The sequence below is a fragment of the Urtica dioica genome, chromosome 6, assembly GCF_054948205.1.
Source record: "Urtica dioica subsp. dioica isolate 48M chromosome 6, U.dioica_male_clone48M_v1_H2, whole genome shotgun sequence".
NCBI classification, from domain to species: Eukaryota; Viridiplantae; Streptophyta; class Magnoliopsida; order Rosales; family Urticaceae; genus Urtica; species Urtica dioica.
In genome coordinates, this window is record NC_142761.1 from 38850263 (window position 1) to 38908959 (window position 58697).

The 58697-nt window shown below is 37.7% G+C and overlaps 6 protein-coding genes across 8 annotated transcripts; 2 read left to right on the plus strand and 4 right to left on the minus strand.

Annotated features, from left to right (window-relative positions):
- Positions 1-4156: 4156 nt before the first annotated feature.
- On the minus strand, positions 4157-5679 carry LOC149394002 (limonoid 7-O-acetyltransferse-like). The gene has a single exon (XM_089617378.1). It carries the CDS (start codon positions 5640-5642, stop codon positions 4284-4286), a length of 1359 nt encoding a protein of 452 aa, XP_089473504.1. The 5' UTR covers positions 5643-5679; the 3' UTR covers positions 4157-4283.
- Positions 5680-13794: 8115 nt separating this feature from the next.
- On the minus strand, positions 13795-15449 carry LOC149394003 (cocaine synthase-like). Its single transcript, XM_089616464.1, has one exon. The coding sequence runs from the start codon at positions 15274-15276 to the stop codon at positions 13942-13944; it is 1335 nt and encodes a 444-aa protein (XP_089472590.1). The 5' UTR covers positions 15277-15449; the 3' UTR covers positions 13795-13941.
- A 1968-nt stretch (positions 15450-17417) lies between these two features.
- On the minus strand, positions 17418-18091 carry LOC149394004 (akuammiline synthase 2-like). The gene is made up of 2 exons (XM_089618236.1): positions 17806-18091; positions 17418-17689 (listed from the first exon to the last, which is right to left on the minus strand). Exons 1-2 carry the CDS (start codon positions 18089-18091, stop codon positions 17418-17420), a joined length of 558 nt encoding a protein of 185 aa, XP_089474362.1.
- A 1145-nt stretch (positions 18092-19236) lies between these two features.
- On the plus strand, positions 19237-20329 carry LOC149394005 (mini-chromosome maintenance complex-binding protein-like). The gene is made up of 4 exons (XM_089618237.1): positions 19237-19696; positions 19779-19886; positions 20063-20170; positions 20213-20329. Exons 1-4 carry the CDS (start codon positions 19499-19501, stop codon positions 20327-20329), a joined length of 531 nt encoding a protein of 176 aa, XP_089474363.1. The 5' UTR covers positions 19237-19498.
- Positions 20330-22599: 2270 nt separating this feature from the next.
- Positions 22600-26643, minus strand: LOC149394006 (UV radiation resistance-associated protein). Of its 2 annotated transcripts, none has more exons than XM_089618377.1 (6): positions 26114-26643; positions 25114-25320; positions 24654-24834; positions 23509-23558; positions 23189-23416; positions 22600-22986 (listed from the first exon to the last, which is right to left on the minus strand). In XM_089618377.1, exons 1-6 carry the CDS (start codon positions 26294-26296, stop codon positions 22870-22872), a joined length of 966 nt encoding a protein of 321 aa, XP_089474503.1. In that variant the 5' UTR covers positions 26297-26643; the 3' UTR covers positions 22600-22869. The 2 variants fall into 2 exon arrangements, with proteins under 2 accessions (XP_089474503.1, XP_089474502.1); XM_089618376.1 differs by having other exon boundaries at positions 23509-23657.
- A 16877-nt stretch (positions 26644-43520) lies between these two features.
- Positions 43521-45917, plus strand: LOC149394007 (NADPH HC-toxin reductase 1-like). Of its 2 annotated transcripts, none has more exons than XM_089617383.1 (5): positions 43521-43659; positions 43764-43930; positions 44128-44340; positions 45157-45530; positions 45624-45917. In XM_089617383.1, the coding sequence occupies exons 1-5, from the start codon at positions 43539-43541 to the stop codon at positions 45760-45762; spliced, it is 1014 nt and encodes a 337-aa protein (XP_089473509.1). In that variant the 5' UTR covers positions 43521-43538; the 3' UTR covers positions 45763-45917. The 2 variants fall into 2 exon arrangements, with proteins under 2 accessions (XP_089473509.1, XP_089473510.1); XM_089617384.1 differs by having other exon boundaries at positions 45157-45534; positions 45624-45700.
- The last annotated feature ends 12780 nt before the right edge of the window (positions 45918-58697 follow it).

Genomic DNA, 58697 nt, shown 5'->3' on the forward strand with positions numbered 1-58697 from the left:
TTTTGACGTTGATTTTTTTTTTTACCATTAAATAGATAATTTATCCTCCAATTTATACTTGTCTAATTCAATTGCTTTTACAATACTCAAAAGTTAAAAAAAAAAAAAAAAAAAAAAAAAAAAAAAAAAAAAAGATCAGGAGAGATTTTTATATTAACAAAAAAACTCAACTTCTTATTGTTATATTTTCATGTTTACAAGTAAAAGATATCAAGCTATTTCAATATTTCCGGGTTTTATCTTTCTCTCTAATTATTTTATTACTATTTGTTTTCTATTAGTTTTTATATTATAAGTTTTGCTTTTGTGTCTGATGCGTTTTTTTTATATCAACATTTTAGTAATTAAAGTTAGATATGTCGAATAGGAAATACCCATCGGGATATGAAAAAATTAAAAAAAATAGCGAAAATTAGAAAGCTTTGTTAAATCACAAAAAGGAGCAATTGAAAAATTTGTTTTAAGCAATAAAAAAGATCAAGCAAATTCAAGCAAAGAATCGAATGAATGAAGAAGTATTAGGCGATAGCACTAACCCAATTGTAGAGAATACCATGAAATTGAGAATACACTAGATGATAATGAAAATCAAGAAACTAATGATGACTTGAGTCGTATTTATGATCCGGGAAGATGGAAAATTTAGATAACAAGTCAAAAAAATTAGTAATAGAGTAAGGTCCAATACGTGAAAGTGATAAAATTTTCTCAAAGATGAAAATTCTAGACACTTTGCAATTTCTCATTATGTAAGAAATTTATAAAATGGAGATAAACATGATAGGAGATGGTTGGTTTATTCTAAAGATTTCGACAAAGTATATTGTTTTTGTTGCAAATTATTTGGTGGTAAACAATGTATAACTCAACTAGAAAATGAAGAAACTAGAGATTGAAAACATCTTAGTTACAAGTTAAAGAGTCACGAGACAAGCAATGAACATTTGATTAATATGAGTGCTTGGTTTGATTTTCAAGTGGGGTTGTCTAAGAATAAAACAATTGACAAAGATGTCCAAGAAAAAATTAATAAAGAGAAGGAACATTGGAAAAATGTTTTAGTAAGAATCATAGCCATTGTGAAAAGTCTAGCAAAAAATAATTTTTGCATTTCGTGAAAGTAATGAGAAAATATTTCAAGAGAACAATGTGAATTTTTTTAGCTTAATTGAAATGATTAGTGAATTTGACATAATCATGAAAGAGCATATTCGTCGTATTCAAAATGGTGAAATTCACAATCATTACTTAGGACATAATATTCAAAATGAATTGATTCAAATATTAGCAAAAGAGATGAAAAATACAATTTTGAAAAGAAAAAAAAAGCAGCTAAATACTACTCTATTATTCTTGATTGTACTCCGGATGTAAGCCATCAAGAACAAATTACTATGATTTTAAGGTGCGTAGATATTTCTAGAAATCCTATTATGATTGAAGAATATTTTTTAGGATTTCTAAATGTAGATGACACTTCCGGAAAAAGGATTTTTTGATGAGCTTGTGGAAGAACTTAAATGTTTAGGGCTTGATATACAATATGCAAGAGGTGAAGGATATGATAATGGATCTAACATGAAAGGAAAAGATCAAGATGTGCAAAAAAGATTATTAGATGTAAATCCTAGAGCATTATATACTCCTTGTGGTTGTCATAGTCTTAATCTAGTAATTTGTGATGTTGCAAACTCTTGTATTAGGGTCGTATCTTTTTTTGGAGTTCTTCAACGAATTTATTCATTATTTTCTTCTTCTCCCAAACGATGGAAAATTTTGAAAAATAATGTATCTAATCTTACATTCAAGTCACTATCACAAACTCGTTGGGAAAGTCGTATTGAAGGTGTTCAGGAAAATTAAATTTCAAGCTCCTAAAATTCGAGATGCTTTATTCGAGTTAAAAAAAACAAGTGAAGATCCCAAAATAAAGAGTGAAGCTAAATGTCTAGCACGCATAATGGGGTGTACGGCGCACATATGTTAGCCACGGCAGGTTGCACAATCTGCGCAAAAATCTTTTGTCTGAATCCGTGTAGAGTGCACGGATGCGCAAAAGCTCTCGTTTGGCCAAGAATCACGTGCGGCATGCATGCGGTATGGGGTACGCGGAGCGCGTAGTCCATATTTATTGTTTCTCTCCACTGTTGATTATGTTTTGTCTCGTTCAGGCCTTCGAACGCTCTCTAATAACTTTATTATGCTTCAAAGATGTATCGATTCTTGATTTTCACCCTTTATATGAAATTCATCACAAAAAGTTTGAAATAATCGTCAACTGCACTTAAAACGAATTATTTCTTTCGTTTTGAACTCGTTGATTCACAAATAATACTGAAATAAGGAATTTTTGTTAGAGAACTCTTTTTTTTTCTTTCATTAATCAATATCTATCCAATACAAAATAGGTTTCCAAGATTTATAGTGCATCGTGAGTTCTTTCACTACCCGAAAACTGATGAATTAAACAAAAAAATAAAAGCCCTTAACACACATTAACACATAGAATAAAAAAACATGTCATATTCAAACAACAAAAATTGAAAATAATACAAATTGACATAATACAAAAACTATCGTTTGAGGGCCTAACTGTCCGTTTTCACTAAAAAAATTACTACTTTTTTTTTGTTCGTTTTTGCGATCCTAGCTTCCCAAAAATTGTACGTAATCCAATTTTCCATGCATCACTTGTTGAGGTATAGAGCTTAATTAATCGGTAATAATTATAATGACTTTACGACAACGATGTGTGAGTATTTTGAAAATTACAACCTTGTCTGTTAGCCCTAAATTTCTCCTGAAATATCTAGTGAGCTGATACTTTTGGTAAAGCGCAAGTGAGAATTATTAACACTTTTCGTGAATTTGGAAATTAATGAAATCTGCAGTGACAAAACGGATATAGCTCTCGCATTGAGATTGAACCACTATAAATATTTGTGTGTGTAGTTTTGGTAATTGCATTTTTATTATTTTATGATTAAATCAAATATAGGACTCAAATCCTAACAATGAATTGGACGCATGTACAAGAGAACGTTCAACTTTGGAGGTATCTTACCTTTGTAAGTACAGTTTTGGGATGTCTAGTCTCGGTAATGTGCGGTCTTGGGCCACTTATAGTCTCGCGAATATTTGGTGTTGAGCCATTGTGTAGGTAAGGATTGAAATACCTTTACCGATCTCGTATCGGGACTCGATCTTTACTTGTATCCTAGGGGATATCGATGGTTTACTGGGTATTTAGTGAGGGTAAGGGTAAACTGTACCGATAAAGTTACCGTTATCGAAGTGGTAAACCGATAAATACTAGATTTACCGAGTGGTATCCGGTGAACAAACAAATATAAACATGTATTTAGTCAAGACAAATCACAAGTACCGACTAAAAATATTGTTGTGGCTTATGCGACGACTTTAATTCACGATTAGTCGTGACTAAACGTAGACGTGTTATTTGGCTTGGATTGGAAACAACAACGCCTTTTCAAGTTGAACCATTGCCCTTTTTAAATTATAAATTTTATCAACTGGAAGCTAAGAAATCAGTTGCACTAGAACAAATAAGAGCCCTAAATTTTTTTATATGCGACATGTCATATCTAATATCGCATCTAATATCTTGATTTTTAAATACATTTGCAGCCAAGAGTCGCCAAAGATATTCACGTACATCTATATTTTCGGTATTTATTTTAGATGTTCACAAATAAGTGAACCTATAATATTAGTTATATTTAACTTTCTCCTCTTACAAAGTCGCCAAATACATTTATCATATTTATCTTCGACGACTTTATCGTTGGAGAATATATTGAATTACCGAATATATATATAAATACTTAAATACCATGATTTTGTTATTTTGGACGACAATCTTTGTCGATGAACATCAACGACAATTACAAACAACTTTGCCGTCGAAGAAATAATTCACTTCGCTAATACCATCTGTTAATTGCAGTGAAAAAATAAATTATTGGGTTCATCTTCAGATACTAGGTCTTCAACATCATCTAAATAAAGAGAAGTTTATGTCTCACAGAAAAGTGGTCCAGTGGGTGGGTGCTAAACGTCTTCATAAGGGAACGTTATTGCTTTAATATTTGAAACAAACAAACAAAATTAACTTAACAAAATCAATCAAATAAAATAGCAAATCAACAATAAGCATTTAAAAACAAAAGTAACTAAATACAAGGCCCATACAAATATTCGATATTAACAAAAACAACAAAAGCAAAATAGTAAATACTACAGATACCGAGAGCAGTGAATTACTAGAAGACACTGGGGTTTAAAGAAGCAAAAGCAAGCAACTCTTCATCCCTTTCAACAGAAGTCATGTCTTGCTCTTGAAGCATAACCCAAGCCTCTATTCCAACTCCATCTTTACTATCCATTAAGAATACTGAATTATTAAAGCCCATACTGGTCAAACTCACCCATAACGGCTTTTCCCACCCGAAATCAGCTTCGTATAATCCGAACCGACACCAACTCGTGCAGCCATAGAACTCAGCCTCGTTGCTCTCCGCCAGAGACGCACACTCTCTTTGTTGTTTCTGAACGTATCCCAAAACCAACTCCTTCGCGGACAAGTTTCTTGTGGCCTCTTCGATGCCCTCCCTGAATTTCTGTACCAGTATTTCAAGATCCAGAGCTTCACTGCATTCTTTCTTTGCTGTTTGCGCCAAACAAAATATGTTTCCGACAGTGTTTTCGCCTAAAGGAGGCACAAGTCTCTTCCTGAAGTTGATCGTTTGACTAAAAATCGACATCCTCGGGGGAGACTCGGCGTTGCTTGACAATCTCAAGGCCGAAGCTTTAAGGAAGGACTTCCAAAACAGCGCGGAAATCGCCTCAACCCTAGTAGGGTTTCGAACGTATTCGCTTTTGGCAACTTTTCTCTTTAGGGCACCGATTCTTTCGGCCGAGAAAACGAATCTCCTAGTCACGCTCTTGTGACCGTGAATGAGGTTGATGTAAGAGTCTTCAGTCCTCGTGGCGGCTCGAGTCGGCGCGAAAATACTGCACGCTTGACTGAACTCGGGTTTTGTTAGAAGCCGGTCGTGATCACCGTTTGCGATTTTAGCCCAAGTTTCGATGAATCCACAGAGCGTACAAGTGTCGGCGAGCTTGTGAGAGAAGCTCAATCCAACGGCGATTCCACGGCACTCGAAGATCGTGGCCTGGACGAATAGAAGACGACCTCCATGAGATTCTATCCCAGACTCGGGCCACGCTGCGACAAACTTCGTTAGCAAAAGCGGGTCCGGGTCTGCGAGGACCTCAGACAACTGAGCCGAGGATTTCGCCTCGACAAACTCGACTCCTTCATCGGTGCACTCGACGAAGAGGTTGTTTCGGAGCTTTCCGGCAAAAGGGTAGTAGAGAGCGAGCGTTTTGGATAGGGTTTCTCTCAGGCGTTGCAATCGCATGGAAACTATTTCATCAGGGTTTTGAAGAACGGTATGGGAATTTTTTGTGAAGCGGTAAAAAAGGATCACTGGGACATACATGTCTAGCATGGTCTGGTCTAGTAAAGAGAGCTTGACAGTTTTGAGGTGTTGAGGTGTTAGAGAGTATGGTTTGATCGCTTCTCTCCTTGTGACCTCAACATTTATTTTATCAGCCATTTTTTACTTCCTAGGTTTGGTTGCAACAAATGGAAAAGCTTCATATACAAACCAACAGAAGCTATTTGGGAACATAGATGAGATAAGTAGGACCCTAACAGTTAACAGTTTCTCAATAATTCAAACCATTTAATATTTTACACGTGTTTAATATTTTACAACTAGAAAATGTATCTAACCAATTATCTCCACGTGTTTTTAACATTTACACCTAGAAAAAATATTCTAACCACTCAACAGGCTCTGAAATCGCAACCACACAAACAGTGTGTCACGATATGGCTCTAATAAGTATGAGACAAAAAAAAGACGATATTCCCTTAAAATTACGTGGGTAGAAGGATATGAAATTTAAGGCTACAAAAATTCAGCTGATCATTATGGAGTGCTTAGCTAGTGGTTAAGAATATACCTACTCCTTTCTAATCCCATTGTATGGGAATGTATTATTTTAATGTTTTCAATAGGGATCGAGTTTTGAACGTGATAATGAAAGAACTTGTTTACAAAAATAATTTTTTCTACTTCATACTATCTTTCAAATAAAATTGACATTTTGATTTTGGATTTTGTTAACAGAAAATTAAGAAAATAGCTAATTTAAACCTTTGACATTGCTAAATAGTCAACGTTTGATAGATTTTAAGTAAATAGCCGTAGATAATGACGTGACCTAATATATGAAAGTAGTAATTTATCTAAGATTTACGTATGTAAATACATGAAAATAGTTATTTGCCTAAAATTTATCAAACGTTAGTTATTTAAAAATATAAAATATTTAAGTCAGTTATTTTTCTAATGGACCTTTTATTAATCTCATTTTGATAGTAATTTATACGCAGAAGTGTTTTTAAATATAGTTTACTTTTTTGTTTGTTTAGAAATAGCTATTTTTATTTAATCAATACTAAATAATTTTATAAATATTGTTTATTTGTTAAAAAAAAAAAAAACGAGAGTGGTTTTAAAGAAATGTGCATGTATGCTGGTTTGTTTGTTTTACAAATACTCATGTATACGCAGGATTGGTTTGTTTGTTTATAAACACAATTATTTATATTTTAAAAACCTAATTAATGAGTGAGTTAATTATTGGATTATTTTTTTTATAAAAGATAGTCATATATATTTATGCCATAATGTTATGTCTATTTATAAGCGCATGCAATTATTATTTGTTTTAAAAATCGAAATCAATCAGTGTAATTACTAGCGTATTTGTTTTACAAATAGCCCTCATTGTCTATAACTTGTTTATTTGTTTGTTTAAAAGAAATTATTTAGTGTTATAAAAACATATCAATGAGTATAAATTATTTGCTTTTTATAATTAGCTCTAATTTTCTGGTTATTTTAATTTTCTTAATTAAATGCTGTGTGAATGACTTATTATTTTTGTCTTCAAAAGTTGGTTCGATATTTTATTAGTTTTCATCTTTTTCCATTTATTTTCCAAATTTTTAAAATTTCAAAACCATGATTATTTTGTCAATGACCAAATTTAATTTGGCCAGTATGCTTCATCATCTATCGTAAACTTATATTTTGATTATATATGCACTCCGGGATCTAATTATTGATACGCCACGCATTTCAATTAGCACGTAACAGTTTTCGAAAATAAAATTCAAGAAAGTAATTATAATTACTGTTACTCACATAATCCAAAACGGTCAAAGTAGCTCCTCGGAGCCCCGAGAGCAGAAGAGATCCAGTACCGAGTTCGAGTCAAATAGGTCTGAAATCCTCTTCTCTCCCACCGAGCTTTTCCAAATCAAACAAAAACTAAAAATTAAAAAGAGGTCCAGATGTGTTTTCTGAGACTCTAGGTTGTTTACATCGGTTCTTATTACGACACACATTTCTTATGTCATTTTGCTTCCTGTCGTTTGTCATTATAGTCTTTTCCTTCTCTTTTATTCCTAGCCTATATATTTTAGTACAATAAGCAGACGTGGCAATTCTGTTATAGCTTCAGCATTCTAATTGGTTACCAGAACAATATAAATACTCTGTATTTCATTTCATTGAAAATTAATGAGAAAAGCTTTTTCTTCTCTCGTTCATCTTCTTCTTCTTTAGATTGTAAAATAGTATCAGAGCTTTAGCTTCCATTGCACTCTGAGCTCATCTCCTTCCTTTCTTCACCATGGCTCGTGGTGGACAAAACAACAACAACACTAATTGTTTTGCCTCAGTCAGCCCAGCTTCTCAATCCTCCGTCGAAAATCCATTACCGGCGACCATGGATTCTTCAAACCCATTTTTCTTACACATCAGAGATCATCCAGGAATGGTTCTCGTCTCTCACGTTCTCACCGGTCCTAACTACAACACCTGGAGTCGAGCGATGACCATGGCCTTGAATGCCAAAAACAATCTCGGGTTCGTAGATGAGTCTGTTCCAACTCTGACGGCTGAAGATCCTCTCTACAGCTCAGGATCTCGCTGTAACAACATTGTAACCTCCTGGATCTTGAACTTTGTATCAAAAGATATAGCAAATTCACTCTTGTATCTTGACTCTGCTCGAGTTGTTTGGGTCGATCTTCACGATCGATTCCGCAAAAGCAATGCTCCGAGGATCTTTCAGATCAAGCAACAGCTGAATGGACTGTCTTAAGGTTCCCTCGACGTCAACACATACTATACAAAGCTGAAAATACTGTGGGATAAACTGAAGAATTATCAACCTGCTCCGATCTGCTCGTGTGGACGCATGAAGGCATGGGTCGATTATCAAGAACAAGAGACAGTGATGGAATTCCTTATGGGTCTGAATGATTCGTATTCAAGCATTCGTGGTCAGATCTTGATGATCGAACCACTCCCTCAAGTTGCTAAGGTGTTCAGCCTTGTGGTGCAAGAAGAGAGGCAGCGGGGATTAGGGGTCAGTGTTCTCGGAGCTACACCGGAGATAGCTGCCTTCAATGTCACCACACCCTCCACTCCCATGAAGGCCCCGCCCACTGCTTTGGCTGCCCAGTTCAACAAAGGGAAACGCCTAACATGCTCTCACTGTGAAGTTTTTGGGACACAGCTGAGAAATGCTTCAAACTCCATGGGTTTCCACCCGGGTTTCAGTTCAAATCCAAGACCAAGGCACCTCAGCAAGGCTATTCAGCAGCCTCAAACCTTGTGAGCTCCCTTCAATCCACTGGGATTCCACCAGCACTACTGATTTCATCTTTAATGCAACCATCCGTCTCACTAAGCACAGATCAAGTGCAGCAACTCATCTCGTTCCTCAGTTCGCGTCTGCAAGATCACTCAACACCGTTTGCCTCTGCTGCTACATATCACACTTTGAGCGGTACACCTAACCTTCTATCCATATCTTACATGTGGATAATAGACACTGGTGCAACTCATCATATCTGTTCTAACCTCAAACTTTTCTCCAATGACGAACCCATTAGCAATGTTTCCATTAGTCTTCCAAATGGCCATACGGTACCTGTCAGCCACATAGGATCTGTCCCTGTCACTCCGAACCTTGTTTTGAAAAATGTTTTACATGCAACAACATTTTCTTTCAACCTGCTAAGCATTAGTACTCTTACTCGAGATGTCAATTGCTATGTCAAATTCTAAGCTCATATGTGTGTCATTCAGGACCTTAATCGGGACTGGACGATTGGGAGGGGTAAATAAGAGCACAACCTATATGTCTTAGAGCCTACAAACAGTTCTTGTAATTTTATTTCCTGTTTTGCTGTTTCCAAGCCGGATGTTTGGCATTCTAGACTCGGGCATCCTTCTCCTGTAAAACTCAAAAAAATTTCAAATGTTTTGAATATCCAAGGCTTAGTTTCTGATTTGAATCCTCATTGTAAAACATGTCATTTGTCAAAACAGCGTCGTTTGCCTTTTGTATCTCACAATAAACTATATGAATCACCATTTGATCTCATTCATATTGATATCTGGGGCCATTTCACGTTCAAGCTCCAGGGGGCCATCGTTTTTTTCTCACCATCGTAGACGATTGCACCCGCACTACCTGGGTTTACCTATTAAAAACCAAATATGATGTTCTCATTATTTTTCCCAGCTTTTTTAAACTCATTTTCACCCAATTCCATACAAAAATCAAGTCAGTTCGTTCAGATAATGCCCCAGAACTCAGATTCACTGATTTTTACCAAGAAAATGGTGTGATTCCCTTCCATTCATGTGGCGAAACGTCCCCTGAACAAAACTCCATAGTCGAACGCAAACACCAACATCTACTCAATGTCGCTCGAGCCCTTCTTTTTCAATCTAATGTCCCTCTTTGCTACTGGGGTGATTGTGTACTCACTGTTGTGTATATTATCAACCATACCCCGTCGCCTTTGCTCTCGCATAAAACCCCTTTCGAGCTCCTCACATGCAAAAAACCCTCACACTCTCACCTCCGTGTTTTTTGGTGTCTCTATTACGGTTCTACCTTGCCCAGCCATCGCCACAAATTCTCTCCCCGTGCTCGTGCCTCTGTTTTTCTTGGTTATCCACCTGGGGTCAAAGGGTACAAACTCCTCGACATTGAGAGCCATAGAATATACATCAGCCGAAATGTTATTTTCCACGAATCAGTCTTCCCTTTTTCTTAACCACAATCCGTCTCCATCTGAGCCTTCAATTTTTGACGATAGAGTTCTACCTTATCCTTTGGCCCCCGATTCACCATATTCAGCACCCTCACAACCTGATTCGCAACTTCCCTCACCAGTCACCTCACCGTCTGATCATCTCCATCTCACCCCAGCTCGCCCATCTCGAGTTCGTAATGCCCCTTCCTACCTTCGTGATTACCATTACTCTCTCACCCTCTCAAAATCTTCTCTTGATAACACCTTAGCCTCCCTATATCCCATTTGTTCCTTTGTTAGTTACACCCACCTCTCTGATCCCTATCGCGCATTTACACTATCCATTAGTTCCCATGATGAACCAACAGATTATCCTACTGCTTCTAAGTGTGAGGTTTGGCGACGAGCAATGGCAAGTGAGTTACAGGCTTTAGAGGATAACAAAACTTGGTCCTTGTGTTCTTTACCTCCGGGAAAATGCCCGATTGGTTGTAAGTAGGTGTATAAGCTGAAATTCAACTCCGACGGCTCAATTGAACGCCACAAAGCCCGACTGGTTGCCAAGGGCTACACCCAGCAAGAGGGTATAGACTACTTCGACACGTTCTCACCAGTGGCGAAGTCTGGTACAGTAAAAGTTCTTCTCTCTATAGCTGTTGTTCGAGGTTGGTCGTTGACGCAGTTGGACGTTGCAAACGCTTTCCTTCACGGCGACTTAGATGAGGAAGTGTATATGCAATTGCCGCTTGGATATTCACTAGTTCAGGGGGAGTCTTCACCTCCTCAAGTTTGTCGACTTAACAAATCGCTCTACGATTTAAAGCAAGCCTCACGACAATGGTTCCTGAAATTCTCATATGCGCTTCTCTTAGATGGTTTCTGCAAATCTGATTGTGACCACTCTCTATTCATTAAGCAACGTGGAACCAGTTTGATCATCTTATTAGTCTATGTGGACGACATTATTATTGTGAGTAATGACAATTTTGTTGTTAATGTCCTCAAGTCCTCCCTTCATCGACATTTCAAGGTCAATGATCTTGGCCCTCTTCATTTCTTCTTAGGCATCGAGGTTGCCCGATCTAAATGAGGGATCTCGATCTGCCAACGGAAATATTCCCTTGAGCTTTCTGGTCACTGGGCAAGCAAACCTACGTCTGTTCCCATGACTCCAAATCTCAAGCTCTCCAAAGATGTCGGAGATTTGCTTCCAGACCCGACCAGTTATCGCAGACTCGTTGGGAAGCTCCAATACCTCACCATCACTCGCCCCGATTTGAGTTACTCTGTTAATCGGCTTAGTCAATTCCTGGAAGAACCTCAAGTTCCCCATCTCCACGCTGTTAATCGGATCCTGCAATATATTAAGAAAGCTCCAGGACAGGGTTTATTCTTTCCCTCTCAGAATGATCTTCAATTGCGGGCTTTCGCGGATTCCGATTGGGCTCAATGCCCTGACTCTCGCCGATCGATCTCCGGCTTCTATGTTTTTCTCGACTCTTCTCTACTCTCCTGGAAGTCGAAGAAGCAATCCACCGTGTCTCGATCCTCTACTGAGGCCGAGTACCGTTGTACGGCCAACGCTGGCTGTGAGCTCACCTGGCTTCTCGCCCTTCTTCGAGAGCTTCACCTTATGCACCCTAACCCAGCTATGCTCTACTGCGACAATCAGGCTGCTCTCCACATTTTCGTCAACCCCGTCTACCACGAGTGCACGAAACACATCGAAATCGACTGCCACCTCATAAGAGAAAAGATTTAGGCTGGTGTTCTGAAAACTTTTCATGTCTCCTCATCTTCGCAGCTCGCTGACATTCTCACAAAGGCCCTGCATCCTTCTCAGTTTCACCTTCTTCTTCGCAAGATGGAAGTACATGATATCTACTCTCCATCTTCGGGGGGAGTATTACCACACACATTTCTTATGTCATTTTGCTTCCTGTCGTTTATCATTATAGTCTTTTCCTTCTCTTTTATTCCTAGCCTAGATATTTTAGTACAATAAGCTGACGTGGCAATTCTGTTATAGCATCAGCATTCTAATTGGTTACCAGAACAATATAAATACTCTGTATTTCATTTCATTGAAAATTAATGAAAAAAGCTTTTTCTTCCCTTGTTCATCTTCTTCTTCTTTACATTGTAAAAGTTCTCAATCAATTTTTGGAGTAACCTGAGTCATTAAATCTGATCTGACAGCTAAAAACAGTTCACAATTTGATAATTCAGATTCTAGATAATCTAACTCTGTGCGGCGCGCACTAAAGCTCGTGGGAGGTTCGCGTAACGTGTGGAGTTTTCTGGAGCTGGATGTGCACTCCACGTGGCACGCATAACTTTTCTTCTTCGATCCTTCATGTCCTTCACTCTATTTTGACTCGTTTTTACTCTCGATTGTACTGTTTTTCGGGAAATGACTCCAACGCGACTCTAGTAGTCCTTATACTCCTTTGAATATGTTAATCAACATAAACACACAAAAATCATCAAAAATACCCGAGAACTCGTGATATAATCTAAGTCCAAAAGTATTGATTATGACGTATTAAACGCTCCTATCATTATTCAAAGATAAATTTCGTAAACTGGACCTCGTAATTAAGTAGCTAAATATCAAGGATAGACCTTTTAGTTTTAAAATATCTATAAATGAACTTTTTCCCAAAAATGGATAAAAATACATTTCATAGAAAATAAAACATGTTTTTTTTTCTCATGTATCCTATCGCAACCTATTGTATGTTTTCATAACTTATTGTATCTCACCATATCACTATCGTAACTTATCATATCCTATTGTAGCCTATTGCATCTTACCGTATCCCATTGTAAATTTCTTAAGTGAACATCAAATTCACCGTAATAATGGCTGGATTTCATCCTATTCTATCATATAATCGTATTTCATTGTAATATATGTGAAATTCTAGATTTTTCTACACTAGACCTAACATCCTAAATCATTATAGAAAAATATATCAGTAATTTGATTTAAGCTGACTAAATAAGTGAATTTATCATTCTTCAACGAAAATACACGAAACCATTAATGTAGAGAAGATTTGAAGAGAGATGGAGAATAGAATAAATGAGAAAAATTAGAGAGAAATAAATGAATTAAAAGAGTATTTTTGTTCATTTTTAAGTCAAAAGTCCATTCTTAAATATTTTCAAACCAAAAAAATCCTTTCTTTGATATTTCTTAGCGTAACTTATGAGGTTATTTTTCTATTCAAATGGAGTCCTCTCAAGTCTCTATTCATATGGACACGCGTCGGAAGACTTTGGTGTTCATCTGTTTGTATCACGTCAGCTGATGAACTAGCGTATTCAGCCATGCCCCACTTGTCTCCTATAAGGAATTGACCGTAATACCCTTTGAAAATTCTGGATTGTGTGATTATTTTTCACCGTTAACTGTGCGATTCCCAACGTCACTAAAACATTGATTTAACCCATAGTTACGCAGACTACTTTAATCTTTCTCACTATTGTCGTTTTCACTCTTTTGTCCTATTCTTGTTGTTTTTCACTCTTTTGCTCCCACATTATGATAGATATCACAGATTTAAATATTTTGCTAAACAATATTGCCATTAAGGATACTTGCAAACCCATTTGAGCAAGGAGTACACAATTATGATGACATAAAATACTAATTTCAAGGTTGAAGCATCAATTCCTAAGGAAATATAAAGCACAAATCACACCTACATTCATAACTAGAGGACACTAGGATTTAAAGAAGCAAAGTCGAGCAACTCTGGGTCAGTCTCAATGACAGCCATGTCTTCTTCCTTGAAGACCAACCACGCTTCAATCCCATATCCATCTTTAGTGTCCATTAATACAACACAATTCTTGCACCCTAAGGCAACCAAACCCACCCACGCCGGCTTTTCCCATCCGAAATCGGCTTCGTATAGCCCGAAGCGACACCAACTTGTGCATCTGAAGAACTCGGCCTCGTCGCTCTTCATTTCTCTTACAACCTCTTGAATAAATACCTGAACGTTCTTGAAAACAAGTTTTTTATCCGAGTAGCTTTCGGAAACTTCTTCGATGCCTTTCCTAATCTTGTCTGCCATTACTTGATGAAGATTTGCTTCTTCTTGTTCATGGTGATGCATTTTCGCTGTAAGTCCGGCGACTATATTCCCGGCCGTGTTGTTTCCGAAAGGAGGAGAGATTCTCTTTCTCAAGTTCATGGACAAGCACCAAACTGAACCCCTCGAGGACGACGAAGCTTTCGTTGCACATTTCCATAGAAGACTCGAAACCGCCTCAACCCTAGTTGGGTTGTTCTTTAGTTTGCTCTTTAGGGACGCGATCTTCTCGGCGGTGAATATGAATCTCTTCGTCACGCACTTTTCCTGAACAAGCTCCATCGAGGATGTTTTCGCCGAAGAAAATTCGGGAGGACTCGGCGGGAAAATGTCGCAGCCCTGACCGAACTCGGGTTTCGCGAGATCAAGCTCATTGGGGTTTCCCCGGCTCATTTTCGCCCAAGTGTTGATGAATGTTCCGATCGTACACGCATCAGCGAGCTTGTGAGATAAGTTGATGGCGAGAGATATTCCGCCGCAGATAAAGAGCGTTGCCTGAACGACGAGAAGCGAGCCGCCATGGGAGTCTAGACTGGATTCGGGACTGGCGCCGAAGAAGCTCTTGAGAACTCCGACACGGTCGGGGTTTTTCAAGACCTTAGACATCGGAAACGAGGCTTTGGCCTCGACGAATTCGACTCCTTCGTCGTTGCACTCGACGGCGAAGTTGTCTCTGAGGCGTCCTGCGAAAGGGTAGTAGAGAGCGAGGGTTTTCGATAGAGTTTCTCTGAGAGACTGCAATCGCTTGGAGGCTATTTGGGTTGGATTTTGTGGAGTTGGGGAGTGTTTAGAGGTGGTGATAAAAGGATAGAAGAGGATTATTGGGACGTACATGTCTGGACTAAATTGGTCGAGCCAAGAGAGCTTTACGATTCCCAAGTGTTGAGGCGTTGGAGAAGATGGTTTGATTGTTTCTCTTCTTGTGGTCTCGACCTTGATTTCTTCAGCCATTATTATTGGGTGAGCAAAAGAATTGGAAGTTTTTTTTTTCTTTTTGTTTCTCAGAAACAATGAAGGTTTTGAAGCACAAGTTGATACATGTCCATTTAGATGATAACCATATTATATAAATATATATGTATAAATGTATATACACACACATTTGTAGATGTAGCCTTTGAACTATACGGGATTTCGTAGATTGTCCCATATTTATTTTGCACAAACGACCAATGAATATCAAAATTTAATTTTGGCACAATAAGTCGCTGAGCTTTATTGACTGGTATTTTGGTGCCTTAAAAATTTAATATCAATTAATGTCTGTGTCGTGAGAAGTCGTGAGCATTAAAGTCGCGATAGATAACTTTACTGTAAAAAATAATTGATTTTGTAGCATTTTGATGTTTCTTTTCATATACATACTAGAGTATTTGGTTCGTTTCATAAACAAAGCTAATTAAATTATAAACACTTTCAGATTTTTTTAGTGTATTATTCTTCTATTTGAATAATACTTTTTTTTTAAATTGTAAACAAGTACTTTCAGTTTGTAACTATGTTTAAGTTGTTTAAGAGTTTCATTAGAAATTAAAAAAAAAAATTGAAAATGACTAAAGTGCTACAAAATTAATAGTTCAGGGACTAAATAATGCTCCAAAACAAAGCTACGCACCAAAATGTCTAGGTGAGTCTGAATGTTTGTTTCACACTATATAGTTAGTCGTGGACATGGACCCCCCATAATTAATCAACGTAGTTGTGTTCTTATATGAGTTGGTAACGTATATTGAATATTCCACATTGGCTTTTAGTCGATTAGTGGACCCAGTCATTTAAATAAACAGCTATTTCAACAACTCAAGTGGCAGAGGATGCAAGGAATTGATTTCGCTGCTACACAACAAAATTAAAATGATGTAAGACTTTTTTTTAGTCCATAATATTTAATAACATTTTGAAGGAAGTAGATAATAAGTCAAGACTTTGCATTGTTTTGGACGAGTTTAGTTTAAATATAAGATTTTTAGTCAAAATAATTATCCTATCTTATCAAGAAATAATAAGAATATTATCATTTGTAATTAAATTCAGGGGCTTTACCACTATCATGTGTATCTAATAAGTTAGGACTGGTTAGGACTAATAGTTATTAGGGAAATTATCACATCTACTATCAAATCACTATATTTTTCCAATTTCCCACTAAAGTCATAATTTGGACATAAATACCACTAACTCAAATGTACAATTATCATTTTACCTTCCACTTAAATTTTTCTTACAACCCACACCAACTCTCTTCATATCCCGCTCATATCTCACTCCTCATTTTCGCTCATCTTTATTCCCGCTCATATCTCTCGTTTTCTCCTCAAAATTCTCTCTCCTCAAACCGTCACTCTTATCTCCTAAAACCTCCAACTTCTCCTCATTTCCCGTCTAACCATCGTCATCTCCACTCTCTCTCCTCCCTCCCCTGTCGCGTTCTTTCTCCCTCTTTCTCATCATTGCGCTCTCTCTCATTCTCGTGTTCTCCCTCTGTCGCGATCTCCCTCTCTCACCCAACCCCCAAATCCTAACCCTAAACCGTCCCAGAAATGGACGATAACAAATTTCAATCACCCAAACAACCCAGGAAAAAACAAAATGAAATGGTTAGACGGAGTCCTCGAACAAAGACGAAGGCGCCGGAGGAGTCGCCGTCTTCACCCAAACCGTCCCAGAAAAGAAAAACAACTTGTGCACGTGAAGAACTCGATCTCGCCGCTCTTTCTTTCACCTTGAATCTCTTGAAACCGTCTCTGGACGGCCCTGAAAATATGCTTTGTGTCCGAGTAGCTTTTGGCAGATTCTCGAATGCCTTTCCTGACCTTGTCTGCCAATGCTTGTATACTTTGACTTTCTCGATCAGAATGATTGGTTTTCACGGGAACTTCGAAAACTAGATTCCCAACGACGTTATCTCCGAAAGGAGGAACGATTCCGTTTCTCATGTTCATAGCCAAGGACCAAATAGACGACGGCCAACGAAGCTAATTTCATCGCGCATTTCCATAGAAGACCCGAAACCGCCTCAAACCTAGTGGGATTATTTTCGAGGACGCTCTACAGGGACGCGATGTTCTCGGCGGTGAACACGTATCTCCTTGTCACAACCAGAGTAAACCCTCTTGTGGACAATACCGAGGAGGTTGACTCCGGGATCGGAGGGAACATGTCGCAGCCCCAAGACCAAATTCAGGTTTCGCGAGAAAAAGTTGATGATCGAAGTTTCTATCGTTGCTCATTTTCGCCCAAGCATTTATGAATCGGCCAATCGCCCACGCGTCGGCGAGCTTGTGAGAGAAGCTGAGGCCGAGCGAGACTCCGCCGCAGACGAAGCTCATGGCCTGGACAACGAGAAGAGCGCCGCCGCATGAGTCTTGGACTCGGAGCCAGCGCCGAGGAAGCGAGTGCAATGAGGTCGGGGTTTCTCAAAGACCACAGACATTGGAAACGCGGCTTTGGCCTCGATGAACTCGGCTCCTTCATCGTTACACTCAACGACGAAGTTTTTTCTGAGGCGTCCCGCGAAAGGGTAATAGAGAGCGAGGGCTTTCGATAGGGTTTCTCTCAAGCGTTGCCACCGCTCAGAGGCTGTTTCGATAGGGTTTTGTAGAGTATAAAAGCCTTTTGAGGGGTAGAAGAGGATTAGTGGGACGTATGAGTCTGGATTGAATTGGAAAAGAAATGAGAGCCTGACAATTCTGAGGTGTTTCGGTGTTTGAGAGCTCGGCTTGATTGCTTCTCTTCTTGTGATCTCCACATTGATTTTTTCAGCCATTTAGGTTTAATGTATTTTTGGTCTTTTTATTGTATTTGCAAGTATAGTTCATTTTTTAGAGCTCCAATTTATATTGAGATAACATGAATCATTAATGACAGCTTGTACAGGGCATTGTGTTAATATTTCTGAGTGCTTACGCAATCGATTTTTCGCCATTTGTTTCTGGGCATAACGTGCTAGCAAATGGTGGTGTGTTTTATGATCCATCTTATGAATAAAAAATAACAGTATCATGTGATTCATATGTCGTTCTTAATTAATTGATCCAATTAAGGGTTCAAAGATGTGCATCCCAAGTTAATTTGGAATTATTAACTGTACATGTATTCTTAAATCTTGAATTAAATCAGTTAGTAAAAGAATGACTAGCAAACCACTGGAGATGTCTTGCAAGATTCACACAAAACCTTGATTGTTTATGCAAAATTCTAACTAATTCATATAATGATACAATGGATACTCACTTGACAAAAATAAACACGTTCATGACATCACTTCCTTAAGAAGCTTGAGCGAGACACAAACTCTTTCAACTTCTGTATAGCCCTCGATCAACGGGAACCAAAAACAAATTAGGAAGAAATCCCTTGGCCAATATTTGTTCAAAAATATCTCGTGCCCACTCAACTTTTTTTTCTTTTTCTATCACTACGGTGTACCTATTTTATGACAAGTTGCATCTTAAGTCGTCATATAACAGCAATAGTTCTAGAAGAAGAAAAAAACAATATTTACATTTTGCTTTTTTTTAAGAACGATTTGATTAAATAACTGATTTAAAGATAAAGATTTGCAAAGTAGTCAAAATTTGTCTAGGATTAGAAGAATAACCATGCAGTAATCAAGTTTCAAAAATAAAATTAGTCTTAAAATTAATATTTTTAAAAGTTGATAAATTACTTATAATTATTGTCAAAAAATTTAATCTTGATATCAAAAAATATTTGACAACGTAACTTTGACTATTTTGCTCAAAATTTGAAACTTTAGTTATTTTGCTAATTATTTAGTTTCAAATGACTATTTTGTACCATCTTTCTTTTTTTTTAAGTGGGAATTGCATATAATATTTAATTATTGAGAATTATCGAAAATAAAAAAATAATAAAAAATAGCCTATTTAGAAAGGGGATTTAAAATTATAGCCAATCTATTCATTTATTTTAAACAATAGCCAACATAAAATTCGGTTACCCAAAATGCCCCCACAACTTCTCGCTCACCACTTCTCTCTTCAAGAATCGGTTAGAGCCCTGTTCGTGCACCAGAAGCTCCGCTGAGAAGGACGCCGCAAAATGGACCAGAAGCTCCGCCGACAAGGACGCCGCCTTCACCGCCGCTAGTGCCCTGTTCGTGCCGGCGATCTGTGCGGCCAAGGTGGCCTCCAGTCGGGCCTCGACAGCGATGCTGAGGAAGGGCGTGAATCCGACGGTGGTGACGTACACGATCTTCGCCGGAGAGTTACTGGAATCCATGTCCGTTCGATCAACGTTCAAGGAAGCCATGGCCGCCGGGAACGACCCTACCTTCTTCGAGGGCAAGGACTGGGGAGCGGTTGACGTGTTTCAGGACTTTATCTTCCACCAGAACGGCCTCTCTCAGGTTTGATTCCAAAGGTCCATAATTTCTAGGGTTTCGATGAGTTGGCAATAAGTGATTGTTGACGGAATTATGTTTCTGTAAGGTTCCGATTCTGGATCAGAAAATCGCGAAGTGGATTCAACCGAACACTCTCGTCCGATTTCGTGGCATGATTCAAGATATGTTTGGAAACGAGATTTACGTTTACAAGGTTTTCTATTGCTCTCTTTTTTTATTTTTTTTATTTTTTTATTACTGTGTCTATTTTGGTTCAATTTTAATTTTGGACATTACTGCATGGAAAAAATTTAAATGATTTTCGTGTCTTTGTAATTCACCAATACAATTGAGACTTACTTTTCCTGTTGATTTTTATGGTTTGTATAGGATGGCTCTGTATGGGGAACCAACAAGTTCATTGATTATTCGGAAGTTCCGATTCAGCCATCAATGGATATGCGAATGTGGCAACGAAACCTGTTCCACTGTGTCCCTGTGAGTTCTTGGTTTAGTCACAGATAACGGAATTTGTCGGAGATAATGGTCGGGAAGAGTTTCAAGGTGAGCGACTCGTTTAGGACGAGGACCTTTGGTCGGAGATCTTCGCCGTCGGAGCTCGGTGTCGCCGCCATATCGATCGCTCACTGCCCGTGAGAAACAGAGATTTATTTATTTATTTTATTTTGGTCTAATTATTGTTGCTGTCGATATGGCCTGCTTTCATTTAACCATTGGGTTGGTATCCTAATTATATTTACCATAGAAATGAATGATTTACTTAATCATTAATATGATTTATTGTCGGATTTACTGTCCTCGATTGTTCACGAAAATAATTAGTAAATCGCATTTACCGCTAGATTAACTAGTCTTCATCTCTGATGTGAAAATGAAAGAGATGAGCGATAAAAAGAGAAGAGCGATATAACAGTAAATTGGATTTACTGTTATATTTACCATAGAAACGAATGATTTACTCAATGGTTAATATGATTTACTGTCGAATTTTTAGTCATCAATTGTTCACAGAAATAATTAGTAAATCGTATTTACTGTTAGATTAACTAGTCATATTTACCATAAAAACGAATTATTTACTCAATGGTTAATATGATTTACTGTCGGATTGTTAGTCATCGATTGTTCACGGAAATAATTAGTAAATCGTATTTACTGTTAGATTAACTAGTCATCATCTCTGATACTTTTCCTGTTAGATTAACTACAAAATGTTACGGTAAATAAAATTTACTTTTGTTCTTGTTACGGTAAATAATATTTACTAGTTGTTCTTATTACGGTAAATAAAATTTATTGTTTTCTTGTTACGGTAAATAATATTTACTATTGTTCTTGTTACGGTAATAAGATTTACTATTATCCTTGTTACGACAAATAAGATTTAATATAGATTTTGTTATTTTTAATTAGATTTACTAATTTTTTTGTTATAGATGATATTATTTACTATGATAGTTAATAATATTAACCTAAGGGTATAATTGGAATATTGGAATGTTGTCATGATAAATTGGTTATTTTCCTAAATATGTTAATAGTTTGCCTATAATTTTAAAGTAGGGGTGTCATTTTGACTTGTTCTTTAGCCGACCCAAACTTTAGTTATTTTGCTAATTATTTAGTTTCAAATGACTATTTTGTACCATCTTTCTTTTTTTTTAAGTGGGAATTGCATATAATATTTAATTATTGAAAATTATCGAAAATAAAAAAAATAATAAAAAATAAAAAATTATCGCGAAAATAAATTTTTTATAATGCAAATAATTATTTTTCTTGGTCTTTATAAAAAAAATTAAAATTACTCTATTAGGCTCTATTTAACTTTTATCGTTTACAATTCATTTATAAGAAAATAATTTCAAAAAACTACTACTTTAGAGATATTACACTTTAAAAACACTTCCTGTAATTTTCCTTAAAAAACATTAAAGAAAGTATTATTCATGTCAATTCCCATAGTCCTATCCAAGGTTCTAAATATCGGCGATATATAGGGATATATCGCCGATATATCCGTTTTTTTGAAGGCTCGGTAAAAAAACTGATATAACAGCCTAAATATCGTTTTCTTCCCGATATACCGTTTTTCTAAAAAAAATTCCTACAACAGCCAAAAACATAAAAGTTATTCCTGAAATACCTATTTTCATAGCTCTAAACAGGTCCAAAATTTAAACTTGAGTTCTTAGGAATATGAAGACTCATTATTGCTTATTAAAATTCATAGAACTACATATGAAGTGATTTTTTTTAAATGTAAAACAAATTCCTACAACAGCCAAAACAGAAAAGTTATTCCTGAAATACCTATTTACATAGCTCTAAACAGGCCCAAAATTTAAACTTGAGTTCTTGGGAAGATGAAGACTCATTATTGCTTATTAAAATTCATAGAACTACATATGTTTATATGGAGTGATTTTTTAAAATTTATTAATTTCATAATAAGGTGAACTTTATTATTAGCTAAATAAATGTTATATATTCATTCATTACGTATATTTATAGATATAAATATACGTATATATCTATATAGATATGTTATATATATATATATATATATATATATATATATATATATATATCTATTTAAAATATAATTGTTATATGTATCATTAAATTATATATACATTTTATATATTTTTATAGGATTTATGCCGATATATCCGTCGGTATCCGATATATCATCGATATATCATCGATATAATCGGTAGTCGGTATTTAAATTGTTATAGAATATCCGTCGATATATCCATCGATACTCGATATATCCGTAAAATCAGAACCTCGGTATGGGTATCGGTATCGATATTTTAAACCTTGGTCCTATCCTACTTTACTTATATTTTTAATCTGCACATGGGTTATTAGAAGAAATTACCAAAAATTCAATACAAGTATAGTTAAACACTGACAACTCTTAATCTAAAAATCAATTTACGTGGAAAAATATGAAAAAGAAACTAAAGAGTACAGTTGATAAAACAAACCAGAAATATAACACGAAACTAAAACCTAACAAGCATCATCATTATTTTCATATCAAGATAGTAAAATAAAATATCTATCTCAAAAGGTGCTCCATCAAAAAAAATTGCACCTGTGTGTTGAGTGTAAGGTATATGAACAATTTCTGTAGCTATCGCAACCCAAAGTCAAAAGACTCAAATTCATGTATCTATATAATCTGCAGATAGGATAGTCCTTACAAGCTCCTTCAAGTTAGCTAATACATGCCGTGGTCCTATACTCTTACCGCCGATGAAATTTAAAAGCTGCTCTAAATCCTACAGGAAAAAATAATAATAATTAAGATACAAGCGTCGAGTCATTGCCATATTACGCTATTCGACAACTTGAAGACAAGACTAAGTAACCAGTGCTAAGACAACAATTTCAAATATTTGGGGAATCTTCTTAGGATCACATACCATCTTAAAAGTTTATATTTGAAGAATTGTAGAGCAAACATGGTTCATAGGCTCGTACCTTGTTTAGCAAGAACACGGCATAAGCAGCTCTTGTTGTGTCTTGACCATCTAGATAAAGGGGAAATTCCACAGGCTTCGAAATATTCGAAGGAGTCGTGTTTGATGATGTATCGGACAATGCAGGCTCGGTCGATGGTGCATAATCGATAATATATGAACGAGAGCCACCCAAACGTACGGGGTAACGCAACGGAACTTTTAAATACGAAGCTATGAGTGAGACAGCCTGCAAAAAGATAAAGACAATAAAAGACCAATCAACTTGAGTTATAACAGAAATGATTTAGCGTCTATGTAAAGTGAATGAAGAGAACGCACATGAGCAATATATCCCAGCGCACTTGAAGACTTCTGAGCTTCCTTCTTGTCTGTGAAAAAACTCATCATTTTCAGAGGAAGCATTGTCAAATGCAGACCCGAGATTGTCAAAGATCCGGGATTTACAGGCTTGGACCCACCATAACTTCCTAGTGAAGAGAATTGCTTATTATTGGATAGAAATCAATTAAAGTTAACAAGAAAATCAGGCAGACAATACGTTATAAAAAATCTAGCAAGAAAAACATAAACACAGTTCACTAACAGATTGAAGAAAGAGAGAAAAAAAATTCAACTTCGTAGTGGATACACACATAATGATTAGGGAAAATAACACATTTATGTCTTGTGTTTTAGTGAAATGTCAAGTTTAACCCTCGGTTTTCAAAAATGTCGAGTTCATACCCTCTGCTTAACTAAAATGACGAAATTATACCCTCTATTTAACTAAAATGACGAAATTATACCCTGAAATAGACAACAATGTCACAAATATTCTTTTTATTGACTTTTCATTGACGTTGATTATAATATTTATAATATAAACACCAATTATCTTTATTCATTCGCGTCATATATGTAATTTATTTAAAAACTAAAAAATAAACAACAGTCTCTTAATCGTGAAGAAGACAGAAAGAGGCAAAGGGGTAAACATCGATAGTTGATAGTCATCAAAATCGTATATTCAAACAGAGAATCCAAGATTTAGAGTTACAATTCGAACACGGAATGAAATCATTTCTTAGGCGGTATGAGTTTTATTATTTAATTTCAATTTAAGGCTATTTTTATTTCAAAATTGAGAATTTGAAAATTAGGGTACTGATCTAGATTTGATTCGGTTTTTCTTATATAAGAGTTAATATCAATGAAAGAGAGATTTGTGACGCTGTTATTCATTTCAGGGTATAATTTCGTCATTTTAGTTAAACAAAGGGTATGAACTCGACATTTTTTAAAACTGAGGGTTAAACTCGACATTTCACTAAAACACAGGGTATAAATGTGTTATTTTCCCTAATGATTATGGTTTTGACTAGCATTTATTTCAAGGGAAAAAAAAATAATAATAATTGCAAAAAACACATGTTATGACAGATGATTTTATCATAATCTGATATTCACGGTACAACAAATCATACCTGATCTGCTAGTGCTAGGGAAGGATTCAAGTTCTTGCTCCTGCATAGGCCCTGCAGTGATCTTCACCGGGTAAAGCACCGAAACTTGTGCCACCATATGCTGTTGTCTCAATCTTAGCATCCTCTGCAAATTTTGTAGTCGACTATAACCCTTTCCTCCAGCGAGGAAATCGGTCAATTCCTGTAATCAACCCATGGAATAGAAATAAATACCTATACAAAATACTGGCTTTCAGATTCAACACCTTTGAAAACGTTCTAAAGAAAATTTTCCATCAGCAGAGGCAAGATTCAACTTTCAATAAAAAAATATATCCACTTGTTTCAAAAGAAAGTTTAAACACTACCTGCTTTATTCGACCTGTCTATTCACTTTTAGGTAAAATGAACCTTTTTTTTTCTTTTCTTTTTTGGCGAAAATAATATGAATTAGATGATATTTGTGAGAAATTTCCATTACTTGCAATCGCCTCCTAGCAACAGAAAGAGCTGCGCCGGCAACCAATAATGACCGAACTTGAACATTGAGCTCTTCGTCTCGCTCTTTAGCACTCTCCGAACTAATCACATGGTGCATCGAATATTTAATCATCGCCAATTTTCGAGACTCAAGTCTCTCACGCATCTCCTCAAGCTCATTGAATCGACTTAATGACTCAGCTTCAACCTGCCCACGATGTTGCCGCCCGCTAATCCGCGGGCTAATCAATTAAGGCCCAATAAATTCAGGAATAGAAACACACAACACACTATGCACATCATAACCATATACAATCCCATGAGGAAAAACTGTTGATTTACACATATCCGTTTTCTGTAGGCTAAGCACGTGTAACTCAAGAATACGTGTTTGCGGCTTTTTTCCATCTTTTCATTGATTAATGATCTTCCAGTTATAGTCATTCGAAGTTGTTCGCAGTAAAGCCTTAATTATGTTTTTTTTTTTTTTAAAAACACACAAGATGCGGAAGAACCTACCAAGCCTTGTTCATCAGTCTCAAATTCCAGAACGCTTCACCAATATTAACTTATCTAATCGCTTTGCTAATGAAGCCCTTACGAAATATACTGAGTAATTCTTCTTTCGCCTCGAGAAACTGATAGCGAAATAAAATTCAAAGAGCCTTCACGAGTAAGATATCAAATTTCTTCCGAAATTTATAACTCAAATAGCTGTACACCAACCAGCATGAAACTATGATGCAAAAAACAAAAAACAAAAACCCCTGAAACTCTACACTATCAACACAAGTCTCTTGTCATCGAATTTTATCTAACCAAAATGCCAAAACCAGAAACTTACCAAGCTTTAGAACAAAAACCCCCAAACCTAATCTAAATCCACAAAACAAAAAAAGAAACATTGCCAAAACCTACATTTCCTCATCAATACTACCGACAAATTCATTTCTTACAAAAATCAGCGAAAAAAACTTATATAGCATAATCTAAAACCCTACCTCGATTAAAGATTCGAGCTTCCTCTCGAGGTCTTGCTTCTTCTCTTTAGCTTCCCCGAGAGCCGTGGAGAGACTGCAAAACCTAGCTAGCTCGCTATCGTACTCTTCCCATTCTACAACCATCAATTCTTCGCGATCCACTTTCTTCTTCGTCCCCGAAACGCTCGCTCGGTTTCGTTCCATTGATTCGGTACTGCGATCTCCAAGATTGGACAGGGCTCGACCTCATCGTCGTCCCTTGACCGGCCGGTAGGGTTTTCGCGATCGCTCAGATCATTGTCTTCCTCTCTTGGAATTTCTCGTCAAAATTGGGGGTTTCTTTTTTCTTTAGGGATTTATGAGATGTTAGGAATTGAGAGAATATGAAGATTGTCTTACGTCGAATTCACTGTGTGAGGAGTTAAATTGAATTGAAAGTTCATTCAGACAATAACAAATTGGTTAATTAAATCGAGAAGAAAAATTGAGGGTTCGCATAGTCAAGACGAAATGAGAGATCCGGTACACGTAGACACCAACTACCAAGGAATTGTTTCTTTTGAGTGTGATTTGCAAATTAAATTACATGTGGTATTTGTGTATATACTAATATTTATATTTTCGGATATAGCATGCATGCTTTTTTTGTATTTTTTTTTAAATAGAATCCGTAAATAGATTATAAGTATAGTTAAAAATACACACTCTATCGATGCATGCTTCAACACAACAAATTTGTATTTCAAAACAACAAAAAATTGTTTATTTTTTAACACAAAAACCCGAATAAGCCTCATTAAACTTGAGAATTGAAAAATAGCCTATATGCTTCAACAATCTTAATAAAAAAAAAAAGTTACTTTTTATATACGTTTCAATTTTATCATTCAACCGGATAATAAAAACAAGGCGGCCAATGAAGGTGTGATCGATTAGCACGACTTTATTGTGCGTGGCTTATTTTCTCGACCCACCAATGAAGGCGTGATCCATTAGCACGACTTTACTGTACGTGGCTTATTTTCTCGACCCACCAATGAAGGCGTGATCGATTAGCACGACTTTATTGTGCGTGGCTTATTTTCTCGACCCACCAATGAAGGCGTGATCGATTAGCACGACTTTATTGTGTGTGGCTTATTTTCTCGACCCACCAGTGAAGGCGTGATCGATTAGCACGACTTTATTGTGCGTGGCTCATTTTCTCGACCTACCAATGAAGGCGTGATCGATTTGCACGGCTTTATTGTGCGTGGCTCATTTTCTCGACCCACCAATGAAGGTGTGATCGATTAGCACGGCTTTATTGTGCGTGGCTTATTTTCTCGACCCACCAATGAAGGCGTGACCGATTAGCACGACTTTATTGTGCGTGGCTTATTTTCTCGACCCACCAATGAAGGCGTGATCGATTAGCACGACTTTATTGTGCGTGGCTTATTTTCTCGACCCACCAATGAAGGCGTGATCGATTAGCACGACTTTATTGTGCGTGGCTTATTTTCTCGACCCACCAATGAAGGCGTGACCTTTGAAACCCATTTGAAACTTGCTGCCTTTCGGCTCACGAGCTGGGCGGCGAGCGCGGATCCGTTACTCAACTCGAGGACTCATGTGGAGTCTGCACGAGGAGTTATGCGAAGAATCGGCACGAGGAGTATCGGTCGACTCGTGGATTCGAACTTGACTCGAGGAATGGACTCATCTCGAGGGGTTACGTGGAGAGTCGACACGAGGAGTATTAGTCAACTCGTGGACTCGGACTCAACTCGAGGACTCATGTAGAGCCTGCACGAGGAGTTACGTGATAAGTCTTTCCTTGGGACCTCCGGCCTAACCATCGGCCCCTTGAGACTTTGTTATATCTTTGTTTTTGCTTTTGAGTTGTTTTTTTTTTGTTGAGCGAGCGAGCTTTAGTTTCGTTGAGCATTGTTTCCCATTAGCCCCCCGAGTTTCTCGTGTACTCGTAGAGGAGACTAGAAATTATAATGCAACAAGATAAAGACTTCGAGGTGAAATGTAATCTAATTACCATGTAGAAATAGTCAAAAATTACATCATTAGGCCGTTGGCCTTATTGAAATTCGAGATTGTCTTAAAACCGGAAATAAAATGACATAATGAGAAACGGGAGCGGGCTTCCACCGCAGTGCCAGCTTCTGCAGCTTGACCGAGCTAGAGGATGGCGCTCACCATCTTTTCCTTCCATTTTCCCGTCCACGCCTTGGATGTAGCACATCATCGCCATCGACTGGTCTCCCAACATGACTGCAATCCCCTTCTCAGTCGGGAACTTCATCATCAGGTGATAGGTGGACGTTATGGCCTTCAGCCGGTTGAGAGTCGGGCGGCCGATGATGATGTTGTATGCCGAGGGCTGGTCCACAACTAGGAAGGATACGATGCGAGTGACCTCGAGCCCCCCCGGTGTTCCGAAGGTGACCGGGAGGTCGATGGTTCCCTCCGTCATGACCCTCTCCCCGGAGAAGCCGAAGAGTGGGGTCGAGACCGGGGTTGGTCCCATTCCGGATAGCTTCATTCTGTCCAGCGCCGATTTGAAGACTATGTCGGCGGAGCTCCCATTGTCGATTAGGATTCTTCGGACGAGGTTGTTGGCGACCGGTGCGGAGACGACTATCGCGTCATTGTACGGGTGGAGCACACACGCTGCCTCTTGGCCGGTGAAGAACATGGACTCGAACGGGGCTGGAGGAGGAGCCTCGTACGTGTGGTTGATGTAGTGCGCTATTTTTCCTTGGGAAACTTCGCGCACGTATTCCTTCCTTTGCGTGCTCGAGTCTCCGAACTCCGGGCCGCCCATGATCGAGCCCACGATGTGCAATTGTGAGTTCCCCGGTCCTTGGTTCGCCATTTGGTCTGTGACGGTCGCAGTCGCCGGACCCCTCCTTTCTTGCCGCGGGTGCTCTACGTGCACCGCGGCCGTCCCGACTGTTCTCAGGACATACTCTTTCAATTTCCCGCCTTGAATCAGGGCCTCGATCTGACGCCTGAGATGATTACACTCGGACGTCAGATGCCCGTGATCCTGGTGGTACTCACAGAACTTGTTTCGATCCCTCTTCGCGGGATCCTTTGCGAGAGGAGCCGGACTTCCTAGCTTGTCGCGGTGCAGAGCTAGGATCCGCTCCTGCGGGGTGTTCAGAGGGGTGAACGTCGGTTGCGCTCGGAAGCTACCAACGTGTGACGATCTCGGCCCGAGGAGGGAGCGACCGTTAGGGGCCTGGCCTCCCTTGTTCCTCTTCCTTCGAGGATCGGGACGATCTTCGTCTTGGTCGTCGCGGCTGCGACTACCTTGTCCTCCTGACTTCCGGCCGTCTCGGCCATCGAGATAGTCTTCGATTCCCATATACGAGCGGGCTCTCGTCATCAGCTCCGCCATGTCTCGCGGGACTTGCCCAACAATGGACTTGAGGAAGTCGCTCGTACGAACTCCCTCGGTGATCGCCGTGATGGCGTCCTTATCGTCGAACCCTTCGACTTTGTGAGACTCCTCGGTGAAGCAGGCGAGGTATTGTCTCAGTGTCTCGTCTCTCCCTTGTCGGATTGAGAGGAGGTGGGTCTTTGACTTCTTTTGTGCCACGAGGGTGGCGAATCGAGCAAGGAAAACCTCACGCAAGGCCCGGAAAGATGAGATGCTTCCCGGCCTTAGGCTTCGGAACCACTCAAATCCTGACCTTGTGAGGGTCAGGCTGAAGGCCTGACAGAGGGTGGCGTCTGTCTGTCCTTGCGTTGTCATCCACGTCTCGTAATGTTGGATGTGGAAGTTCGGGTCAATCCGTCCATCATAGGGAGGGATGGACGGCAATTTGAAGTTCCCCACGCAAGGTTGCGCGAGGATTTGTGCGGCGAAGGGAGAGTATGATTCCACGATCCCTCCATATGATCTCTGCCTCCCCGATTCCTTCATCTCGATGATTTGGTTTTGGAGGCTCTGAATCATCGTGACCATATCAAGCCCGTTGGCAGGGCCGAGTGTTGGGGCCACGGGGGTCACCGGTTGGCGTTCGTTGGACGCTTGGTCCACGACATTGGCCTGAGGTCGGCCGAGAGTTGCGGCGGGCAGCGCGTCCCGCCGAGAATTGAGCCTTTGGCGGAGATCCTCCCCTCGGGAGTTTCTTTGCGCCGTCAAGTGTTCTCTAAGGTCCGCGCTAGGTGCGTGGCGAGGCGAGGTCGCCCTTGGTCGGGCCGTCCGGCGAGCGCTTCGGCTATCGGCCCCATCGTCAACCAGAGTCGCTCTCTCCTCGGCGAGGGGCCGTGTCCGGCCACCTCTTGAAACCGAGGGGGCGAGTCCCCGGGACTGTGACCGTGCATGTCGTCGCGCCGGGTGCAAAGGATCGGCCAACGTACCATTGACCCTCTCAGGTCGTGCTTGAGCGAGGCTAGGGGTGGCGTCGTTGGTCCTTGACTCCCCCACGTATTCGGGGTCGGAGTCGTCCTGAGCGGATCGATCCTCGACGTCGTAGCCGAGGAGATTGGCGATGAGGGAGCCGTCAACGCCGGGACGGTCAAGGAGCTCCGCGAGCCGCCGGGCCGTGTCCTCTCGGAGCTCGGCCTCGGGGTCGTTCACCGGGTCTTGGGGCTGGCTCTCGCTATCACGAGGTTGCCCTTCAAGACGGTGTGCGAGAAGTCGGAGACCGTACCTCGAGCTCGTCGCTCGTGTACCCGCGGAGGTAGTGGGTAAATGACTCATCTCTCGAGAGTCGTAGGAGTGGTGAAAATGTGGAATGGAAGGGAGAGCGTGCCAAGGTCGGTGGTCCCCTCTTTCTAGCGCCAAAATGTTGTCGCTGTTTTTCGGACAACTATTTAGGAGTCAAAGGCAGTTAGACCCAAGGCCGGACCAAGTGGCCTCGCCTTGACTCGAGCGTGTCGGGCTTGGTATCCCAAGCCGTCCTTTAGCTTTTGATGGAGCTCACCTCGTCTCGATACCTGAAAAGCAAGAAAGAGATTGTGAACTACAAAGGGGAAACAGGGGGGGTGCCCCTGTTTACCTCTCCGACGCTCAACATTAGTGGGATTGAGGTGGAGTATAGAGGTTTTAGGGGTGTTTAGAGGCCGAGACTTGAGAGAAACGAGCGAGGTACGAGTTCGGCAGCGTTTCAGTACTCAAGAATGGATTACCTGGACTAGGGGAGCGGCCCCTGTATTTATAGGCAGCCAAGGGGTGGTTTGAAGACCCATTGGCCGAGTGAGCAAGCTTGGGTCGGCCATTGGCCGGCTGAAGGGTTGGGTCGGCCAATGGCCGGGTGAGGAGTCTTGGCTGGATGAAGGTTCACTCGGCCATTGGCCGAGTGAATTGCTGGAAGGTTCACTCGGCCATTGGCCGAGTGAACTGCAAGGCCGACTGAAGGGTTCACTCGGCCATTGGCCGAGTGAACTGCTGGAAGGTTCACTCGTCCAATGGCCGAGTGAACTGCATGGGCAGCTGGAAGGTTCACTCGGCCATTGGCCGAGTGAACTGCATGGGCAGCTGGAAGGTTCACTCGGCCATTGGCCGAGTGAACTGCTGGAAGGTTCACTCGGCCAATGGCCGAGTGAACTGCCTTGGTGGCTGGAGGGTTCACTCGGCCATTGGCCGAGTGAACTGCCAAATGGCCGAGTGAGCCATTGACCCGGCCAATGGCCGAGTGGGCCATTGACTCGGCCCATGGCTGGGCAAGGCATTTGACTTGGCCATTGGTTTGGGCCGGCCCCTGGTTGAGTCAGGGTTTCGCCGCTCAAGACCTCGTACCAGCCACGTGGGTCGAAGAGATGCCTTTGTTCTCGTCGGCCCTAGACGGGCCGACAACAGCTAACAAGAGCTAATTATTAACATGTTATTAAATAAGATCTAGATTACTTAATTAATTAATGATAAGAAACTTCATCAAGCAACCATATCAGATAAAAGATGAGTTTAAGAAAACTTACAGTTTTTGGCTCACGAACCGAAAGTTTTCATAATCCGTCTTCGTCTTGAACGTACAAGCCTCCACACGATCAGATTTGAAACTCCTCCTTCAAGGACTCGATGTGATGACACTAAAGTCTACCGAAACGTAATCTCCGAGGAAGATAAGACAAAAGAGTGGGCTTCGTTATATCTCACTAGATCTGGAAACGGGGGTGTTTCCGATCTTTTTCTCCTATTTCTAAGAATGGAATTGAAGCAATTCCGAGGAGAAGAAGGAGAAGCAAGCACACGGCCACAAAGGAGAGTGTGTGGGCATTTTTAGCTGTATGGCTAGGTCCGATTTTGCTTCATATCAACCTTCTATTTATAGCAGTTTCAAAGGTATCTTTATAGAATATTCTAGAATATTCTAAAAGATATTATTTCTTTTTATTGTGTTCACACTAGTGGATTAAATCTCAGCCATTGGATCTCAACAAGTGAATCCTATTTTTTTCTCTCATCCGTCATATCAGTATCTAGGATTTTATTTTATACAACAGTATAAAATATTTTTCTATTGAGAAAATCTAGGAAAATATATTCTCCTAGATTTTCTCCTAAATATCCTCCTAATATTTAGCCTAAATATTAGGAGAGAATATAGGAAAATATATCTCATATTTATTCTCCTATATTTTAGGAGCAGAAAATAAGAAAAATACTGGTTACCACACCAGTGCAAAAAACTTCCAACGTCGTAGGGAGTAGGCAATTTTTTGCTTTTTCAAGGCCCAATAAATTTAAGTTCATTAAACACTTATTTACTTGTCCAACAATAAAGAATAAGTTTATTTACTTGATCTAGCAATAAATAAACAGCTTTACTATAAATATTTATTTAATTCCCAAAATACCATTCTTGGAATTAATGTTGTCAATCACTATTACAGCAAGTGAGATTATAATAATAATACATACTATTATATTAACGTTCTTATCCGCCTTTATCGAAGCCGATTCGGGGACGAATGACGTAGTAATAGAAGCTTAACAAATCCGATCAAAAAAGACGAAAAAGTCATTTTCTCTTTTTCGATCGATTTTTCTAATCTTAGTTAATAATCCAACGTGTAAGCTAAGATTGCACTCTCCTTTAATACTAGAATTATATTTACTCATCATGACGAGTGTCCATTGATATAGTCAGTACGTGATCATGACCCTCCAGGTTCTGCCCGTATCGAGATAGGTCAATTTGTTCTGTTATACCTTTTTTCGTTACATATAAGCCCTAAGCATCGTTGCTTCCCCAGCGAAAGATTCAACCGAATGTAAGCCAACTTCGAAAGTGTGCATAATCAATCGGTTCTGGAATCAACCCTTAGGTGAGAGAACATTAACCGTTTTTCAGGAAGGCTGGATTCCGTATCTATAAAACACTTTCTTCTACAATCATGTCCCGACTTTCCAAGACACCTATTTGATCAGTGTATAACTAGCCTTCAATGTGGTGAGTCAAAGAAGCTGATAACATGATCTAGAAGTCCATGATTACTTCAGGATATTAGATCAAGCGTCACTGTGACCATCATAAGTGGTCTTGGCTAGTGCATGCGTAACGGTCCTTAAACGAAGCATCTATCCAAACCAAAGCCTATCCAAGTCGTACACCTTCTGCAAGTGTATAATGCTCCCACTCGGATGCCCAGCATGCGATTCAGTTTGATACGGAGACTATGGATGATAGTTGTTATTGATTCTGAATGTTATCAGACCTCAACCCACTAATCATATGATGCTAATAAAGTAACTTCTTATCTTATTTAGTAATCATCATCTTCTAGTGGGCAATATTCCTAACACTTATAGCATATAAGCAATTGTATCTGTAAATCTCATCAATTAATAAAAATCTATTAGAATAACTTGTTCAACAATTCACCAAATCTTTCTCTTTATCTTTCTCTCTCATCTTCTCTTCTGTTTCTTCTCTTAGTATAAGAGTAATCGACTAACGTCAATGGCGTTTCTTGGAAATGCCTTTCCGATTCCTGCTCATCTTGTTCTGACGATGCTCAAGCTCGATCGTGACAATTTCTTTTTCTGGAGATCACAAGTGCTTGCAGCGATTCACGCACACAACCTAGAAAGCTTTCTCGACGGATCTAAGTCAATTCTGCCTCAGTTCATCCAACTTGAAGAAAGCTTCAGGACGGAAACAATGGCGATCGGATCAGAAACTGTCCATGAAAATGCCCCCGTCCTCAAAACCAGGCTTAGTCAAAGTTCTTGATTTGGCATCGCACAGATCAAGCCATTATGTCTTGGCTCATGTCTTCAGTCTAAGAATCCATGCTTGGCTATGTACCAAGATGTCAGAATTCTGCTCAAATCTGGTCTGATCTGCTCCAACTCTTCACCGGAAGTTCAAAAGCAAGGCTGCTACAACTTCAAGTCCAACTTCAGACGATCAAGAAAGGGTCTCTAAGCATCAGTGAATTCATCATGTAACATGTTGATGTGTCATTATAATTCGAGATTTTCTGGATTGTAGCCTCTTATGGCTATTTCAGATAGGATGAATATTTTCTTTCTTTATGTTTTATTACATTATTTATGAAGACATTGTTGTGTCATTAAATATTTCTCTCCTTTTTATTGATTGATTTTAAATGCTTTCATGATATTTGAAACGCATGAATGTCTTTGCCCTAGAATTGAATGATATAGAATACGAAGGATTTGGATTTCCGTTCATATACTCTATGTGAACACAATTATATTTTCAAATAATTGGATGTGTAGCCATCTTAAACACTAGAAATTTGGTTTTAGCCAACCTTTCGTTAATTTCCTGTAAATAGCCATATTGCTTACGTGGCAGCTTATTAATTGAATTAGGTTTACAATTTTGCCCTTATTTAATTCGGCATATTTTTGTAATAAAAAAATTGGCTACATAAGCCACCTAAACTATAGAGATTGTAAATTAGCCAACATTTGGTAAATAATTTGTAAATAGCCAACTTGCATATGTGTCAGCCTATTAACTACCTAAAATATATGTTTGACTATGTTAAATAAGTCTTTTATTAATCTGTTAATAAGTTTACTTGGCTATTTACAAGAAATTAACTAAATGTGGGTTATATCTCAATCCACTATATCCGTGTGGCTATATAGCTTAATAACCTTTTTTTAATTAAGCAGTTTTTTTTTAATTTTGAATCAAATATTGAAACTGAATAGGGATGTTTTAAATTTTGAAATTTGAATTTTCCAGCAGATTTTGAAATTTTCAGCGCATTTATTGTTATGTATTTGGAAGTTTTCAGCGTTGACTTTAGTTAATTAGTTTCTATTTTCGTGGCAATTAATTATGGATAAAATCTGTAAATATATTCTCCATTTATTGATATTATTTTGTCTTCCATATATTCATAATTTTAGAACGTCCAAAAGATTTCCAGAATTTTTTTCAGTTTATTTACATGAATATACTGTAAATATGTTTTGTATTTACACGAATATACAGTAAATATGTTTTGTATTTACACGAATATACTGTAAATATACTTTGTATTTACACGAATATACACCATCCAAACAAAAACAAATCATCTTATTCTGTACAACCAAATAACCATTGAAATTCATCTTCCTCGTCACGCAAATCACCGATCCATCTTCCTTCTTTTCTGTAAACAAACAATTAATTACTTCTAAAAAATATTATGATTAAAAGTAAAATAAAATAAATATCTTGAATCTTCCACGTGTGTGTATGCACTTGGATTTTCATTTTCCACACAATTTTTTTCTTTTTTTGCGAGGAAAATGATACCACAATTCTGGTTATACATTTTTGCTCAATCCAAACAACATAAAGATAATGTGAATCTACAAGCTAACACCATAAACACAATAAGGGATCTAACAGTGTTTATAGTGATATGAATATGCAATCTTATAGTGTTCATTACAAATTCTGGTCATTGTTCCAATCCATGATTTGATTATAAATTATATAGATCCAGACTCTCTCTTGAGATGATGTGTTAAGAGATTAAAATAATAAGATTTATTAGACCATGAGTGAGAACGGCCTGGAGTACTTAATGCTTGAGCAGCGAAATTGAGTACGGTATATTGAAATTCCCTGTTGCAATACCGCAAGGTTATATGTATCTGAAATGAATATTTCACGAGCTGTTTGTCGGGTTCTAAACCCCAATCAATTATTACAATAAATCCAACGACATGTAAGATAGAAAGAAGAATCAATTTTACCGAAAATTTTCAAATCTCCATCCTCCAGAGCAGGAACTTGGCCAAAGGGCTGAATCAAACAAAGAAACACACAAAACGTGTCAGATAAACACTACAGATAGTGTGTGAGTAGTTACTTTCGCTTTCACTGACCCATCCGTGCGAAAGTGCTGAATCCAACGGCGAAGCTTTGAGGAAGAAAAGTATCCAGCGGATTTCAATTCTTTACGCTGGAGAGATAATGAGGAGGGGTTAGATATGCATTTATGGAGTTTTAAATGTTCCCTTGATCTGTGCGAGGTAGTTATGGTCGAAATTTTTTTTTTCATTTAAATTAATAGGCTGAAAATAATGGGCGGGAAATTGGTTGGAGTTATTTAAGGTCATTCACGTATTGTTGTAGCTATTAACAGAAAATTAACAGAAGGTTGGCTAAAACCAAAACCCTTATAACCTGTGTGGCTATATACCTATATAACCCTTATATTTTCTAAGTTATAAATCTATGTTAGAAATTTAATTAGCATTTATTGTTTTATTTCTTATATTGAATGTGCTTTATTGTTTAAGAACCATTTAGAGCTGTGATAGCGTCTAAATAATTACTACCTTATATCGACAATGATTTGTGCGAATAAGAGGTAATAAGGAGACACAATATAAAGTTAGTGTTGATAATAAATTGAGTAAGTGTGAGCATCCTTAATTGAAACCTAGCCACTAATAATCGCATTGATTGAGTGAGAGCATCCTTAATTGGAACCTAGCCACTTTAAATCAAATGATTGAGTGGGAGCATCCCTAATTGGAACCTAGACATTGTTAGTCATATTATTGAGTGGGAACATCCTTGATCGAATTCTAGCCACTATTGTTCAATAATTAAGTGGGAGCAACCTTTTAAGGAATCTAGCCACTATTGATTAATATATAAATAGCACTGTCCTTCACAGGACTGAAGCCATCATTGATGTTAACTGGAACAAATCTGTTGTTATTCAATAATATGAGTGGAAGATAATTAATAATTGCCTTACCACATAAGTCAATAATTTGAATGGAATGATAATTGATAATTACCTTGCCACTAAAATCAATAAGTGAGTGGGAGCATCCTTGCATTGATCCTAGTCACTATCATCAACAATATCTTTCTTTAAATGGAAATACATAATCCTGAAGTATCACTGAAGATCAAACTAACTTACTTAAAGTCATAAACTCGTATTTAGTAGATCTACCACTTAAGCCATTAGCTTAATGAAAAATATAGATATATAAATAGATTAATGAATGAGTTCGAGCTATTAATGAGTTGTTTGGTAAATAAGGGATTGAGCCCTTTAGAATGGAGTTGATCAGTTAGTGGGAGCATTCTACACTTGTGGTAAGTGTACGACCCGGACAGGTCTTGGTTGTAGATGTGTCGTTTAAGGACTGTTACGACACACTAACTGAGGTCGTAAATGATGATCACAGTAAGACTTTATCTAAATCCTAAAGTGATCATGGACACTGGATCATGTTACCACACTCTTTGAATCATTCGCTAAAAGGTCACTATCATGCTAATCACAGTTTATGTCTTGGGAGTTGCGGAACATGGTTCGAGTGGGAAGTGATTTACAGATATGGAATCCAGCCTTCCTGAAAGAATGTAAATGTTCTCTCACCTAAGGGTTAATTCCATAACCGATAGATTGCGCGCACTTCCGAAGTTTGTATGTTCGGAAGAATCTTTCGCTGGGGAAGCAACAATGCTTATGGCTTATAGGTGTCAAGAAAAGTGTAACAGAATAATTGACTTTTCTCGACACGAGATGAACCTTTAGGATCTTGATCACGAACTGACTATATCAGTAGACACTCGTCACTATAAGTAAATATAATTCTAGTACCAAGGAGGATTCAGTCTTGGCTTGCAAGGTGGAGTCTGACCAAGATTAGACAAAAATTCGATGTAGAAAAGAGAAAGGACTTTTTCGTCTTTTCATCGGATTTGTTAAGCTTCTAATATTAGGTCCATAGTCCTCGATTCAGCTCTGATAAAGGCGGATAAGAACTTTCGAATAATAATATTTTCATTATTATAATCTCACTAGTTGTAATTGTGATTGACAGCATCAATTCTGAAATATGGGTATTTGCATAATTAAATAATTATTTATGGTAGTATTAATTATTTATTGTTTGATCCAGTAAATAATTAATCAATTACTTATTTGTTTATTGTTGGACCAAGTAAATAAATAATTAATTGGGTTTTAAGCAATTGGGTCTTGCACAAAAATGAGGTGCACGAATTTTTGAGGATTCCGGCACAAGATTTGCGCAAATCCCTCCTTGGCCATGTGCCAAAATTCGTCCATGCTATTATTGGTACTTACCAATATTTTCTCTTTAGTTGTTTGAATAAAGGAGAGAGAATAATATTTAAAAGGAAATAAGATATTGTCCTTAGGAGAGAATAATATTTAAAAGGAAATAAGATATTTCATTTATTCTCTCATAATTAAATATTCTCTATTTAAACAGAAAATAAGATCTCATAGATATTGATCTGATGGCTAAGAGAGAAAGTATTATTCATGAGATGAGATTCAAGGGCTAACCTTTGATTCACTAGTGTGAACATAATAAAAGGAAATAATATATTTTGAAAACTACTAAGAATATATCATTTCCACTACTATAAATAGGGCTTCATGAGAAGGCAAAAAAAAAAGATATAGACTTTTGTGCTTCAGAAAATTCGACCGAGAGAGTCTCTCCCTCTCCCTCTCAGCCGAATCCAACTCTTCCCCTCTTGGAACTCAGTGATTCCAATCCCATAAACACGGTGCGATCGAAACACCTCGTTATAGATCGTAGTGAGATAAAGATTGTGCCCACTCATCTTTCTTATTCGTCTCGGAGATTACGTCTCGGAATATTACAGTGTCATCACTGGCGAGTTCAGAGCGTCGAAGAGCTAAAGCTTGAAGATAGTCTGTTAAGACTGAAGACGAAGGAGTCAAAGCTTGAAGATTCAGTAGCTGATCCGAATCATGTAAGTATTACTGAATCTCTAAACCTTGCTCTTATTGGTTGCTTGACATTGCTTTCATGAATAATTAATAAGTAAATCTATATCTTGTTAGATAATCATAATATTAATTAGCTCTTGTCAGTGTAATTAATTATTTCCACACTTAATATGGTTATCAAGGTGCAATAATAACCAACAGAAACGACAAGCTCGTTCCATGTAGTCTCAGATATACTTATTGATATAAGGTATATAGCTCGATTGTCGAGGCTAAAGACATTGTCATTAAAAAGGCCTAATAATTAGACTTTTGACAATGGTAAATTTTCGAGAAATAGTAAAGTGTTGTAACACTAGGATTTTCTGGAAATAGTGAGATACTTAATTATTAAAATATAGTAGATCCTTAAAGTCATGTGTATATAGAATATGAACACAACTGATACAGACCAACTATAAATAGCCAAGTAATGGAAATAGGTCAATAGAAGTTCTTATAAATATGTTCCATAAAATCACACTATGGTTAGTGGTGATGAGATTGAAACATGTTATGGTGCAACTAGCTTTGGAGCCAAAGGGATGTACATCTGGAATAGGGAGACTTGGTTCGCACGCAAGCAAAAAGTTGTATCTCGTTCGAGTACAGAGTCAGAATATCGAGTTCTTGCACAGATTTCAACAGAGTTGGTGTGGCTTTACTCCTTACTTGATGAGCTAAATGTTTGTCCTTCATCTCCAACGGCTATAATCTGGTGTGACAACTTAGGTTTCGGTGCGCTTGCTTCAAACCCTGTCTTTCATGCTCGCATCAAGCACATTGAACTCGATGTGCACTACATTCGTGATCTTGGATCAAACAAGTCCGTCGAGATTAGATATGTGCCCACTGGAGATCAATTGGCTGACATGTTTACTAAGCCTCTCTCTGAAGCTCGCTTACATGAACTTAGTTCACGCTTGCTCCTGGAAGATGACGATGCACGTCCAGCTCACGGAGGCGTGTGAATAAGAATGATCAAAGTCAATATTGTCAGCTCATCACCAACTGAGCCTCAGCGTGACTAGCACGCACTAGTCTCGACTGTAACTAACTCTCACTAGAGTTGTAACTAACTTATATCTCGTAGCTTAGCATATAAGCAATTGTATCTGTAAATCTCATCAATCAATGAAATTCTGTTAGAACAATTTGTTCAACAGTTCACCAAATCTCTCTCTCTCTCTCTCTATCCTCTTATCTTCCGTTTCTTCTCTCATTCAAAACACTTGAATAAAATGCATATCACCGTACCATGAGATGTATTTCGACTCCTTCCTTTTCGGTGGTTATTAATGGCCGGGTTGGGGGGAAGATCGTTCCCACAAGAGAGCTTCGCCAAGGGTGTCCCCTCTCGCCGTACCTCTTCCTTATGTGTGCGGAAGGTCTTTCCGCTCTTATCCGAGGCCAAGAGAGATTGGGGCTTTGGCGGGGGTTTGCGTGTTGTTCCGGGGCACCTAAGATCTCACATCTCTTGTTCGCCGATGATAGTCTCCTTTTTTGTGAAGCGAGCGAAGGAAATTTCCGTGCGATTCGGGGAGTTTTGGAAGTGTATGAAAGGGGCTCAGGGCAAATGGTGAATCTTGAGAAGTCTATGTTTTGTTGCTCGCCGAATGTGGGTTGTGCCGGGGAGGAGTTGGCTTCCTCTTGGCTCGGGATCCCGGTTGTTTCGGAGCTCGAGAGCTATCTCGGTCTTCCGGTTCGTGTGGGTAGACGGAAGGTGTTGCTTTTTAGCAATATTACGGATCGCGTCCAAAAACAACTCCGTTCGTGGAGAGCTAAGGTCTTCTCGGCGGGAGGGCGGGAGGTTCTCATTAAAGCGGTAGTACAAGCGATACCGGCTTACTCCATGAGCCTCTTCAAGATCCCGGTCACCATTATTAGCGAACTACATCGGCTCATTGCGCGGTTTTGGTGGGGTGGTGCGGAGGATAGGCGAAAGATTCATTGGAAAAGGTGGGAGCTTCTTGCACGGCCTAAAAATGAAGGGGGACTCGGGTTCAAGGATCTAGGCGACTTTAACCGATCGCTTGTTGGTCGTCAGGTTTGGCGTATCATTCGTTTCCCGGATTGCTTGATGTCTAGGGTCCTCAAAGCCAAATACTTTCCGAATTCCTCGGTGCTTGAGCTTCGGAGTAAAGGTCACTTCTCTCATCTTGGGAAAAGTCTTTGTTGGGCCTTGGACTTACTTCGGAAAGGTTTGAGATGGCGGGTAGGTGAAGGAAATTTGAGAGCTTTCGGCACGCCGTGGATCCCGAGAGCCGGGGCTTTCTCTCTCACTTCCCCCGAGCCGGACGATTACTACCCGTGGCGGGTAGCGGATTTTATGTCCCCGGAGGGATGGAACCATGAGTTGTTGGAGTCGGTCCTCTCTCCCTATGACGCCGAGGCGGTTCGTCGCATTCCCGTTAGCACCGAGGGTGGGGTGGATAGATTGGTATGGCATTTTGAGGATAATGGTCTTTATACGGTCCGATCCGGGTACCGTTTGGCACGTTCGGAAGCCATAGGAGGCCCTTCGTGCTCGAATGGGGAGGAGGCTCGTTGGTGGACCAAATTGTGGTCGTCGTCAATCTCGCCGAAGATCAAGCACTTGGTGTGGCGGGTGTGGTTCGAGGCTATCCCAACTATGGGGAATTTGAGGAAGCGGGAGATCAAGTGCCTTCTTTTTGTGATTTTTGTGGCGAGCTTCCGGAGAGCGCGGTGCACGCGGTGTGGGGCTGCGACCGAGCCCAAGGTATTTGGCGGGCTTCGGTGTTGGAAAGGTGGGTCGGCAAGACGGGAACTTGCTCCTTTAAGGAGATTTGTTTTCGGGCTGCGTCCTCGCTCACGAAAGAGCACTTCGAGCTGTTTTGTGGGTTGGTGTGGGCAGCGTGGTCGGACCGGAACACTCGTACGTTTGAGCATGCTACTAAGACGCCGGAAACGTGGGTCTGTGAGGTCGCGGGATGGGTTGACAATTTTAAGACCCATTCTTTGGCGGTGGAAGGAGCTGATAAAGGCAGCGGGGCTGTAGTGAAGAGCTGGTCGAGGCCCGGAAGAGGACGATTGAAGCTCAATGTGGATGCGGCGTGGTCGGCAGGGGAGGAGCTCACTTCTATCGGATGTGTGGTGCGCGACCACAACGGGGACGTGGTGGGAGTTTTGGCGAGGCGAATCCGCTGGGTCGACTCCGCGCTCTCAGCGGAATATTTTGCGATTCGAGAGGGTCTCCGGTTTGCTAAGGAGCGTGGCTGGTCCATTTCGGCAGTCGAGTCGGATTGCTTGCGTGCTTCTCAACTCGTTAACGGGAAGCACACGCTAGGCCACCAAGGGGCGATCATTGAGGATATTCTTTCGAAGCTCGAGATTGTTTCTATCCATGGTGGGCTGGTGTGGGTGCCAAGGGAATGCAACGAAGCGGCTCATACGGTCGCGAAATACCATCGAGAGTCTTTGTCTGTTGACGTTGAACTGTTGTCTTGCCCGGTGTGGCTTTTTTCTTGTATCACTAAGGACTGTGAGTCCTCTCTTTTGGCTGTAATGGGGGCCAGTAGTGCCTTGGCAGGCTGCTGAACTTCACAGCTGCCTTTCAAAAAAAAAATTAATAAAATGCATATGAAAAATTTTAAAATCAACCACACAAGAAACATGCGCAAACTTTAATTGAATCCAAGGCGTTTAGATTAACTTGCAATGTTTATTATCCTATGCTCTTACTGATTATTGGAGTATATTATAAGAACATTACAAGCATGGTGGTGGAATATCAAAAAAAAAAAAATCAAGTAACAAAAATTATAATAACAAATATATTATTTTTTATTGAAAGATTGGTACCAACGTGCACGAAAGGTGTAACCTATCAAATTCCCAACATCATTAAAAGGTATTTCATACTAACACATCATAAAGCTTATTAACACAACCGTTAATTATTTAACTCAAACATAGTTCTCTAGATGCGTTGGCTTTTGTATTTGTAGTGGTGTTATTTTTATGCCCTTATGCTTATGCCCACAAGCCACAACTTCATGCATTGAAAAGTCAAACAAATAAAGTTAATTACACAATACTGTCCTGCACGCGTACACGGATAACGATAGAATTTTTCTATATTATTTTTTTTTACTTGAAGAGTAGAATTATTGAGTCATACATCATTATATCAACAATATTATTATCATATTTATAACAGATCTCACAAAATCACAAATATTTGTTGTAAGGAAACGAAATGATCGATAACAATGGATGCAAAGTTTGTGTCACAGGAGGTTCAGGATATATTGGCTCATTGCTAGTCAAGAAGCTCTTGGAGAAAGGTTACACCGTTCACGCCACTCTAAGAAACTTAGGTCGGTAATGATAAAACTCTCTCTCTCTCTCTCTCTCTCTCTCTCTCTCTCTCTCTCTCTCAAGATCTTCAAATATCTAATGATGGTTGATTGATTAATTGCAGATGAAGTGTCCAAGGTAAACCTTCTGACGAGCCTTCCTGGTGCGGAGACAAGGCTCGCGTTGTTCAAAGCCGATATTTACAGAGCCGAAGAGTTTGAGACCGCGATCCAAGGCTGCGAATTTGTTTTCCACGTCGCAACTCCCTTGTATCACACCGAGGGCTCTCAGGTTATTTATAATTATACTCGATCACGAAGTAAAATTTGGAAAATATTATAAGAAAAACAAATCATATAATCTTAGACTAAAAATATTAATTAAAAGAAATTAAGGTAAAAAATTGTAATTTTTATATGCCCCGTGATCATGTGTCCATTCGAATTTTTGTTATATACATCTTTCATAAAGCAATTATGAATTAATAGTACAAGAACACAAGCGAGGCTACTATCGATGCTGCGAAGAGCATAGCAAGGAGTTGTGAGAGATCGGGGAGTGTGAAGCGACTGATCTTCACGGCCACTGCGGTTTCTGCTTCTCCACTCAAACACGACGGAAACGGTTTCAAGGACGTCATGGACGAAACTTGTTGGACGCCTTTGGACATTCCGATTCCTTATACCAACGACTTTTACAAGGTCAGCACATTGTTAATATATCTCTCAAATGTTAAATTTGGAAGGATATAGATATACTTGTCTAAAAATGTGACAAAAAGTCTATCTTCATAAGTTGATAACTAACAAGATCGTTAATTTTTTTTTTTTTTTTGTTAACTCAACAAATTTCCATTTTGAAAAATAGACATACCTTTGAATTTTAGTGTTCCCGGTAGTGATACGGAAATATATATCAAATTGTTTCATAGATTTTTTTTTTTTAACTCTTAATTTCAACACAATGTTTTATCTTTTGACATTTTATCATAAAAGTTAATTACTTTTTACTAAATAATATATTGACACAACTCTTTCATGTGATTATCATGTAATAAAATAAAAACCTTGCATGTGTTTATCATATTCACAAATTTTTAAAAACCAGCACCTCTGACCTCGAAATTTGTTGACTTATTATAAATAAATATTTTTGACATTTTAAAAACATTTATGCATATAAATCGGCAAACTTAGAATTTAGGGTTGTTAAAATAAATGTGAACATAAGGGTTTTTAAAATTATAATCACAAAATGTGGTGTTTATGGTAGAGTGTGAATTACATATAAGAGAATTGTGTGAACCCGTATAAGCCAAATGATGAAATCTCATATCAAGTCAACTCACAATAAGTCTTGGAATAAATTCAGCTCTACTAAGAAATGTAACAAGTTAATTAGGTCCTAGTTATTCATAATTCTAGGTTAGTGCAAAAAGTATATATTAAATTAAATAACATTCAAGGGTCATAGATGCAAAAACAAAATTGTGACATGTTCCTAGATTTGGTGAGTAGGCTTATCGGGACTCCAAGACACTCTCTGAGAAAGAGATCCTTTGTATAAATGGCGGGAAATTAGAAGTTGTAACTCTAGCTTGTGGCCTTGTTGTTGGTCGTAACTCGCTCTTCGCTTTCACGCCGGTCACTGTGAAATTCCTGATTTCTCAACTAACCAACGATGCAATCTCCTATAACGCACTCAAATATTTGGAAGAGTTGATCGGAAAAATACCAATTGTACACATTGACGACGTTTGCGAAGCCCATATTTTTTCCATGGAGAATTCTTCGATCAACGGTAGATTTTTGTGTGTGAATTCTTACGTTTCGTCCTACGAAATAGCAAGCTATTTCGTAAAAAATCACCCTCAATTTCGCGTGCACGAGGAGTAAGTACGTGTGACTCTTCTACGTGTAACTCAATTTCGTAAAAATTTGAAGTAAGGTAATAATTAAAGGGATCAATTAATCAATCATATCAGGTATCTGCTGGAAGGGCCAAAGAGGAAGATAGAATTCAAGTACTCGAAGCTTATTGAAAAGGGTTTTACGTATAAGCACGATCTGAAGATGATATTGGATGGTTGCGTTAGCTGTGCTAAGAGCATGGGTGATCTCTAGAAATATTTTTCAGTTTTGGGTGAATTTCTGATTAATAAAATTGGATAAACTGATAGTTTTACAACTTTGCTGCTTTGATTTGAATGGTACGTGCAGAATAAATATAAATGAGTTTTGATGGTCATTTTTACATTTTTTTAGCTCTTGAGTTTTTTAGCCCTAAGACTATTTTTATTTGGGTTATTAAGTTATATAGTTACACGGTTATAGTTAATTGAGATATAGCCCACCTTTCGTTAATTTCTTGTAAATAGTCAAAGTTAACTTATTAACAGATTAATAAAATACTTATTTAATTCAGCCAAATATGTAAAAAAAAAAAAAGGTAGTTAAAAGGCTGTCACGTATGCAAGTTGGCTATTTACAAAATATTTACTAAAGGTTGGCTAATTTACAATTCATATAGTTTAGGTGGCTTACGTAGCCAATTTTTTGTTTTTATATTTTATATTATGTTAACTCGTTCTCTTCTTCGCAGTTAATAAATGAATAATTTCATTGATTATTTCTTGATATATAATTTCTTAAAGAAAATATGTTTTTTTTAATATTTGTATATGCTATGGTATTTGCTTGTTTGAATCACAAACTGCGTTCAAACACAAAACAAACCATGACTTGCACAGCAAGCAACAAACACAACACAACAATCAAGAACAAAAACGAAAATAGAGTAATGGACACAGAGATTTATCCTGGTTCGGTCACTAAACGACCTACTCCAGCCTTCAGGGTTCTTCACTATCACGGAGATGAATACCTCTTTTCTTGTTTACAGAATCACAAAGTACTTTTCTCAACTGTGTTCTTTCTCTCTCACACAAGTTCTCTCAAGCTTTGTTTCTCTCTCTAAACTCGCAAGATATCAGAATGACATAATGAATCTAATTACAACTCATCCTAGCTATTCAAAGAGTTTAAACGAATTGCCTTCTTGCACACGCTAAGATGATACAACATTTTGTTCTGTTACAGACTTACAGTCTTGATCTAAGGCTGTTTTAAGGTTGATCACTTGTCCATGTGTCTGATGATGATTAGATCACACTCCAACAGTATATATAGCGATTAAAGCTCCAGTTCTTTGGCCGTGTAACTTTGACAAAAATTAATTTAAAAAAAAACAAAAACTTTGATAAAAATGTGCACATATATATATATATATATATATATATATATATATATATATATATATATATTCTGTAAGAATATTTTCTCTAAATATGGTATGAATGAAAAAATATTCTCTCCATTATAGTGGTCCATATATATTAAGTTGATTAATGGCCAAAATCGTGCTCAAATAAATTGCCAAAATCGTGCAATTACTTACAATAGTAGGATTGTTATTTTCCTCATTGATGGCTATCAGGCTATAAATACAAACGTTTTGGGGTCCCTAAGCTCACACACACATTCAGAAAACCAACACCATCTAGGGGTGAGAGCGAGAGCTTAGAAGAACCTCGAAATAGCTCGTCGGAGTCAGAAACTCGCCGAAAAACACAACAATGGCCGGAGGTAAACCGATCCATTTCGCTTCCGTTTAGCGTGTTCATATTATTATAACACATTTAGTATGTGTAATAAGTCTTACATTTGGTATCAAAGCTTCACATAACCTCTACCTTGTTTTTTAATATTTCCATGTTCTTGGGTGTTTATGAGTTTTTTTTGTTTTTGAATTAAAACATGAAAATAATTATGGAAATCCTTTGGAAAATTGTTTTGTGATTCTTTTGGTTTTTGAATCGCTTAATTCGGTGCCATAATGAGAGAGAACGAGCTGGGTCACTATATGGGTTTTCAACTGGGTTATTACGATCCATCTGGAGGTTGAAGACGACCAAAAACGACATGTAATTCGGTCCCCATGTCATTTGGCGTGCTCTGGCATAATTTTGTCCATTCTGTTGTTTCAATTTTTGCTTCTGGGCCCGTTTTGCAAGCGTTCTGGGTCCGTATTTAAAAAAACAACAACTACGTGTCTTCTTTTGTCATATTAAATTTTTTATATGAGACCCATGTTATATTCTCTGTCGTTGTTATATTGACCGTGTTATGCCTTTTAATTGGGATCTCGTGTAATATTGCTTCTATTCATATTAAACATATTCATTCATTATAGCAATTAGATGAAGGATATATAATATTAGTGCATATTATTTATTTATTTGCATCATTATGGATTATATGCAAATATTTTAAATTATATTGTGTTGCTATGTCATTTATTTAGAAGTTATATGTTTTATTATAATTACTTGTAATTTGCATATAATATTTAGCAAATTGATGACTAGCACAATATTATTTAATTTTTGTAATATTGTTTGGTGATTTATATGGTCTTAATCAATTAGAGAGTAGCCACAACATCTTTAATTAATTTAGATTGTATATTTAGAGTTAAGATCACATAAAACAATAGTTGTGGTTAATCATATTATATATAATGGAATTTACCCACAGGATTTTTGTAATATTTGTATGATTTATTAGGATAAAATATCAAATTATATTTCATAATTAACCCACAGGCATTAGGAAAAAGAATTTAGTACGATAGTTTTATGATGATTGTGTGAATCTAATGGAATTAAAACTTTAGCCCACAGACTAGTTTTATGTCTCTAGATTCATTGAGTAAAAAGAACATGATTTTACATTGGTAAAACATGATATAGCTATTATCTTCAAAACAAATTTTGATAAGCATGTTAAATTTCTGTAAATTGCAGCTAGTTAACATGTTAGTTACTCTAATGTGAATTGTGATGTTCCCAAGCTCAAGAGTGACAGTATTAAATTTTGTCATAATGAGCTTATCATTCATTTAGGATGGATGGATATGCTAAATGAAGTTATAAAGCTAAAGCCACCCGCAATCATCAATGTGAGTATCTCAGATCAGATTGACCTTTATGAAAAGTGAGAGCGTTTTAATCGCCTTTGCATCATGCTCACAAGAAACAAAGTATCTGCTGGGATTGGGGTTTGCCTTGAGCAATATAACGCAATCGGTCTTTCATTGAAAGCAATAGACCGAAATTTTGTCACTTCACATAAAGATTTTGCAAATGCCCTTATCACGCGCATGACGAATATTGCATTTCAAACAAAGGCATTGGAAATTGACATGTCGGAAACCTTTAAATTTCAAAAAGGGCAACAAGAACATTAAGAAAAGGGCAAAGTGTTTCTTTTGCAAGCAAAAAGGAAAATGAAGAAAGAATGCTCTAAGCTCAAAAAGTATGTCTGATAAAGGTACTCAAATTTTATTTGTATGTTATGAATCAAATCTAACGATGTTGGTCATAATACTTGGTGGATTGACTCTGGTTCTACAATCAATGTCTCAAATACCTTGCAGGTTATACAAAACCTACAGAAGCCAGTGGGAAGTGAGCAATACATTCATTCAGGGAGCGGGATGACCTCACACGTGGAGGCTATCGGTTCTTGCAATTTGGTGTTGAGTAGTGGATTTTATTTTGCATTTGGAAAAGACCGTTTATGTTCCTAGTTTTTCAAGAAATTTAATTTCAGTTTCAAGACTTGTGCCCTTTGGTTTTTCCTTTAACTTTCGGATACTGGTTTTACATTATTAAATAAATCTGAAATTGTTAGTTATGGTACATTGTCTGATGGTCTTTATATTCAATTACATTACCAAATGACGCTGTTTATAACTCCTTGAATGGTATTGCTAGGTTGAAGCATTGTATTATGAATGAAAATTCTTCTCTATTGTGGCACTGGAGATTGGGACATATCTCTATTTCGAGAATTAAAAGATTGGTGGATGAAGGAGTACTTAGTGCTCTTGATTTTACTGACTTTGAGACTTGTGTAGATTGCATTAATGAAAGCAAACCAACAAGTCTAAAAAGCGTGCAAAGAGAAGTACTGAGATGTTAGAAATCATACATACAGATATTTGTTGTCCTGACATGGATGCAAGTAGTCCAAAATATTTTATCACCTTCATAGATGATTTCTCACGATTTATGTATCTCTATTTACTTCGTTCTAAAGACGAAGCTTTAGACGCCTTTAAAGTTTTCAAGGCTGAAGTAGAGAAACAATGTGGTAAACAAATCGAGATAGTGAGGTCAGATAGAGGTGGGGAGTATTATGGTAGATACACTGAGAATGGACAAACACCTAGACCATTTGCGAAGTTTTTTCAAGAACATGGGATTGTTGCCCAATACACTATACCTGATACTCCGGACCGAAATAGTGTATCAGAAAGAAGAAACCAAACTGTAATGGACATGGTGAGAAGTATGAGGAGTAACACAAAAATTCATCAATTCTTGTGGACTTAAGCACTAAAGATGATTGTGTATATATTAAACCGAGTTCCAACCAAAACTGCTTTAAAGACACCTTTAGAGTTGTGGCAGTGAAAGCTGAACACATTTAATTGTAGTATGTTTTTTGGTATCTTCGGTGCATAAGATTTCTTCAACGTCGTTGCATAATCGCTGATGGTAACAAGTGAAACTAGTTTTTGAAAGCATCCATAGAAAAACACGAATATCAAGCATTCGTACCCACATATAGGCAAGTTTTTGAGATTTAATCCCAAGAAAACTATTACTTGCGATGTAAGCAACTTTTGTTGGTTTTTTATTCTGCACAGTAAGTAAAGTAGTAACTACTCATTCTCTTTCGTTTCAAATTTGAAAAACTAGTCTTCACAGAAAACCCAATCTGTTAGTCAGAATACAAATCATCTAGCTCTCCTTCCTCCTATCACTTCGCCTAAGCCTGGTGGTCATTTTCTTTCCATACCTCTAAAAAGTCGTTTCAGCCCCAAGCTTCTTACTGATCTCCTCGAAGATGGCGGCCCCGTCCTCATTCTAATGGTAGTACAAAAACTTGTTGTAGACAAGCATAATCAAGAACAGCGACCGAATCAACTCAATCAAGAACTCGGAAATGTTGAATTCCAAAAACTCACATTTGAACCAGCAGAGAATACGATAGAGGAATTCACAACAGTTTCGAATCGTGTTTACTGGACACAAGTCAAAATCAACCTAAGCCCTAATTTCCCCTTTGGAAATTTTGAATAGAATAACACGAGCTTCATTAAGAAACGTCCTCTTCTTGGCCGATTCCTCCTCGTCCTCGAAGATTTTCTCCTTCTTCTCTTTCTTTCTCTCAGTAATTTTCTCTCATGCGTTTTCCCCACTTTTGTGCTTTGGCTTCAAGAGGAACTTGAAGTCTGATGTTTCTACGCCCAACACAAAAAGACCATTTGTTAGGTCAAAAAACCCACAACGGAGAAGATATCAAATTCATAACCTCGTTAGAACACTTGGCACTATCGAATTATAGATCCCCAAACGGAAAGATTCTTCCCATTTCTTATACCCCGAGACCCAACTTAAGATTAGTTTTTTTCTTTTAGAAACACCAGGACTAATTTATTAAAAATGGCTAAGCCGAAAAGGAACGACGAGACGAGCTAAGAGACGGAGTGAGCGTTAAACGAACACACCATCCAGAAACCCAGAGCCAAAATTAAAAGACTTTAAAAACCGAAAAAGGGGAAATTACAAAGCAAATAGACCAGTCCCTAACCAAGTCGGCTAAAGAGTACACTTTAAATTCGTTGCAATAGGAAAAGAGCCCCAAGGCAACGCAATGGTTCATATTTTCGATCACCTTGTGGTGATTCCAGTCTTCGCTATACAGCACAAGGAGCAAATATTTGGCAAAAGCGATTAGTGGGTGGTTCACTCTCTTAATGGCCACCAAAACCACCTTGAAATAGGGGGATTATTGATTAAAGACTAACAAAACATTACTTAACAGGACTTCAAGTGAAAAAGGTCATATCATCTATGCAAGACATGCATTCTTTGCAGTAGCAGCACGCTCAGATTTCAACCTCTTTTCGACAAAGTTAGAGAGCTTCTTTGCATAATTTCACCAGCATCACTGTTGGAACAAATGAGAATATTTGATAACATACAAATTGATTTATTGAACATGAGACTTGAATCAGTAGCGAAAATGCACCAATAAGAGAAATGAAAAGACTTGACATTTCTTCGCATCACATTTATTTTGGAAAGCAAGAACGAGACTTTCAAAAGTCATCAGCCTAATCTTTGTTTAAGAGTCACAGTGGCGAGCATTAGTGCGATATTTTAGGGCTCCTCCTTCAGTAATTAGACTTGTAATGGAAACATAAAGCTCCGTCTCATAAGAATATTCCAATCCCATATGATCACATTCGATATCATTGCAGTAAGTTCCAGAAAGAAATCTAAAAAAGATGAATATTCACACTTCAAGAAGTATTTGGAGCACAACCAATATTGAGTGTACCTTAAACTAGTGTCGCCCTCAATTCTTTCTCTAACATTATCCCTACTCTCTCATGCCTGGTGAGTAAGATTGGGCTCGGAGTGAGATGTGTATTAACCTGTAATTATAGTGTGAGCTTGTTACAGCAAGAGGGAAATAACATGAAAGACAGAAAGAAAGAAAAAAAATGCTAAATACGTCTATTTAAAAGAATATATGAACCATCCTGCGAGGAATGATAAATATGTATTGTAAATCAATAATTTATCAATAACATTAAATAGAGAATCTAGTCAAAAGATTATTGCTCGTTCTTTATTTTTTGGGTTTTCTAATACAGAATATATGAATTGTCCTGCGAGGACTAATAAGCTGAAGACAAGAATATCTGAATCTTAGAATGTAACTTATTGAGTTTAAGATTAAAATATTAACATAAAATTCATAGGACCAACTCCAATTCAACTAATCAAATTCACAGAGAGAAAAAGAATATAGGCAGTCATAGAGAATATAGCATAAAATATTAAAGTTGCTGGCTTTATTAAATATGAAAAGAAACAAGCTACGACCTAAATAAATAAAGGGTCCATTAGAAAAGTAGTCAACTTAAACGTTTGATATTGCTAAATAGCCAACGTTTGGTAAATCTTAGGTAAATAGCAATTTTCATGTAAATTTAAGATAAATAGTCACCTCTATATATTAGGTCACGTCATTATTTACGGCTATTTACCTAAGATTTACCAAATGTTGACTATTTAGCAATGTCAAACGTTTAAGTTGACTATTTTCCTAATTTTCTGATAAATAAATGATAATAAAGTTATTGTTGCATAGCAAAAGCACGAGGCTTGACCGAAACTAGAGTCTCGGCGTACAAGACACTCCCACCAACAACTCGTCCTCCTTCCAAAACGCTATCGGCTTTGTGACGCCTAAATTACCCATTTTATAACATCCGGACCAACGATCGGCCTCTCCACCCACATCTCAAAAGAACCCCAAACGTTGTCGAAGAAAACCAGCGAGCCGTTCCACACGAGGAGAGGCATACCATGCGAACACTTCTCCCGAGGCCGAGGCAGATCGACACTGCCAATGCTCTCGTCGGACATGTCGAACCACACCAGAATCTCCTCCCCGAAGAAGTTGAACGGCCTTTCAGGTACGCCCCGAGAGAGACCAATGTGTGTGGAGTTTGATCTCTCTCTCCAACGGCCGGTCCACAGAGCGTACATCTCGGCCTTGTACACCCCGAGGGCCGACTCGTGCTGCAACAGCATCAACGAACTTGTAGTCGTCGGATTTCGGGTCGTGGCCGAAACCCCAGGTGTTCAGCGCTTCGACGTCGAATTCGGGGTCGTCGTCGGTGATGCCCTTCGAGGTTTCGATGAACTCGTGCTCTCTGAGCGCCGGGTTATAGAAGACGATTCGCTCCCGTCGCTGAGAGAGATTAAGCGGCCGTATCCGCCGACGGTGAGGAGCGAAAGAACTTGCTATGAGAGACTTTCCAATCCTTGCCAACGCTTCTGAATCTCAGCAGTATTTGTTCTTGTTCCTCCAACTCCCTCGGAACATCATATCCACTCAATCTCCTCCTCTTCATTTATCTATCTGTGTGTGTTAGGTTTCAAATTCACAATCTACGGTGCAAAGGAATTTACTTGTGCTACACAGGCCAAAGTATTGTATTTATTTGTAAGGAAACAAAGAAATCCTAATCTTATTCCTATTCCAACACGAACGACAATATTTTTTTTTTTTTTTTGCTAAATCTAAACATTATCCTATATTTATTTATTTTAGAATTAGAATTAATCAAATTTCGACAAAGATAGAGTGTATACTTTACGCGAATGACAACCCTACCTACTTGGAAACCGGAACCGAAGACGAACGAGAACTTCGATCGAGAAGCCTTACCTTGGAATTCGAAACTCAGTCACGGCGAGTTTTGGATGTATTACAACCAATGTTCAAAATATCGCCGATATGTCGTGATATATCGGCGATATATCGCTACCGAGGCATACTCGGTAAAAAAAACATTATAAATCGTTTCGTTTTATGAAAACTCGTTAAAATATTGAAAATACCGGCGATAAAATGAAAATATCGCGATATTTTGAATTTGAACAACAAACTTTGAAAATATCGTTAAAAAACCATTAAAAAAAAAATTAAACTGTTTTCTCACGGGCCCGCAAACAATACGCAGGTCCAACAGCCCAAGAATGCTCTGCTGAGAGATTGTCAATTCTTTTGTATTTATATAGTACATGAAAGTTTAGAATAGTCACTAAGCAAGCGATGTGGGACTTTTAACACATCAAACTTGCTTTTTCTCATAATGTTTTACTTTTATACTGTAAATCTTTGCATTGCATACATATATACATATATATATATATATATATATATATATATATATATTATATTTTTAGGTACGCAGCAAGAAGTTAACATATATATAATATATATACATATATCTATAAAAGTATATATATAGATATAAGCAAGAATATAACATTTTATATTATATACATATATAGATGTAAGTTTATTTAATTACTAAAATAATTAATCATACTTTTATTTGTAATAATTTTTAAAAAATATAAATTTTATCATTAATTAATTATAAATAATATTTGAGTGCATATTAAGAATTAGTAACATATGATAATTATTTGGAGACATATATAATATATATATTGGGTATTTTCAATTATATTTTGTTATAAGATTTTTGTCGATATATCCGTCGGTAATCGATATATCATCGATATATCACCGATATAATCGGTAATCGGTATTGAAATTATTATAGAATATCCGTCGATATATCCGTCGATACTCGATATATCCGTAAAATCAGAACCTCGGTATGGATATCGGTATCGATATTTTAAACCTTGATTACAACAGAGGCAAGCGAAAACAAGGATGAAGAAGAAGTTAGAGACCGGAGTGTAATTAGGATATGAAACCCATGGTTTGGCCCAAAAAAAATACAAGTGTGATTGCTGATCATTATTTACACATCTAACGGAGAGATTACATAAAGGGAAAATAACACATTTATACCATGTGTTTTAGTGAAATGTCGAGTTTAACCCTCGGTTTTCAAAAATGTCGAGTTCATACCCCCTGTTTAACTAAAATGACAAACTTATATCCTCTGTTTAACTAAAATGACGAAATTATACCCTAAAATAAATAACAGCGTAACAAATCTCTCTTTCATTGATATTAACTCTTATATAAGAAAAACCAAATCAAATCTAAATCAGTACCCTAACTTCCAAATTCTCAATTTTGAAATAAAAATAGCATTAAATTAAAATTAAATAATAAAACTCATACCTCCTAAGAAATGACTTCATTCCGTGTTCGAATTGTAACTCTAAATCCTGGATTCTCTGTTCGAATATGCGATTTTGATGACTATCAAGTATCGATGTTTACCTCTTTGCCTCTTTCTGTGTTCTTCACAACTAAGAGACTGTTGTTTATTTTTTAGTTTTTAAATAAATTACATATATGGCGCGAATGAATAAAGATAATTGGTGTTTATATATAAATATTATAGTCAACGTCAATGAAAAGTCAATAAAAAAAATATGCGTGACATTGTTGTCTATTTCATGGTATAATTTCGTCATTTTAGTTAAACAGATGGTATAATTTCGTCATTTTAGTTAAACATAGGGTATGAACTCGACATTTTTGAAAACCGAAGGTTAAACTCGACATTTCACTAAAACACAGGGTATAAATGTGTTATTTTCCCGTGTTGGTTTTGAATAGCAATATTTTAAAAATAGCGATTGTTTTAAATTCTTTAAAAAAAAAAGGGATAATGTTTTTTCAAATGGTAAAACATTTATTGGACTAATTTTCCTTCAAAATTTAAATGGTAAACAGTAGACAAAAGTTAAATAAAGTCCGAAACAGTAAACAATTTTTTAAAAACAAGTTGTAAACATTGAGAAAATTATTGTTTAGAACTTAAAACACAATTTTTGTGATAAAAACTTTAGACACACTAACCATGCGATAAGTTAAAAAAGACCACTATCATATCTAATTTTCACATTGAGTATGTTATGTGATAAACGTATTGAGAAAATTAGTATTTCAGAAAGTAATATTTTCAAAATAGTAGTTTTTAGAAATCATTTCAAAAATAGAACAGATGTAAATTCTTTTTAGAATTTTTTTTGACAAAAATGGTTTTGTCCAAGAGCGTTTGTTTTGGGCTTATTCATGACAAAAACACAAAAGTGTCGACATTTGAAAATGGTGCAACAAACATGCATAATAGCTCGTAAGCATCCAATGCAAGTGAGTGTCCTTATGCTTATTATGTTCATTGCTTAAAATTGGCAAAAAATAAAAAGTTAAACTCCATTGTCAATATTGCAGTTGCATCATGTAAATGCAAACACGGAATGAGAATATACATTCAAATTATCCAAATTGAGTAGATTTTCCATATTTTACTTGAATACATACATTTTCTTCTGAAAAATGAACATGTCATTGCTGGTACTGGTCTATATGTGGTGGTGGAAGAAATCAAGAGAACCACCATGGAAGATATAAATGAATAAAATGCATATATATACGCCATAAGTGGGCATGGTTCAAAACTATTAAAAAATAAATAAAAAAACTTGTCCACAGTTCAATTCAATTTAAAGTTTTGGTTTTCATTCAAATCAATCTAACCGTTAGAATTCAGACAATCTGATAAAGTGATTAAAGAATATAAAGTAGTAAAGTAGCTAATCGATATTAAAGGGAATATAAAAAAATAAAAAAATATAAAATTAAAATTATAATGATAGTAATTGTTGCCGCTCTCGGATCAAGAGTTGGCTAAAAGCCCGAGGCGCGACCAAAACTAGAGTCTCAGCATAAAAGCTACCATAATTGGCCATTTGACGCTCTCTAACAACCCGATCATAATAATATTTGGACCTAATACCGGCTTCTAAGTCCATCGCCCACATCTCGAAAGAACCCGAAACTATGTGGAAGAAAATCAGCGAGCCGTTCGACACGTCGAACCAATACAAGCGGCTTTTCAGGTACAACCCCGGGCTACACCTTAAAGTTAGAAGGGCATGCGAAGTTTATTTTGATTTGTGTGAAGTTCCGAGAAAATTTAAAATGAAAATAAACCATGGGTTAATGGGTGAGATAAAACTTACTCAGCATTTTAGCATATAAAAAGTCAATATCACAAAATGATTATCTAGCTTGCCTAAAGTTATTGTCTTCAAACATAATGTCGACAGAATGATGCAATGATTTTTTTTTTTTTTTTTTTTTTGCAAAATGATAACTTCATTCAGACACGGGTTCAAGATCTATTGTAACCTTGGCGAAAAAACAAAACAAAATAAGCGAAATAATGAGAGACTAAAACAAAGAAAAAATCGTATAATCTCTTACCGTCATTCGTATAGATATTAAAGATGAAAATATTACATCTCTTACTAATTTACCCAAAAACATGTACATTGAAATCTCACTTTGAATTATAACTTACCAAATAAGTAGATATAGCGGAAAAATAACTAAAGCTGAAAAACGTATTTATGTAAATTATATACTTCACATTTATGCCCATACAAGAGTATTATTTAGATCTTTAAATTCAAACTTTACACATGTTTTTTTTCGACACCCAGCAATACAATGTTCTGGGTTCTACTTAGTTTAAAAATAAAACCCCAATCTTGATAAAAATCCACAAAATTAGCCGATTTTTGTTGTTTTTAAACTGAAACGTATCGAAACGACAACGATTGGCCCAAATGTCGCCGACTCTCGCCGGCATGCAGAAGCTCTCCGTCGCTTCTTCCCGGGCTCCAAAAGTCTCTATAGGAAACCCTTTTTCCCGATTTTCCACGAAAGTCACCGACTTTTTCACGTTTTTTGGCTTTTGCAAGAGCGACATATTTGAGTCGTTTTCAAACCGAGCTACACGTCGTTTCGTCGACTTTCAAAGGACATTCAATGGAGAAACGACAACACACGTCTTCGTCAGCTGTTTTTAATCCGGCAGCGGCTTCGTCATATTTAAAAGTGTGACCGGAATAAAAGTGTAATCCACACATTGGTTAAAAGTATAGTTTCCAAAACGCCAACAGACCGGAGCTCGTCAACCCGTTAATCGAGAATGACAAAAACTATGGAGCTTTCGAGGTCACATCCATTTTATCTGCTTTTGCCTTTTGCTGACAAGGGTACTCAGGCTTCGTCGCAACTCAGAGTGTGGAAACCAATGTTCAAAATATCGCCGATATCTCGTGATATATCGGCGATATATCGCTACCGAAGCATACTCGGTAAAAAAAACATTGTAAATCGTTTCGTTTTATGAAAACTCGTTAAAATATCGAAAATACCGGCGATAACATGAAAATATCGTGATATTTTGAATTTGAACACCAAACTTTGAAAATATCGTTAAAAAACCGTTCAAAAAAAAATTAAACTGTTTTCTCACGGGCCCGCAAACAATACGCAGGTCCAACAGCCCAAGAAGGCTCTGATGAGACATTGCCAATTCTTTTGTATTTATATAG

Excerpts from the sequence above, each read along its gene's own strand:
- LOC149394002 (XM_089617378.1), bottom strand. The coding sequence starts at position 5,642 with ATGGCTGATAAAATAAATGTTGAGGTCACAAGGAGAGAAGCGATCAAA.
- LOC149394003 (XM_089616464.1), bottom strand. The coding sequence starts at position 15,276 with ATGGCTGAAGAAATCAAGGTCGAGACCACAAGAAGAGAAACAATCAAA.
- LOC149394004 (XM_089618236.1), bottom strand. The coding sequence starts at position 18,091 with ATGGCTGAAAAAATCAATGTGGAGATCACAAGAAGAGAAGCAATCAAG. Across the intron at positions 17,690-17,805 it reads AAAAAACTTCGTCGTTGAGT|ACTCATGCGGCGGCGCTCTT; the intron begins GTAACGATGAAG and ends TCCGAGTCCAAG.
- LOC149394005 (XM_089618237.1), top strand. The coding sequence starts at position 19,499 with ATGCTGAGGAAGGGCGTGAATCCGACGGTGGTGACGTACACGATCTTC. Across the intron at positions 19,697-19,778 it reads ACCAGAACGGCCTCTCTCAG|GTTCCGATTCTGGATCAGAA; the intron begins GTTTGATTCCAA and ends TGTTTCTGTAAG. Across the intron at positions 19,887-20,062 it reads ACGAGATTTACGTTTACAAG|GATGGCTCTGTATGGGGAAC; the intron begins GTTTTCTATTGC and ends TGGTTTGTATAG.
- LOC149394006 (XM_089618376.1), bottom strand. The coding sequence starts at position 26,296 with ATGGAACGAAACCGAGCGAGCGTTTCGGGGACGAAGAAGAAAGTGGAT. Across the intron at positions 25,321-26,113 it reads AGCTCGAATCTTTAATCGAG|GTTGAAGCTGAGTCATTAAG; the intron begins GTAGGGTTTTAG and ends CATCGTGGGCAG. Across the intron at positions 24,835-25,113 it reads TTGCTAGGAGGCGATTGCAA|GAATTGACCGATTTCCTCGC; the intron begins GTAATGGAAATT and ends GGTTGATTACAG.
- LOC149394007 (XM_089617383.1), top strand. The coding sequence starts at position 43,539 with ATGATCGATAACAATGGATGCAAAGTTTGTGTCACAGGAGGTTCAGGA. Across the intron at positions 44,341-45,156 it reads ATACCAACGACTTTTACAAG|GCTTATCGGGACTCCAAGAC; the intron begins GTCAGCACATTG and ends TTTGGTGAGTAG. Across the intron at positions 45,531-45,623 it reads CAATTTCGCGTGCACGAGGA|GTATCTGCTGGAAGGGCCAA; the intron begins GTAAGTACGTGT and ends CAATCATATCAG.